General features: G+C 40.1%; 1 protein-coding gene across 1 annotated transcript; it reads left to right on the top strand.

Annotated features, from left to right (window-relative positions):
* The first annotated feature begins 32308 nt into the window (after nt 1-32308).
* On the top strand, nt 32309-69917 carry LOC140374548 (dynein axonemal heavy chain 11). Its single transcript, XM_072461486.1, has 76 exons — nt 32309-32517; nt 32605-32772; nt 32855-32971; nt 33310-33447; nt 33530-33645; nt 33771-33966; nt 34548-34652; nt 34732-35127; nt 35779-36111; nt 36746-36994; nt 37376-37545; nt 37617-37839; nt 37908-38024; nt 38118-38210; nt 38284-38436; nt 39102-39185; nt 39315-39473; nt 40107-40229; nt 40314-40436; nt 40840-41064; nt 41148-41239; nt 41494-41620; nt 41789-41941; nt 42016-42249; nt 42628-42759; nt 43178-43338; nt 43448-43604; nt 44477-44622; nt 44701-44817; nt 44893-45031; nt 45108-45200; nt 45263-45457; nt 45515-45592; nt 45669-45801; nt 45936-46063; nt 46593-46741; nt 46831-46981; nt 47055-47186; nt 47270-47443; nt 48015-48219; nt 49679-49844; nt 50055-50157; nt 50288-50527; nt 50609-50770; nt 50842-51035; nt 51140-51302; nt 51386-51509; nt 51587-51729; nt 52221-52382; nt 53774-54007; nt 54259-54405; nt 54483-54596; nt 54671-54814; nt 55671-55853; nt 55947-56048; nt 56114-56248; nt 57339-57512; nt 57847-58082; nt 58417-58539; nt 60996-61200; nt 61280-61444; nt 61636-61776; nt 62231-62401; nt 62845-62967; nt 63036-63229; nt 63306-63454; nt 64746-64873; nt 65512-65739; nt 65905-66096; nt 67446-67565; nt 68052-68294; nt 68365-68547; nt 68608-68723; nt 68928-69040; nt 69114-69254; nt 69668-69917. Exons 1-76 carry the CDS (start codon nt 32356-32358, stop codon nt 69913-69915), a joined length of 12255 nt encoding a protein of 4084 aa, XP_072317587.1. The 5' UTR covers nt 32309-32355; the 3' UTR covers nt 69916-69917.
* Nucleotides 69918-72089: the final 2172 nt, after the last annotated feature.

The following is a 72089-nucleotide window of genomic DNA, read 5'->3' as shown; positions in this document are numbered from 1 at the left end:
AAATTATAATCTACGTTTTTAATACTAAATACAATCATCTCTAAGGTGAAAAAGCAGTGGTTTCTTTCCATATGACACCCCTGTGTGAACCGTGGACAGTATAGATTTGTTAGTGTCCTCTTGACTTGACAGCTGGGACTATCCATATTTAAAAGTGCACATCTAATTATTTGACTGTATCTGATGCAGAGAAGACAAATATTCCCTGTTATTGGTTTTTGGAACAATATGGTGAGTGAGCGTATCGATCCGACCGGAGTCTCGTGGCGTTTGTCAATAACTGTAGATGAATCTAATTATGGTTCGTCCGTGTCTCCTCAGTTAACTGTCAGCACGGGAGCCCTTAGTCTCTTTGAGCAGGCCATAACACGCACACGCACACAGAGCTATCACAACATTAGGACAGTTGGCTTAGACTCCCACCTACTCCCACCTACTCCAGTAAAGCCATGACGAAGTACAGGCAGCTGTGATGGGCCCGGGTAATGCACTGTCTTCATTTAGGTAATTACACGCTGTCGTCTTCAACACAACTGTAGTTTCTGTACTGTTGTGTAAGGAGCTACAATACGGCACAGTCTGAGAGGGCTTTTACCGCTGTTAAGTTCATATGCAATGGGAATAATGCTGTTTTATCATCTCAAACAGTAAAAAAAGCTACTTGTTGTTTTTCCTTTTTGTACCTTGTTCCTTGTTGGTTATTCCTAGACTAATATCATTCATTCAGCCACAAATGCATGATTTATTTTAGATTGATTAAATTGCGGTCACCACGTTTGACTTTAGAGATCGACCAATATGTTTTTTTCCATGGCCGATTGTTTAGAAACTAGAGAAACTGATTGCCGACCAGCTCTGCCAATATGTAGGCTCAATTCTGAGCATTTTTCGCAAATTGTGTAATTTTAATTTCCCACAAACTCATCCACTTCTAAGAAAGCTCTAAAGTGTTAGAATAACGTTTCATTTGTATTTTTTAGGCAACAAGTTCCTCAGACAAAATGTTGTTCTGCGCCTCAGAATTAAGGCCAATAGCTGAAAAAAAGCCTGATATATTGCTTGGGTTCTATATAAGGCTATTGCCAAGCTATTTTTTCTTAAACTGTCTATTATATATATATAGCATTGTTGTTGTTTTTTAACACATATAATCATTCTTTACAATGGCCATATCACATTTATATTCTCTTGGAAAATACTCCAAATTGTCTAAATATTTCTGTAAAAATAGATCAAATGAAACATCTTTAATGGTAACAGACATAGTGTAACCTCTTCCCATGTAACCATCACTAACCCCTGGCAATATTTGTTTTCTGTGGCTCTAGACATCCTCCTGTGAACAAACAAGCCTTACCCATCATCCCCCTCTCTCTCTCTCCCCTTCATCACCCTCTGCACTCTCCGTCTGTGTGTTTGTGTGTGTGTATGTGTTTGTGTGTGTGTATATGTGTGTGTGTGTGTGTGTGTGTGTGTGTGTAACCGTTTAGGGACTCCCTGTCTTCGCAGGTTTTCCAGCGAAAGTCATTTGAGCTTGAAGTCTGTGTGTGGGGGGCGACTGCAGCACTTCATCAAGGGTGAAGAGTCCCAGCTATCACACATGTATCAGTGGGTCTGATAAAGCCCTTGGCCCAGGTCCCTGCACGGCAACATCCCATCATAAATAAAGGCAACAGAAAAGAGGCCTTTGTCACTGTTTATCTGCTCGGCTTTTCTCCCGCGCCCTTGATTTCCTCTTCAGAAAATTGATGCACCCTTAAATTGAAGCGAGAGTGTGACGGGTAATGGTTAGTCTGATAACTGCTCCGATTTCATCAGCTGCGTTTTTCTTTTTTATTTGTGTGCAATTGTTGGAACTTTGAGCTAGATTACTTGTCATCTACTGCATCAGATAAAAATGCAGAGTTTATGGTAGATATGGGTAAGACTGAGGTAGAAGCAGATTGGAAGAAAAATATTGTAAATATTGTTATAATGTTGAAAAAGACAGAAAGAAGGTGCAAATTTAGATTTTTCTGATAAAGTGGTGGAATCGAAACATGATTGAGACATGATTGAGACATGTATGTATGATTTGTACAGAACGCTATGTCAAGTGCTAGATGTAAAAACAAACCATTTTGATTTCAGTATGTGTTCAGTATGTATTCAGGATGTATTCAGTAGTAGTAACAGAAGTAGCTGCTGTGCAATTACTCAAATGTATAAGCAAGGATTTATTTATTCAATTACAAAATTGTAATGGAAAATACAACTTCTGTTCAGAATGATGCACACTTACTTTGCCCCTCAAAACTGCAGCATGACCACTTTTCTAATCTACACTGTCACAAAACATTACAAATACATTTTCTTAGGTTTATACTTTTTCTACAGATACATTTTGGACATTATAGAAATATTCGTCTAATCCAAGGCCAAATGGGAGAACATCTTTACAAGTTTATTGTAAATTTAGTATAAGTATAATTTACACTTTGATGTACCAATAGTAAGATCACAGATACTCTGTATTTGTATCTGTCATTGACTATTTGTCAACCCAAGTCTTTAAAAGTCCACTCTGCCTCAGCCCCATAAGAGAGGGGGAGATCAGTAGAGCTGAAATCTTTGGCAGATGCATGGCTGCAATTTTTCTCAGCGATTATAGCATTATGGACACTCGGTTAGAGTTACATAAAACATGAATATTTTTGACTGCGAGATTTTCCTGACGAGAGAAACAGCTGTGCGGGCCTTACAATGCATTAAGTATTTGGTCCCTTTTAGATGGTGAAATTGTGCATGAAATGTTGCTGGCGCGGGCTTCTCTCGAGCTGGACTGATTAGGCAACATCTGTTACATTGGGAGAAATCCGTGTCGTTCCTAATTAGCTGTCAGGCTGGGGCTACGTTGTGCCTGATGGTGCGGGTGCTGCCACAGGTTCCTCTCCTCGTCCCGTCACCTGCTCTCCCCCCTCCCCCTTTCCTCTCGCCCCCCTCGTCCCACACACACTCATCAGCTGTAATTAGAGGGCAGCAGCGTCCACACAAAAGACTGAACCCGGAGCCAGCCCATAGAGCCCATCTGTTAGAAGGACCAATAACTTTCTTCCACTCACTGTGCAATGCCCCAGTCTTTCTATTACTTTTACATACACACAAGCTTCCACACTTTTTGTCATTCTAACATGAAGGGAAATCGCTATCTGTGCTTAAATGATGAAAAATTCTACAGTCCCTTTTGTAGACGGACTGTGAATACATATTGACAAATGCGGTGTTAAAGCAATGATACTTAAATGCTAAAATCAATAGAGACAAATGAACTGTGGGACAGGGATCTACTAATGAAGCATGGCTCACGGAGTTTATGTTTTGGTCTTGCAAATGTGATTAAATACAGGAAATTTACTGTTCTTTCATTCCAGGGCCAACTTTTCTAATGAGCTGTAACAATTCAAAAGTGTCAAACGCTTTTCAACTTTAGTGGGACAAACTTACATTTCTAAAGCGTATTTCCGAAAGCATTTTTAATACGAGAAAGCTAGTAATAAATTGTAATTAATTAATATTTTTCTACCAACACTAAAGGCATGCTTGAATCTGTTTTTTTCTGAAGGATTTATTTCACATTTTGATAACAAACTTTAACAAACTACTTTGCTGATAAGTCAATTCAACTTTTTTTTTTTTTTTACCCAAATCTATGATTCTTTTGCCTCAACCTGTGGAGCCAAAGCCATAAACCTGTTTCCTGTTCATCATCATAGCTGTGATGTGTGCTTCCCTTTTCCATTCATAAAACAGTGCCAGACAACATACACATCTGTCCCCTGTGGCAAATCTAACAAGTTCACCTCCAGTGCCAGCGAGACGGCAGGAGGAACTACTTGTGCTGCCGAGTGGTGCCTTAAGGCGCGAGATGACGCACAAAGATAAGGCTAAGTGCTCACTACAAACTCCTCACCAACGCTCGTGAAATGTCCTGCCATTCCACCTTAAAACCGGAGAGTTTGAAGTGCTGGTTTCAAGGGCTGACAAAGACTTGTGTCACATTCAGAGAGCATTAGCCGCTCTTGTGTTTTCACATGTCGGAAAGTCATGTTCAGACGCCAAACACTTCTCATCTGGGTTAAGATGATCTGCTGAGTGACTAATTCAGTGTTTCAAATGCTTTTTAAAGACGATTTAAGGATTTAGGATGTGTTCACACTTTCACAATCAACACATCAAAACTGTACCAAACCAAATCTATATTAGCACTGAAACTGGGCCTAAGCTAAAATATCTCTGTATGTGAAATGTACTGTACTATTTTTATATCGCATCAAGTCTGCCACCATCTGAATAAATAAATAAATATTAATAATTGTACTGTATTTCATAGGTTTTAGTTTCCTGTTGGTGGCTTTTGAACATTCAAAAGTTGCTGCATACAAGAATAAGTATAAACAACATAATATAATAATAATTATATTTTAAGGCATATTACTTATTATTATTATATTTTATAATCCCTTCATAGACATAACAAATAACAAGACATTGCATAGACTCAATCGTCGCTGGCTGCGGTTACATGCTTACTCAAAGCGTGTTTATTATCAGATTTCAGGAGTTGTCCGATTGTTAAAATGACGTGTAAAAAGCAAAAACTGTTGTGAGTAAACTGATTTCTCTCTGATCATGGTCTCGCTGATTAATCACATCAGATTTTATGGTTTGCATGTCATTTTAATAATCTGACCACTCCAGAAGTCAGATTTTTGTGAGCATGTAAACATAGCTGCTATTCACACATTTCAACACACGACACGTCAATCTATACTGAACGTAGCATTAGCACTCAAGAAAAAGAAACATGGTAAACTCACAGTATTTTGTTTTGCACAGCATGTACAGTACATTTAATTGTGCCAAACTTCAACACGACATCATCAAATTTCGACCATAATCAATCTCAGGAAGCCAAAGTTGCCAGAGGAAAACATTTGTCTATGAAAGAGGCTGTAGACACTCGCAATTCTACCAGGAGCAAATTGTCGGTGACCAAGAATGACAGTCCAGAGAGAATGTCACAGCAATTGTGGGCCATCACAGCGAGATGATGGCTGATTGCTGCTGGTTCGCCCTGAGTCCATCCAGGAGGACACCCGGCCTCATCTGTGGCCCAACCTTTGGCGTTGACATTTAAAGTGTTGATTTTGGAGCACTTATGCTAATTGTTGTAATTTTCCTGATGAAGCGCCATTCTGATACCTTGATGTGGCCAAGATAGTTTTACATTTTCTATGCGCTCCTCTTTGCCATTTGCACCGGGCAGTGTCAGAGCGGAGTGCTACTGAAAGCCGACAAAATTGCGAGCAAATTGCATCAGATTGCCAACATTGTGAAAAGGTAAATTGCTTGCAAATCTATTTAAACCACTGGCCTATTTTCATCAGCTATGGTACTTGGTATTCATGATTGCTTAATTGGCGACCTTTTCTATTGTGTAGTGCTTTATGTAGCGATGGAAAACGATCTTTAACAAACCAATTACCCTTTTTTCCTCCTCACTACTACATTAGAGCTGCGATTGCAACAACTAGTCTTTTATAAATGAACTTTTGGTTTCACGGAATAAAGTGCCATTTGTTTGATATCATGTTGTAGGAAACACATCTAAAAGATTTTATCTCTGCTCCATCTGCACGTGACAGTAATAGGCTGATAATATATGTACGAGGAGAAATATTTTGTCACAGTGCCAATCACTAGCTTTGGCCGTTTATTTATTCCAACAATCAAATTGGTGAAAAGAAAGTCTGCAATTTCACATGCGACCAGATAAAATGGGAAAATTGTGACGTTATGACAAAAAGGAGGGACAGAAGTACCCAGTTTCTCTCTATACATTAGTGATACAAGATCATTTTATGGTACAGCTTTTGAATAATACCTGTACTTTTTTTTGACCCACATAAATGTATTTGTATATTTATTTTTAAGTAGTAAAACACAGATATTTCTTCATATAACATTTTAGTAATACTCTTTGAATTAATTACAATATTTAGGTTGTTTATATTTGGGACTTTGTCTAAAATATCTCAAAGTAATGTAATTCACCAGTTATAGTGAGGGTCAACTAAACCTATTCATATAATTAGAATTCACAGCATGGATTTGATTGGTAAAAGTGAACATTAAATGACGTTATACTTATTACACATCGCTTACTTAACAGACATTGACTCCTGCTGTTAATGATGATGTAACCGGCAGAAGACACACTGTCCTTTTTACATTTTCTTTATTAAACCCGTTCTTGTCGCCGTGCTCCCTCTGTCCCACCGGCCAATAGAATTAACCCTGGATTAACCCGCCAGGCCGCAGTGTACGGTAATGGCTTTGGCTGATGTCTGTGTCTGCGTTGGGTGCCAGGTACCGCGGAGTCGTGCGCGGGGCAAGAGTGGCAGCAGCCGTGACCGAGGGCCATCTCTCTGCAGCTGCTGAGCTCTGACTGCCAGGCTCGGGTCAGAGGTCAGGGCGGGACGGGCCTCTGCGATCAAGCACCGCTCTTTGTACCGGCGTCGTCTCAGTAAACATGGGGAAGGAAAGGCTGTGAGAGGAGAGGCTCGAGCACTTGAGCATAAACATTTCTGCTCTCGGAGCTGCCAGCAAATCTTTTCTGTGTTGCTTGGGAAACGATGATGTGTTTATGACGGGATTTCATGTTTTTCTAATTATTACTGGGGTTGTACATGTGGTAAATATATATCATAGTTGACGATCAAGTGACAGCTTATAAAGAATAAAGAATAATAATAAAAACGTTTGTTTTTTTAAAATAAATAAATAAATAAATAGATAAATAAATAGATAAATAAATAAATAAATAATAACAATCACTTTAAGAAGGACTGAGAAGAGAAAAAAAGATGAATAAATAAAAATAAACTATTCTGTCCATATCATCAAAACACACAATTCTCGGGAGAGTTTAGATGGAAACATTTAAAAAATATATAGTTTATTTGATATACATATATATTCAAATGATCACTTTTATGGAAATTAGATTGTCTTTGTCTCTTGTTGGCTGCTAGGTAACAGTTATCAAATCATCTCTTTGTATGTCACATCTGCTGCCCATGTCCAACCAGAAAGTTAAATTAAAACTTCACCAAAATTGTCAAACTAGCAAAAAAATCTGAAATATTAAAATAAATCTGTAAAATGCTTCTTTTTTCTTTTCTTTTCTTTTTTTTTTCTTTTGCTGAAGCTAATTGTCAGTCACGTGGCACCAAGTCGATTACTTTCCCTGACACAATCTCCATCCTTTATCTGTGCGAGGGAACCACAATCATTTGGTTGATCGCTTTTTAAAAATTAAAAACTTCATTTTCTGGCCGACATTCAGACATCTTTTATACGAACCACATGGAACATTTAAAAGCACGGCGCGCAATTAAAAACAAAACCAATCCAATCTATTTATAGAGATTGCACAGTAGAATAAAAATCCACACTTGCGAGCCACATTCTCAGAACAGTGCCAGAACGACTTGTTTCTGTGCCAAGATCAGTCCAGACGCTAAACTTTTTCTGTGACTTTTATAGGTTTATTTATTATAGTCATTTTGCTTTAAGTGGGTTATTACATTAAGATAACTCATGGTCATCACTGGGTTTCCATGTCGTATATCTGTGGATGAGGTCAGGTAGGACAAGTGTTTGTTCTCCTTCATGTTAATTAGCTTTATCCAACTACGTGAAGTCCTTTTACAGTGTGTACTTGTGTGTGTGGCAGAAGGGGGTCTCCTCTCTGAACGTTGATGTTCTCGGAGGGGGCTGTATGTTTTGTCTGAGTCAGGGCAAAGCTGATTGATCTCTGAGAGTAAAATCAATAAGAAGACCCTGTCATTTTTGTAAAGGATGAGCCGGAAACAGAAAACAAATGAAAATTCAGCTTAGATTTTGACACGTAACTGAAGCATTGTGTTCAGGGCTTCGGTACAGTTTCTCTACATATTCTTTACAGTATCACTTCTGTACAGTATCCACTTGTTCATCATATAAACTGTGTGATTTAAAATGTTTATGATCATGATTTGATTTAAGTCCACAATGGATACAATACATTTCATTCCTATTTGATGTATTAACAGACATTTTCGGCCCAAAACACTTGCTCAAAGGAATACTTAATGAGCATTTAGTCCTGGACCATGTGACCTTTGAGTTTAATTTGTTTTCATTTGTTTTTTTCATTGTGAGATTATATTGTATTATATTTTTCTTGTGTTTTTTGCAAATTGTCTTCTTTTCTTATAAACCTTTCTTTTTCACAAAGTCTGTCTCAAAACCTGCAGTGTTGCGTATTCCCTTTGTGAAATCCTCAGTTTGCCCTTGCACCCCCTCTATGTCATGATTCCAGATTAATCCCTTTGATTATTTCCCGAGGTAAATCACTCTGGGGCTTGATTAGATCAGGACTTTGAAAACCATTGTCTTTCTTGCATGTCCCTTATCAGAACTAATGCAGCGGCCGCAGTCATTTGTCTTGAGTTGTTACAAGGAATAAAGACTGCCACACTTTTCCTCGTCGCGGAAATATTGCCTGAAGATTAATTTACTACTTTTCATCTCCTCAGTTTACTGTGGGCCACGTCTCCCGTGATGTTTTTCATGCTTAGATATGCTGTTTTTACTTATTTATTCCTGTTTCACCTTGATCTTCACATCTATAATATTACACTTCCACTGAGCACACGCAAAATATAGTCCTTGTGGCCTTATTGGATTGATGGCTGGAGAAACCATTGCATAATATCAGTTTCACAAAGACCATTTTTCACCAACTGTGTTTCATCTGATCAAGGCTCGTATCTCCAGCAGTGTCTTTGTTCATACCCTTGTGCTTTATGTCTAGAGCGTCGCAGGATCTACTCTGGGGTTTATCAGCGGCCGTCTCTAATCTGTCAGATGTGACCGCAGATCCACTCATCACACAACTGTCTGCACCGTTCAGCCGGGCCATTAGGGACACGAGGCCAGAGCATTGCCCAGGATGTACATCGCACCCTCTTCGGACGGAGGCTCGGAATCTGCTTCAGAGCAGCTCAGTGAGGTACAAACAGAGGTGGAGTTGAGCTGAAGGACGTTTGTGTTTGTTTACTAGTTCTATATAATTTGCTTTGGTAGTGTATAGTATATACAGTATATAGTATAAAAAAATAAGAAAATATTATAACCAACAGAATCTGATGGCATCAAACAAACAAACAACTTGACATTTCGCTCTGTTGTTGTAAACCTCGGCGTTCAGAACTGCTCATATCAAACATAATTAAAGTTAATAGTTTCTAGGTTCTTATACTGACAGGACTTCATTAGTTTGTGTTCATACTCATTTAATTCACATTGACTAAGCAGGTTATCAAATTAAATCAAGCCTCTGTTAGGCCTGCCACTTGAGCCTTTGGGCCTGGCTTCATGTGTAAAATTGGCCAACAAGAGATTTGGGGGAGCGTTCTGCACGCCCCTGTCACGTCATCCTTGGCTCCCCTCAGGAGGCCCGTCCCGGGTCATGGCTTGTGGAGGGCCTGCCACAGGGCCACAGAGCAACAACACAGCCTCCAGCTGGGCAACTTATTACAGCCCCCTCCCTCACCGGCCATTCACAACAACATCAAGCCATCACATATTCATGAAGGCCTGTGTTCGCCTGACACTGAGTTTGGCTGCTGATGCCACTGGAGTTGGAGACTGAGACTATCGAGGGTGAGTCTGCAGGTGGCTGTCACATCCGTAATTGCCTCATACTTCCCTCGGCAGCGTAAAATTGTTTTCATTATGTGTCATGCACACAGTGCCAGGCAAGGGCCCCTCGAGAGCATTCCCAAGTGCCAGAGGGAGGAGGCACTCCACTTAAACAGCCGCTTAGCTTCAAATACCAAGCAGCGAGAGGAGGAGGACAGGAGAGCGGGGAAAGGGGTGTGGAGAAAACAGAGGAAGCTCATCATTAACTGTGTTCGAACAACACCAGACAAGTGTGAGCTCATGCACAAAACCCAGGCAGAGCTTATCCTAAACATCTCAGTTACCAGGGGAGTATTGAGGATCTCCGGCCCACTGTGCGAGCTCCTGGTGGGCTTCCGTGCTCTGAGCATGAGGGGGAGGGAGCACAAAAACAAGGCAATGAGCAAAAGAAAAGAGAAAAAGTTTCCACCTGACTGGAGTTCCCATGGTTTGCTGTGCAGGAGGGTAAGCAGGTTTGAGCAATAAACTCGGGTATTGTCAGGCAATAATGCTCAGTCAGGTCCCTCCATTGGGATTCAAGGGTGTCTTTTTCTCTGCTCCCTGCTCTGCACTAATCACAGACCTACTTTGTTTAATTGCAGCAAAAGGGAGAAAATGTGTTCAAGAAGTCATCCTAATCCCTCCCCTTTAGCCCCTGCTCCTCTGCCCTGCCCTGCTCTGCCTCTGCGCACTGTGCCACCCCTTACTCCACTTTTAATGAATTGTTGGAACTTTACTGAGACAACAAACAGCAGAACCGTGATAAATAAAGCCAAGAGCGGGGAGCCTGAGGCCTTGGCCGCTCATCTGAGAAAAAAACACTTCCGCTGGATTTAAGGGCTGCAACAAGTGCCATTACAGCTGCCTGTTCTGCGCTGTGCTGAGGGTAAATCTGCAGTGAGCTCACCCACTGGGCTCCAGCCTCACAATCATTATCCCTGCAAAAGCACGTCAAAGCTCACTCAATGGACACAAATTCGCTCCTTCTATTTTTCAATTGCAGATTTGGAAACTTAAGGTGCTGCACATTGTACTTGATGACTCTGGGGTCACGGGCGCCAGGGGGGCAAGGAGGGGATTTATCAATCAGAACTGCGCTCTTTCTATAGCTGAATAAAAAGTGACCCATGAAGAGACAAACCAGTCCCCTTTTAACCAAAGGCTTTTCTTATTCATTAGATCCGGCTCCTGGCGTCTCCTTTTCCACTGAACGAGCCTCCTCAAGCACAAAGCACTCCAAAAGATCCCTCCACCGAGTTCAGGATAACGTCATCCACTACTTCTGTAAGCGCTCCTCTGACACTCAGCATAACATCAGGTTTACATTTGTACTTTTATATAACTATTATTCGTTTATTCGTTTTTGGTGAAATAGTCATATTCTCCTCAAGAGTAATTGAAAAACCATGTAAAACTAAAATTGTGTCCTACAGTTTGTAATATAAGCCTATTCTTACAGATCTGTTCAACATTTATAAATAGTAACTATAAAGTAATACAATACAAATGTTCTTTCTTTCCTCCGCTTTGTGAACAGAGCACTCAAACCAAATGTAGCTTTATTGGCCTTCCTTTAAGTCGATTTTCAAAAAAGCAAATAAAACCATTGACTTTTAAAATAAATGAAGATTTAGTTGAAAATCTGCTCTGAATAAAGGACTCCCGCGTGACCCAGGGCAAGTCATTTAACCTCTGTCCTGATGGTCAGCACCAGCCTCCCAACACGAGACTCCTCACTTTCACTCTCAATGGTCTAAGACTTTCACTTTGTCCCCAAATGTTTTATCTCACAAACGCTGAATATTTACGATGTGCGCATTTCCCAAACTGCTGTGTTTTTAAATTAAAACTACTCTTTGGCATATGGACTAAAGAAGGCTCCTTAATTATATTTATATTGTTCGCGTTTTATTATTCTGTCCCCAGTCTATCCCTAACTTTTGTAATTCTGCAATAGAGTGTGGCGAGCCAATGAGAGCCATGAACGTTTGTGACCCAATCACTTTCTCTGCCTCTGAAAGACTGTTTAAATGGTTTGGTTTATTATTGGCCAGGAAGGCTAAAGGCTTCTGTCACCATTTGGAAGAGGGAATCACTGGCTCTTTACTGGACAGCTGTTCCGGCCTGAGCCCACTTTTCATATGGATATGTATGTTAATGACAGCCAATGGACTGGAGATGAAGAGGCCTGAGCGCTAGGCCCGCTCTTCTAAAGCCTCCACAAAAGGAGCAGTAAGAGGCTGCAGTGGTGAAGCTCCCACTTTTGTGCTCTGAATTAGTTCTGCAAGCAATGAAAGTGATCTTTTCTGGACGACAGGGGAAGTCTGCCGATGGCTGGACCAGCTCATTAGCACAAAAGTCTGTTGGGACATATAATTGACTGATGCGGATCGGCCGGCTGTCACAACACAGGCAAAAGTACTGTGGGATGGGCCCGGAGAGAAAAACACCTTTCCTCCCGAGCTCACCTCTTTACACTCGGGACGGCCTCCTCTTCTTTAGGTGCCCTTCTGTTTACTACATCGCACTGATGTTGACACTGGCGGCAAGAGCTGCTCCCTGTCGCTGTCAACACAACACTACAATATCGATTTGTTTTACTTTGTTTTTTATTCAGATTTTTTTTTTTTTTAACTTCAATTACATGAATGATATACTATGAATACACTTTATGTTCTTGTTGTGCTTCTCTCCTCTTTTCCCCTCTGATATGTCGACTACAGCGGCAACATGCTTAGTGCACCAGAAGTCCCTAATGGCTGCATTATGGTTAAATTGACTGGAAAATGCTGTTTTAATTTCCATGTTAATTGAAATGGACTAATTGTTAATATATTCTGAGCAAAGTAGCAAAATGGAATACATTTCCAAAAATGTAATCCATTTGGAAATGGTTTGCCGACTTTGTGATTTTTAGTGTTTGCTTAAACGTGCTTTAAAATTAATTATCAGGCATTCAATTTTTTTCAATGCTAGACTTGGATTCATATGCATAAGACGTATCAAGTTGATTTCTGTCACATTGTAAAGAGGTCTACAAAAACAATTGTTATTGTTTTTTCATTTTTGGCCAATGGATTTTGTCAAGCAGCTAAATAGGGTATTCTTCATGCTCTCCCTTCTTTACAGCCAACTATAGAAATTAGCCCTACGTTTCTCGGCTCTCACACATGGATACACACGCTTGCATGGACACAAGAAAAAAATCTTTTCTTCTGTCAGCATTCCTGGCCAACAATGGCTAGATTAGTGGACGTGAGGGCCCCCTCGGGGGCATGTATTGTGGCACAGAATACCCTCGGCAGGAACAGCTGGTAGGGGTTAATGGCTACTGAACCTCTCAGTCGGAGCCCTTTCTCTATTGTGTGTTCCGCTCATGGGAAGGAAGGAGGCCGCTGACAGCTCTGGGTGTGAGGAGCCCTGCAAACAGCGCCGGGTCACCCCAGAGGGAGCGGGTGGGGGCGGGGAGCAGGCACAGGGTGGTAGCATGGTGGCAGCGGGGACCAGTGCTGCACATCAACACAGCAGAATTAGCAGCAGTGTATATTCAGCACCTGACAATAAGGGCTGCAGTGGGAGGGGCCTACTGTATCCAGGGGCGTGATGGTAATGACAGTGAGGAGGGGCGGAGGTGGACAACATCAACACCTCATATAATGTCATGAAATAGCACAGGCGGCTACAACTGTTTCAATGAGCTACTTGTTGAGCTGCCTTCAGTCTTACTGCTCTGGCATCTCCGTTCATCTTGTCAGGCCAAGCACAGAAAAAAACATGACATTTGTCTTGACACTACAAAATACATTTCCAGCTCATACTGCAAATGATTTCCTAGAACACACACACATTATATTTACTTCATTTTGTTGTATATAATGCTATAGGTTAGAAAACCGTTTCAAATAATGTCATCTCTAACAATCATAATAATACCAAAGCTTAATGTCCGTGTTTGCTGTTTGATCCCTCGTCACTGTGATACTTTTATTCTTTAAATACATCCAAATCTTAACATCCACCTTTGTATTTAGTTTTTAGGACAGTTCTTCTATCTCTCTGCATGTGTGTGTGTGTGTGTGTGTGTGTGTGGGCATGTCTGTCAGGGCCGGAGGGAGCTGTAATCCCCCCAGTGGGTCGCCCCCCTGCTGCGCTGAGCCTCCATACCACGGGCCCCGCTCATTAGACAGCTGATTATGATAGTGCGGTGTGATGTTTAATCGGCTCTGACACCTGATTCGGCCCTGTTACAAATCCTGTCATGCAAATTGAGCCATTTGTGTTTGTTTGATATGGAGAGATGGGCTATGAAATGAAAAGATTAGCCCACAAAAACGCGGCGCAGTAGGGGACCCGTGGCCTCTGCTCCCGCCCGCGCTGTGATTACAAAGATGACAACAGGCATCTTTTTATCCTGCCCTGTCGTGTATCATGTTGCATTAATTTAACATGCTTTTTTCCCCTCCAAATGGGAAATCACAAATGCCCTATGTGCTTCAGCATCACCGTCGCTTCCCTCAGCTCTTTAAACCGTATAGCGTGTTTCTGAAATTGCTTCATACATGAAATATTTCCGAAAGCAAAGAGAAATTACGAGCGTGTCTTTTCACAGTCACCCCGGAAAGGAATCATCTGCAGACTCCAAGTGGAGACGCAAAACAAATCGCTGATCTGACTGTTGTACCGAATTGAGATTGCGGCAAGACGTCGACAGCGGGATATTTAATGTAGGATGCTATTTTTCAGTGCAGCCACTTGTTGGAGGATGACCACTTCTCACCCGCGGCTCAAAGAAATGACTGATCAAACAAGTCTACTCAAGCATTTTTATAGTAAACATTTCATTTCCTCATCCTCTCGTGAGATGTCTTTGTCACTGCTTGTGGCTCGGGGCTTAATCTGAAAGACAAACTGCCCCAAAAGTGTCTGCAAGCCAATAGAGAAGAATATGTTCTTTTAAATTCCTTGTCAGTCTAGTTTAAACGGCTGATGTTTATCTTGCGGTTGCATTACTCTAAACAATATCTTCTTTTCCTCTATGGTGTAAATTGAAATGCCCCTATGATTCCTCTGGCAGGCGACCAGAAGTCAGCTCTTGTGAATTATGGCAGCCACAGCCTTAAATGTGAGTCAATGGAAATCTTACCTGTTTTTACAAGTTGTCTCCTGTGCCGAAAAAAACACCTGTGCAGCTGAGAAACGGCCTCATTGTTGGGCCCTTACCTGCGTCGTAAAGACACACGCTTTTCTGAATCACTCATTCTTCCTGGCGCCACTGGGCTGACACACAGTTCCTGCCAATACGCAGACAGCCATGACTGATGTAGGCCACTTTAGCTTTTAGTAATGTTTATGGGGATGAGTTTGGCTGGGACAGGTAGCATGTTTCCAGAGTTATCTATACTTTTTATCCCCCACTGGTTTTGTCCAAACCTGCAATTATTTTTACTAGTTATAGTTATTATATTTACAGTTATAGTTTAGATATTAGTGACATTTGTAGAAGTAGAATCCGGTTACTTAAGTAGTGAGGCTGCAGAGCACAGACTTTATTTTTTGCGAGTACATAGACACACAATGATAGCAGTGGCAGTTTATTGCTACTCTTTTTTTCCTTAACCACTTGAGAATTACACTCTTTTTTTGGACAATATTAAGAGTATTTTTATGTTTGTTGCGTCTCCACATCTCTCGAACAATGTTAAATACTTCCACTGTGATTTATGATCTTTTAAAGGTGCACTACGTAACTTTTCTGGTTGATGTTTCGCCTCTAAGGTTGCACAGTAAGCATTAAACTAATTCATATTGCATGTATTAAATGACTGGTACAGCTGATTCTATTTCAAAAATAAAATACCTTGAAAAACGTACATTCTTACTGGGAGCGGGGTCACCTCTCCACAGAGCTGACCTGTAACTCAAGTTTTAGACAATATACTGCAATAAACCCATAATAATAGTTCTTACTTTATGTTACAATGTGTTTTTTATACTAGTTCTGATAAAGCTCAAGATCATTCTAAAACTGTTCAGGAAAGAGGTTTTTTTCCTGTTAATGTATTTTTTTTGCATCAATACTTCATTCCTAGTTTCGATGCTTGTTTTATTAACGATAATATCTGATTTAGATGATTAATTTCAACGTGTTTAGCGTCCTCTTTGCAGTCGGTGTGAACGTGACTTGCCCTTCTCGATATAAATGTTACTGTTTTGCCAAAGTGCTCAGAATATTGTAAAGTTATTGATTGCGTGTCATGTTCGCGGGGCTCCTTATTGATGGTCTGAGAATGTGAAAGTAGCCCGCAACCTGGATGTAAAGATCAGGATTTATTGCCCCGAATCTCTTGAACAATTTTATCAAAAGCCCATTCCGCTGTGACATTTTTTTTTCTGTCATAAATCAGCGAGAGGAAATCTATGAGTGGACAGTAGTGAGAGATAGATGAGCGCTGGGATGAGAGGGTCAGCAGAGATTTTTCACCGCTCCGTCCCGTCACAGGCTGAGACTCCTTCACCTTTATGAATTGGTCTTTTACTGACTCCTCTGGCTTTTAATTTGTCCCAAACGCTCAGGAAAAACAGCACATTTGGACTTTGCTCATAAGATAATGTATTGATCACTAAGCGCATTGGGTTCCTGGCTTATATTAAGAAAACTTTTGATAAATGATGCTTAGGAGCTGTGTTTTTTTTTCCTTTTCAATCCATTTTTAGTATTCTGAACGCAATCCAATTTTTTGAGGCATAAGAATTAGCCAAGTGTAAATTTAAATCAGCTAGCAGGGAGCTAAAAGGAAAAACATGTTGTTGACAAGGGAGAAATGGATGATAATTTTAGGCAGCGAAGCAACCTTATTCTCAAGCAAAACCAGGTTTCTAAACAAGTATATATGGAGTGGATAATATATTGTTAGTTTAGACTTCATAATGAAATATAGGTATGGATATAGTGCTGTGAAAAAGTTTTTACGGTTTAAAAAAATCACTAGTCTGATAAATATATTCTCTTTTATTATGAACATTTGAGACAAAATTATTCATTCTGTTCATGAATTTTGAACCCATTTGAGATTTATAGCGAAAGCACATAGTAACAGAGATAACATATTATTAGCTTTGAACTATTACTTTTAACATGGGGACATGGGAGTTAATTAAATATAATACATCTCTATATTTCATATTCCCTCTAAACTGAAAAAAAACCACGTTTAATTTATATGCTTTGAGACTTTGCAGTTGCACAGAATTCCGTGTTTACTTTTACAAAAACTAATATTGTAAACTACTATGGCCCTTCGACATTTCCTCGTCATAGGAAAGATTTATCCTCCTGACATTACCGTCTTGGCGCAGTGTACAGTAATCCACCCAATCCGCTCTGATTGAAGGCCTTCATTTGTGATGCGTCCATGTAAAGCAGGAGCCTGAAATATCACACTGACCTTGGGCTGATCCATCTCTGCTGTCACTCTGGGTTCAGAGGATTCCTCAGCACAACATCCACTTGGAGTATATACTCAACACTTTATTGACAAGATGCCTAATTTGTGTGTGTGTGTGTTTGTGTGTTTGTGTGTGTGTGTGTGTGTGTGTGTGTGTGTATATATATATATATATATATATATATATATATATATATATATATATATGGATTGAGTTTGTCTATAAATCTCTACTACTAATGCTGTTGAATTTATTTTAATATTAACATTTCTAACCAGAATACAACAATTTGGCCAGCTTTACATGTCTTCAACTTGATATTATTTTGCAAAAATAAACCTACACATTTATCGCAATTTCACAGTATGCAAAATAACACGGGTCCATAAAACAGATTCCCATCCACTTTGCCCTGCATCAGACATGGCATATCCTGTCACTCTACTCTACAAGCCGACATTGCTTCGGTCAAATGCGTAAACCACTCTTTGCTCCGCTCCGGCTCTGCGGTGTTGTCAGGTGACATTGTTGGCATACTTGTTCTTTTTCTTTTGCCTTGGGGACTCTGGTAGTGGGGGAACTCAGGGGATGAGTGAGCCGCCTGGTGTTGTCTACCTATATGATTTACTGTCCCGTTTGAAGTCGGACAGACGGAATTCACTCCACTCTGCTCTTTGTGATCAGTCGTCCCAGATTATAGCCCTGTCCCGGCCCTTCACTATCAAGCACAGGATATAGGAAGTTTGCTGTCTCCTGTAGCCCCTGGATATTTCTGGATTTAGTGTTATGAAGGTTAAGTTGTTTAGCTCTAACATGCATGTAGTGACAAATACGGCTGCTAACGATCAGCTAATTTTTCAATGGTGGATTTGGATTCTGTCGGTGGCATGAGAATAGCCCGGAGCGTTGCTGTTTTTGTGGTTCCAGAAATGGCTCCTCTAACCTGGCGTCAGTGCAGTCTTTGTCAAACCTGTTTGGCACGTGAAAAACAAGACAATAATTGTAATGTCGTCAATTTTTTTTTCTTTCAACACATGCAGCGCCCTTGCTCATCCCAAGAAAGTGGATTTTATTCACTGATAGGCAGTTAGGCTGTAAGTGCATGCATTGAAAAAGCTGTTATTTCTGTAGAGGATGCTAAATATTTATGTTTTTCTTTCAGTTCCAATCAGAAGCAGCATTCGGTTTCCAGGACAAAGCCATATGGGCACGGTTTGGCTGATTAGAGTCAATCAACACTGGGGTGAAAGCAAACAATTTCTTTTAAAACAACCACACAGAGGTCTGGCATCACCTAATAGCATGGCCAAATTTTCATAGACCAAATAGTGGCTTGATTGTAAGGGGAACGGCTGATTTGGTGTTGTTAAGAAGAGAAAAGACTCGGCCTATAATCAGGTTGAACAGGACAAACACATCAGAGGAACTGATTGGTGGAAGATTTTGTAAAGGACCTGATGCCTCCAAAAACAATTTGACATTTTGTTGTGCAAAGCAATCATATCTATGAATCATACCTGCTTTCCAAAGAGTGGAAGGAACCGATTCACTCCAATGTGATGATGAAAAGAGAAAAAAGAGAAAAAGTTTTCTTTTATTTTTAAACCAGCCACAATCCAAAACATTTAAAACAATCCAAAATCCTCAACAAAATCTGCACCATAATTACAACGTTCTTTTTTGTTTTGTTTCTGCTTATACACTGTAAGATTATGAATTTAAGTTGGTTAAACAAATGCAAATTGATTAAAATGACTCATAATTATTATATGAACACTGATAATGTGTTGTTTGAAAGGACACTTTGTGGGAATCTAAGTGGGTCAATGAAAATGAATGAAATGTAGACAGATGTAGCCAGATTATCGAAAGACAAACTAGTCAAACCACATTTTCAGAGCAACCAGAATATCTATGTTCTATTAAATGTTGCAAAAATGTAGATTTATCTTCACACTTTCTCACTAACACTTAATTGAATGTTTCTCCCACTGAAATGCATTTTAATAATTGTTTCAATAAAGCCATGAAACAAATAATTCAAGCTTATTGTTGGTGATGGGGTCATTTCAAAAGGAGAACGCCCTTTGATTCCGCAATAGCAGTTTGCTGTGACATAAACATGACTTCAGTGACTTTGATTAGCATGCTTCAGATAAGAGACTTTCAAGTGTCCTCACAGAACTGAATTAGTGCAGTTGGCGGCTTTAGCATTTCAATGGGCGCCTTAACTTTCAAAGATGTCATTGTTTTTATTTAAGACCAGGCCCTTTACTGCTGCTATCAGTTAAAAGTTTCCCATTGAAGAGGAAATCAGAAGAGGTACATGGGCTTAAGAGGTTTGTGTGAGTCAAAAGTTGAATGAAGCTGGCTTTGTCTTGCATTACAGTAGTGTCGGCTCAATGACTTCAATTACCGCCAGTGAAAACAATAATGCAAACTCATTTATACTGCTATATTGTAATGGGCTCTACATATTGTTTAAAAATTGGTGAAATTAGAGGTGGACCATACATCGCAGTTTAGATAATATTGTGAATGCTGTTTTTTATGATATGAAACCTTTGAAGTGTATCATTTGTAGTAAAACATGCTGACAGCTGTAAAAGGCAATATTTCTGCTCTTTTGTGATTGATTTTTCAGGCATTTCACAGTTATCTGATAATTGATCCTCAACGAATACATATAAAGACATGTTTTAACACATTTCTGTTGGATTGACATGATATCGCCTGACTAATGTTATCGGAATGCAAAAAAAAGAATAGGAAAAATTGAGAATGTCAGTGTATGGATGGAGAAAAGTATTATAAGATCAAATTTAACATGTTAGACTAACCTTTCCAAAATTGTGGAATCTGGTGCAGGGGCAGATGGTTTAAGGATAATAAATGTCAGTAAAAAAGACCATTTCTTTTTTAATTTAACTTTAAACACCAATGATAAATAGGCCTAGTTTGTCATAGAGGAAATGCAACAACATATTGAAGTGTAACTCATAAACGCGTGTGTACGTTTTGTTCATTTTCGGCTCTAGAGGGATTCGACGGGGCACTGACACACTGGCAGACCCCACGCAGGATCCAGGAGGCAGCGGTGAGTCCCAAATTGAATTACATGCACATTTCTCTGCCACAAAGGGGAGCCATCACTAATTAAAAGCACGTGATTGATGACACTGACGCTTGGTGCCAGCGGAGAATGAATCAATCTCACAGTCACTTTGCTGCATTGCTTCCTGCCTCCACAGCACCACATACTGTAAGCCCAACACTTAGTCAGCGCTCCGCTTAATGCAATAGACGCTTAATGTTTTGTTGCTTTTTAGTCACATAATACAAGAAACAAAGGTGGCATTAACACAATTCCGTCTACTTAAAAGACTGCTGCCCTTCTGTAAACATACACCACTTGCTCTTAATAGTGTTAAGTTGAGTGACACTTGACCCGCTAAAAGGGAACGTGTCGGTCTTGCCGTACTCAGAGTGTCATCAGAGTCTAATGGCTTTCTGTGCTTTATGCTCAAGTGACATATCTGATGCTTCTAATAATGTTTCACTCTCACTTTAATCTTTATGGAAAACGGCAAATAAATAAAGGCCTAGTGCGGTTAGTGCTTCTGTGCGTTCAATATTCCAAGTGGACTCCTCGTGTCCTCTTTGTGCTGGAGTCATTTCTGTCCAATTTCCACACAACATTCAAAGACTAGTAAATCAAAATCTGCCACTGTAAAAGGGAGCAGCCATTTGGCATGTATACAGTATATTTGGCTGTATTTTTGATCATTCAAATCAGAAACATAATCCATTCACCGCCAGGTCTGTCACGGTTTTGCATAATAGTAGTCTTCTATATTGTCTTAACATTTTTAGCACTGTATTTAGAGATAAGGAATGGCACCGTTCTGAGTTCAGCTTTACTTTAACAGGAGTCTTCACTTGAAATTGCCCTCAGGATGTTGCAAGTGCACTTCATCATTTCAGAGTCACAGAAAAGGCCATATTTCTTCTCACTGTTGATAAAATTTTACACAAAATTCACTGCTCTAGCTGCGGCGGAGCGTTGTGAGTCGACGTACATGCTGAATCCTGTCAGTGGGATATAGTTTTGTTCAAAGGACCAATTAGTGGGTCCTACCTTAGCCTGCAGCTGAAAGGTCTAATGGGGGGCCGGGCATCTACCTGAGAGGACTCCCCCTCCCCACCGTCTTCTCTCTCCCCAACGAGCTTTAATTTGAGGGAAGGGGTGGGTGGCTGCTACGGGAGCTTTTTACCATCACACAGGACCCAATTGTGGCCGCTGACCGTTTGATCTTAAAATAATTTACTTAATGATCTTACCACGGGAGCAATTGCCGCTGCTCGATTAGTCTGCGAGGTCTAATGGACAGGGGAGAAAGAGGGGAGGGAGGAGGGAGAGAGAAGTAGTGGTGAGAGGGGGGGTGCATATAAGAACTAATCTGAAAATAATCGGCTCAATTAAACGTTTGCATTGGACTTGTTAATAAAATTTGCCACTCTTTGAGCCATTAACTGTAGCATAAAATAAACTGCAATGTTAAGACAACCAACTGTTTATGCTGTTGATTAATAATCCGAACACTAGTCATACATTTTTGTTGTGTAGATTTGTGTAGTTTTTTTTTTTAATATCCAGCAGTTTTTCAAGAAATGAAAATCACCAGTATGAGGCTGAATTCATGGGTTTCATTTTCCTTTTATGTAATTTTTTAGGACTTTTTGCCCATTTAAAATATACAATGTTTTTTTTCTTCTAATTGTTATATGCTATGGCAACAGTACCAATTTCATCATTGTCTGATCATTTCTGCGTCTTCTTTGACCTGTCTGTTTCTCCCCAACCTCCGGTTGGTCCTGCAGTTGTTCAGAGGAGACACATAAGTGATGGCACAGGTGCACTGTTTATGGAAATGATAAACTTTGAAAATGTCTCATGTTCTAATGTAAATGATTTGTTGAACTCTGTTACATCTAGTGTTTTGAATGTTCTGGACACCATCGCCCCTATAAAGGCTAAAATGGTTAAAAATAAGCAGAAGGCGCCGTGGAGAAATGATGATTCGGTCAGGGCACAGAAAAGGGAGTGCCGCAGGGCCGAACGGAAATGGCGCAAGTCAAAGCTCCAGGTTGAAAAAGAGATTTACAAAGAAAAGCTGAACATGTACAACCTAATCTTATGTAGAACTAGGGAAAGATATTTTTCTGAAATAATTGGAAGCTGCAGTAACAACTCGCGTGTCCTGTTTGCCACAGTAAACAGATTAACAAACCCTCCAGCTCAGCTGCCGTTAGAACTCATTTCCACATCCAAGTGTAATGAGTTTGCATTATTCTTTAATGACAAAGTTCAGGGCATTAAAAATGCTATAAATCCCACAATGCAAAAAATTACCCTAAAACCACCAAGACACTTAGAGCTAACTCACTTTGCACCAGTAACTGACAAAACTGTCCATGAGATCATCACCAGTTCATCTACATGCTGCCTTGATGTGTTACCCACCAGATTTCTAAAGTCTGTGCTGAACAGTTTGTTAGCACCATTCACTCACATAGTTAACATGTCGCTTCAATCTGGAACATTCCCAATGTCTTTGAAAACTGCGGTCATAAAGCCTCTCCTAAAGAAGAGCAGTCTTGATGCCGCAGTACTGAGTCATTACCGGCCCATCTCTAATCTGCCATTTTTGGGCAAAGTCCTTGAAAAGGTTGTTTACCAACAGCTCACAGATTTCCTCTTAATAAACAACTCATTTGATGTTTTTCAGTCAGGTTTTAGACCTCATCACAGCACTGAGACTGCTCTTGTCAAGGTGACAAATGACATCCGCCTGAACACTGACACGGGCAAAGCCTCAGTCTTAATTCTGTTAGATCTGAGTGCTGCTTTTGACACTGTCGATCATGGGATCCTCTTACAGAGACTAGAGGACTGGGTGGGCATCACTGGCACTGCCCTAAACTGGTTAAGGTCCTATCTGGAAGACAGGAAGTACTTTGTTGAAATTGGTAGCTGTGTCTCAGACCACATGACCCTGACCTGTGGAGTGCCCCAAGGGTCAGTCCTGGGTCCCCTTCTGTTCAACCTCTACATGCTGCCGTTGGGTCAGTTGATACGCAGTGAAAATGTGTCCTATCACAATTATGCAGACGACACTCAGATCTATGTTTCACTATCGGCAGGTGACTATGGACCAGTAGATTCACTCTGTCACTGCATCCAACAGATCAGTTTGTGGATGCAAAACAACTTTCTCCAGCTGAACTCAGACAAGACTGAAATAATCGTTTTTGGCCCACAGAAACAAAGAGAAAGTGTTAGCGGTCACCTCCAGAGTCTCGCTCTAAAACCTACAAACCAAATTAGAAATCTGGGGGTAATAATGGACTCAGACTTGAACTTTAATAGCCACGTCAAATCAATAACATCAGCAGCTTTTTACCATCTAAAAAACATTGCCAAAATCAAAAATATAGTGTCAAAACCAGATTTAGAGAGACTTATCCATGCGTTTGTCTCCAGTAGATTAGACTACTGTAACGGCCTGCTCACTGGTCTCTCCAAACGAGCTGTAAAACAGCTGCAGTACATCCAGAACGCTGCTGCTCGGGTCCTGACCAGAACCAGGAAGTATGATCACATTAGTCCTGTTCTCAGGTCTCTGCACTGGCTCCCTGTGGCTCAGAGAAGAGACTTTAAAGCAGCTCTGCTTGTGTACAAGTCTCTCCATGGCCTAGCACCAAAGTACGTCTTGGATATGTTAGTGCCATATGAACCATCTCGGACTCTGAGGACCTCAGGGACCGGCCTCCTGCTGGTGCCAGAGTCAGGACAAAACATGGGGAATCTGCGTTTCAGTTTTATGCAGCTAAAATCTGGAACAGTCTTCCTGAAGATGTGAGACAGGCTTCTACTCTGACAATGTTCAAATCTAAGCTAAAAACAGTTTTGTTTAGCTACGCATATGACTGAAAGGATTTTTTCTTTGCACTCTTCTCTTTTGTTTGTGATTTTATTAGTTTAGAAAATCAGTTGGATTGATAATTTTTAATTTAGTTAATTTTATTGTATTTCTGTAATTTCTTTGTGATTTCAATGCATTTTTCCTGCTGTGTGAAGCACTTTGAATTGCCTTGTGTATGAAATGTGCTCTACAAATAAACTTGCCATTCTGAAACTCATGGATTGAGCTTTTACCCCAACATCGGAGCATACTCATGCCTGGAACAATATAAAAGCTTTCTCGAGTAAAAGACAGGCAAAACGGCAACATTGTGGATCCACAGTATGAAAAAGCTGGAGTTGAAAAGGTCACACCACTTTGAGCCTGCAGTTCTCAAACAACTTAAGGCCTCTATGACCTCCAATTGAATTCAAGGGGGATGGGTATGATGCGACCAGTACATAAGTGAGGAAGATGTAGTAGACCAGATAGTTGTTGTTTGCAAAAAATCCCTCTGGCAATGCTTGAAAAGCGGAAAACATTGGAGCAATTACTACACTGTCATTAAATAAAATAGGAAGACTGCTCTTGACTTGTCTTAACAAATCATATCGCAAATGCCTGAAATATTATCTCATCACATTTGATAATAAACTCCATCTGTTTTTCCCCTGTAACCTATCTCTTACACTGCTATAAAAGGTAAGTCAGTATTGGCCGATCTTTCAACTGTATTTCCCAACATACGACTAAAATACATTGTTATTAAAATACAAATTAAAGTGTCAAACAATTATTTCACATGATCATTAGTCTGACAGCAAAAGCAGCAGGAGGTAAACCTCCTATTTCCATTTCCCCAGTCTCAAGAAATAGCACCTTTTAAATGTACCCTGGGTTGTAATTCACTTAAACGATAAAAAGATGATTTGCCAACGCTATAATTAAAATATAAACACCCTACAATGGCAATGAAAAGGGCAGCATTTGATCTGGTTAATGCTGTTCAGTTTTGAAGCACACTTGATTTTAAAAGAGACCTTTACTATTAGATAAGCAAACATCAACCTCTTCAGTTTAAAGAGGGGCTTAAGCAAACACTCAACAATCTAGTCAAACAAGAGTGTCTAGGAAAGTGTGTTTCCTGAGCAAATATTGGTAACAATATAGAACGGGGCACAATCCATTATCCAAACAATTGTGTATTCAAATGAACAAAGATCTCACTCAAATGCACTCCCAAGACACTGGATTTCAGCTTCCTGAGGACTTTTTTCCATTCAAAATATATAACAATTTGTTTTGTTTTACTTTGGTGTCCACGACATTAAGAATCTTACATATATTATATTTTCCTGTTTATAAAATATTTGTGTTTTCAACAGCCAACACAACTGTCATGAGACCACGTATCCTGCTGGAGACATGCACTGCTATGATGCGGCCGGCCTCAGATGAATTTTAAACCAGTATTGACCCACCCAGCCCCTCCCACTGAATGGCGGTAATCCTCGCTCTGTGCCTTGCCACTGACCACAAGCTCTGCATATTAAAACTACCCTACGGCGGCCCAACACCTGTGTGATCTCCTCACCAATGAGCTTTGCACCAGCAGAACATAAATCAAACTGTAAGTGGGATATCTCGTGGCTCGTGCTGGGATTCAGAAATCAAAAGGGCAACAGTTTGCTAACGCCACACAAGGCCCTCAGTCGGCGCTGAGAAATGCAGAGGCTCAACTACGGTCTGAAAACCCTTGACACTTAAGCAAACCTATGAAGCGATCCATCAAAGTGTGCTGTTATTTAGTCATACTGCTGCAATATATATATATATATATATATATATATATATATATATATATATATATATATATATATATATATATAATTTTTTTTTTTTTTTTTTTTTTACTTCTACACTACAACTCCTACACTTTTATTACTGCTTTTGGGCTTCTTTGTCTCGTATTGTTGAATAGACTTGAACAAAAAAAAAACACTTGCTGTATGTGGATGAATTTTGCCCATCTATTCTCAAGTAGATTTATTAAATGACTTATTGGCCTATACCAAAATTAATAAATAATGTACATCAAAAAGGTCTTGCACATATAGTAAAAAAAAAAAACATAGGCTTTTGTTGCTCTTTACATGTTACAGGTTTGTAGGCTTAAAATATAGGCTTTAAAATATTTATTTTCATAAACAAAATAGAGTGAATGTATCTTTGCTGTGAGTGAAAACATTAATTAGCTGAATTAGCATTTATGGAGTGAATGATTACTGGAGTACACTTTATGAGGAATAAAGGGCCGGCTCAGGTTAAGGCTGATTGACAGAGCCATTGTCAGAGAGGCTTCACTCCATTTTCAGCAGCTCATGTGACCCTCGGCATTATGGTCATGGGGGCAGTGCCAGTCTCTCCGGATGCTGCTGATTAAGTGGGATAAACCAGCCCCTCACGCACAAGTGGCCTGGCGCTCCTCTGGGACGTCCCATCTGAAGACCTGAGCCTTCCCACTCCGCAGCATCACCTACCTGTTACCTAAACATTTGCTTTTTAAACTGCATATATATGCGTCTTGGCGCCTGAATTTTCACCCTCAGTTCATCCGCGTCTCAGCTCGTGCGCTTAAAGGCTAATTCATGGCATATGCTCTAATACCTACGTGTGAACTGACCCAACAATGGGGATTGTACCACTATTGTAAGGTAATGGGCGCCCTTAAACCCTTTGTTTCGCGGCGGAGGTGCACTTAGAACAGGCCTTTCAAGATAAGCGCCGGCTGTTGTTGTGCGCCTTGGCCCCGCTCCCCCAGGAAAACAGATCCATCACAGATGCCCCCGGGCGTGGGCTAACAAATTTGTTCATTCCGGGGCTTACATAACACCCCGGGAGATTGTGCCCTGAACGCTCGTAATATGCGCAGATTTGGTGTGGAAAATATCACAGCCAGACCAGGAACCACACTGTAGATTTCACCAAGAGCCACACCGCGTCCCCCCTGGGCCCCGTGCGCTCAGGACCTATTGTTATTTTTCCACCAACGTCCAACTAGTTTATTTTGGAGATAAGTGGCGTAATGACGTGTGACGGATTGACTGACAAGATATTATTATTCAGTCAAGTCGATCAATTATTTCAAGGAACGGGGGGTCAACAGACGTCAGTCTCACGCAGAGAAAAACAAATTACAAATTTGTTGTTGGCGCTTTTGCCAACCACCTACATGAAACCCAAATGATCCATGTGAAGTCTTTCCATTGGCTATTTAATATGGGAACGAGAGAAAAATGAAAGCGCCTGTTTCATATCTGGCTTGCCTTTTCTCTGTGTAAAATAAATTCACAGACAACAACTATCACTGTCTGTGCTAAAGATAAACGTGAAAAGAGACGAGCCAGTGCCCTCTGCAGGACACTGGTGGCACTACACGCAGAGACGCACCAACTTTATAAACCACGGATTACAATGTAAAAAGACATGAGCTACCAATAAACTTGATAAAGCTCACAAATATCTTACCAAAATAAATAAATGGTCAATTAAAACATGTCTTTCTATCAAGGTATCAAGGCACTAAAAATGAATAAACAAGGCAAGGCACAAAAAATAAAGAATAAAAAGCTCTTTGAAGAAAGGTTTCATCACATTAACATCCTGAACTTGTCAATCTTATTTGTGCAGATTTGAATGTTATCATATAATTTTCATCTTGTCATCAATAGTCTTCTCCAAACAAAACAAAGACCACATTCACAAAAAAGACTTCTGTTGTACCTGTGTGAAGAAGTTAGGACTATTGGACAAAACAGGAGAAGCCTCTGACATTAGTTTGCATGTTTCAGCCTGTTGGATTGATCCGACTGAGATGATGGAGTGCTGCTCAGAGAGTCAGTTCTGGAATCAATATGATGCCATCAACAAAAGCCTGCTGTCACTGTCCACCATTGATGAGCTGTTCCATATTACAAATGTTCCTGAAGGCCGCGGCAACAATGTGAATTGCATGAATAGAAAAGGCTACAATAAATGGGTTAGCAGAACAATAGGTAAGCAGAGTGGCAACTGAGAAACTCTGTGTATAGTTTATATAAACATGTTAAAACATTGAAAAGTGTTTTGCAGAATAAAGAGAACATGCTACATGCTCACATACACATGCACATACACACCACAACTCTGATATTTATTTTGATTCTGGAGTTTTTGAAATGACAAGTAAACAGTCATAATTTGATTTCAATCTGATGTGAGTAATCTGATTTAGTTTATCTGGGTTTTTTTCAAGGAAAATCATGCAAAAGGCTAAAAACGATTGTAAAAAATGCAAAAATTAAAGAGAAAATGTTTAAGATTGATATAGCTTAAGATAGTTTAAATGAATTGTACTTGTGTTCACTGTACTTTTGTATACAACTGTTACTCTTTGTTTTGTGCACAAACACCAAATCTAATCTAATTATTGGCTTTCCTGCTTCAGATTTGCACGTCCACATGTGTATTCTTACATGTTTACAATATCTGTCTATTAATGTTGCACATGAAAATTGCTTTAAACATACTCTTTTGAAAAATGTGAAAATATGAACTAAAACGCAAATCTAATTTAAATAAAGCATTTTGTCTTCCCTCCATGTTTGCCTCACATCTGAGACGCAGTGTGTGTGTCTCAATGACTCATGTATCTGCACCATCATGTTAACATCGGCCCTGATTTCCAGAATAAAATGAGCATGTAGATTACATCAGAAGTCATCTTCATTTTAACTGCTTGAATGCATCGCTCTCAACTTGTTATTAGCACCATAGCAACAGAGCAGCAATCTGTGCCTCGTAGGTGGTCTTGTCATTGTTAGTAATGAGGTCCAAAACGGTACTGCCACCTGCAAACACGGGCATCTCTGCAGTTGATATGAAGTACAGAGACACATGTTTTCATTGAATACTTGCTATTAAAGTGGACATATTATGCAAAATATACTTTAATGAGATTTCAATCCTGTTACAACAGTGTTACCTTATCATTAGTTGTATTATTGATTGATTAATGCATGTTTGAATAATCCTGTATTCTCAAAAACTGAGGCTCGAGTGCTCCTGTCTTCCCGTCCATGTACTTACAGTAGTTGTAGAATTTTTATGAGTCACTTTTCCCCAAAAAATAAACATATAAATGACAATCTGCTGCTTGTTAGGAGGAATTTCCACTCTGAATAGATGGGGCTTAACAGATCTGCAGTTTTCGAACAAGAAGTCAATGGACCAGTTTCTCTTACCAAGCCATTTTTGATCAATATTACAGTTTACAATGAACAAACTATAAATTATGACGTTATAGTTCAATACTAAGTACCTAGCACAATACGTCTCCTTTTTAAAATGCCTAGCCTTCTGTGTTGTTAAATACCGGTCTCCAAAAGTATTTAAAACACTTTAGCGAACAATTTAGTGAAGTAAAGTGGATCGTGAATGACATTTGCAAGTGTCAGGCCAGTGCTGTGCTGCCAAGACAACAGTGCAACCAGTCACCCACTCAGACATCCATCACTTTTACAGCATGGTCTGGGTGTATACTGGCCCTCTCTGCCCAGGCCTCTAGTAAAGGGGCACTAGAGGGGGCTCTTATTTGAACATGTGTAAAGCAGGAATGTGAAACTGTAAAGCCTGCCAAATGCTCACTGAACCATCTCACCTGTAAAGTCAAAGTGTAAAATATTAAATGTCCCTGAAATAATTAAGCCGTGAACTTGAAATATACACAAGATTGTATTTACATAAAAACCACATCTCACACTCTCAATCATTATTGGTCATTACATTAGCCTAATCTAGCCACTAGGGGCCATAGTTTATTTCATGTCGGTCCCCAGCCTGTCTGAAAGATGTGCGTGTCTCTTTAACTGGCGCGTGAAAACAAATTGCGTGAAATGATGCCAAATCTAGGCTTATATTATTGTGTTGGTCCCAAATCTCCAATAGCAAAACCTCTTTTCAAAAGATGAACCAACTCAAAACATATGCTCAATCTCCAAACAATATTTAAAGTAAAATATCCTGTAACTGTTACATTTATTACAGTAATCGTCTCTCTTTCTTCTTTTTTCCTTTTCATTTTTGTACTTACTTTATATGATTTTGTTCCATGTGATGTGCCTGTATGACTATTTTCATGTGCATTTTGTGTTTAATAGATAAAATTAAAAAAAAAATTAAAAAAAAAATTGCGTAGGTCTACTTTTTGTGACAAGATCTGCAGCTCAAGAAATGAATGAAATAAAAAAGACATAAACTGTTCGCACATATCTCGAAAATGTGAAAATAAACGCGATCTAACACTGTTCTCATTGTATGTTTATCAGAGGTCTGGAGCCGCAACCCTTTATTTACGCACGGTGGCAGTGATTGAATACTGGCGCTGTCGCTTAGCAACAAGATGCTGACCCGCCCCCAAAAGAGTGCCCACTGTTTCAGGAAACTCATTTTGACAGAGACTTATCAATGCCTTTAAAGTTGTCACCAAGTTTGTGCGTCCAGGCTGACAGGGAGTGAAGGAAACATGTCCGACGAGGAAAGTGTGCCATGTTTCCTCGAGGACGCGAGAGTGAAGTTTGTGGCAGGAGTCGTTTGCAGCCTGCTGAGACTGCACCACCAGACATGGGACAAGTCTGCAGCCTGCCCAGAGTTTCAGACTTTGCTGCTACAGTTCTTCGACAAGGAGAAAGTCATTTTTATCTGTGTATCAAAAAAGGGCGGCTTGGAAGCTTCCACTGAGGTAACCTTATGGCTCTATTTCTATTTCTATTTCTATTATTGTTTAGCTCACATGCTTCTGAATGTGATAAATAAAACTGAATAACAATATTGTTTTCCTTTTACAGAACTGTCTTACGCAAAATAATCAGATGTATATCCTTAAGAAAAAGCCTGTCCCGCTGAGCAATGAAAACTACAGGGAAATCTTGACTTATGGGCTCATGTCCCCATCACTCCTTCTGCAGTTGTCATGCACCATCGAGCAGGTGGCTTTGCAGCGCTGCGTCATTACACAGAGTGATATTAGAAGTGTTTACATTGGCTTTGGCTTTAATACACTTTGTTACTGCTGCTCTAGGTGTGCGTTCCACTCCTGGCAAACCCCAGCAACCACCAGACGTGGCCTCGCCTGCTTTCCCAGGACATCACACGACACGCAGAGGCCATCTCCAGTAAGACGGCTGTCGTCCAGGGTCAGATTCAAGGGAAAACCATTCTTCCCATCCCCGCGTCAATGCCGTGGTCAGACAAGCCTCTCAACCGCACGAAACCGTAAGACCATTAAATGATACTACACCAGTTTGTTTTTGTAATCTATAAAAGAGTTGTTTCCAGGTCTGAAAGCTGTGACAGATCGCTCGCCCACGCCATCGAGACCCACGTTATCAACTGGACCAATCAAATCCACAAAGCTCTGACGGAGGATTCTGCAGACGTAATGAAGACTGGCGGTAATCCTGGGCCCTGGGCGGAGCTGAAGTTTTGGGGCTCCAGAAAGAGTAACGTAGAGAGCATTTATCAACAGGTAAACAACATCCTTTTACCAATGTGTTCCCTGTCCATCCTCTGTATTCTAAAGGCTTTTTTGTTTCAGCTTCAGAGTCCTGTCGTGGAGGAAATGGAGAAGACGTTAGAAATGATGGAGAGCAGTTATCATCCAACAATTCAGATGGTGATTGGAAAAGTATTTGAGGGTAAGATTGTGTTGTATGCGCGAGAGACCACAACATGTACAGTAGTAGTTCATATATCTTGGTTAATCTTGTTTTTTGTTCTTCAAATTTGAAATAGGTCTAAAAGAAGCGGAAGACATTGATCTACACCTGCAGCCTCTCCATGCTCAACTATCACATCTGGAAAAGAGCGGTTTTGCACAAATCAAACAGTGTATTCCTTCCCTTTTTCACACTATTTTATTAATCTGGACCAACTGCCGATCTTACCAAAGACCAGTGCGTATCGTCGTGCTATTGCAACAACTCTGCAATCTCATTATTGATCAAGTAAGTCTTTGGAAGTTGTTCAAATGTAAGTTCCTTCCCTGTTTTATTGTGTTTGTATTCTTGTTTTTGCCAAGGCTAAAACCTACATTTCTGAAGACGTGCTACTCAAGGAGGATACAGAGGAAAGTCTTCGAATGTTACACAGGGCTCTAGGTATTTTTCACAGTTTTAAAGAATGTTACCAGACTCAAAGAGAGCACCTGGCTGGCAGCAGGAGTCACGCACCCTGGGATTTCCCTTCTGCTATGATTTTTACACGTTTCGACAAGTTTCTTAATCGTTTGCAACAAATTGAGGTGAGACGAGATTAAACGCTCAGGTAAAATTCCCTTATGCATACTGTGCACTAATAACTATGTATGTTTATCTCCTTAAATGTTCAGGATACACTGGAAATGATGCTTGACTTTGAGAGAATGGAGAAACTAGAGTTTGGTGGCGTCAAAGGGAAACTTTACAACGACCAGGCTGCTCAGCTGTGTGCCGAGTTCAGAGACCAGTGCCAGATCATCAGACACACTGAAAACAACCCCCTGGATTGTGACTCAAAGGTGAAATGGATAAATGATTCACAATGTCTCATGACTTAATTTGATATTCATTATTACATTATGTTTGTATTTTTGTCTTCAGGATTTTGAGACTGACTACAATGCTTTCAAAGATAAGATCATGGACTTTGAGCGTCGCCTTGCCAGTCTCCTCTGCTCGGCCTTCACGGAGTGCTCTGGGCTGGAATCTGCTTTAAAAGTATGTGCAGTCACGCTGATATGAAAGGTGAACTATGTAACCTTTTGGTGGAGTGTCCAACACCTGCTTGTTTCCATGGAGATGTTCTTTTACTGGACGTAGCGCCCAAGTTACAGGTCAAATCTGTGCTCACATAAGGATGCATGTTTTTCAAGGTATTTTTGAGCAATAAAAACACCCATAGTAATTTAATGCCATAGTAAAACATTTTAGAACAGAATAACAAGCAGGTGCCTCAAGAAACGACCCAACACCAAAAAGGTTTCCTAGTGTACCTTTAAACTGCTAGAATTGTGACTAGACTTACTGCAATGCCAACTGGATTGTCTGTTTTCCAGCTGTTGACTATTGTGGAGCCCTTTATGGAACGAAAGTTAATCAGAGAAATATTTAGTCACAACTTCCTCGCACTGAAACAACTGCTCCGAGAAGAGCTGGACAGATGTAAACAACTGTTGAAACACCAGTTCAATCAGGTATTCTGTCAATGACACATTCGTTGCACTGTCCTCTACTGTGCACATGTAGGAATATTCTTAATCTAATCCCTGTGCATAGACCGATGGGAGTCAAATGAAGTACATGGCTCACACATCCGGGGCGTTTAGGTGGGCAAAAATGCTTCGGGAGCGCCTTCACGCCCCATGGGACAAAATACGACTGCTGTTTGACATGTGAGTATGAATACATGAGTTTAATTTGAACCGCTGACTCTGGTTGGAACATGGGGTGAATCAAACTTTCACATTTTCTTTTTACTGGTTAATATTTCTAAATAATTGTAAATGTGTGTTTTCAGGTCTTCAGCTGGAGTGGATGTGATGGCAGAGCACCAGATGTACACTCAGATGGTGAGTCTTCTGGACCAGTACGAGGAGAGAGTCCACTCTGAATGGTGCAAGGGTCTTGAACAAACGTGTCTGTCCAAACTGAACCAGCCTCTGCTCTCAAGAGACATCTCATCTGGACTCATCACTGTCAACTTCAGCTCAAGGGTAAGTGAGAGCTATATTGATGACATTAGATATTGATATTGGAACAGTATCAATAACATGATTGTTAATTAATTACATTATGACAAGTAAAACACATTATTTTGTGACAAGTGTTGGTGGTTTGAACACAAAGCGATCAAGTGCAGCTTCATTTTGGCCGACAAGTTGATGTGAAGCAGAGAAATGAGCTCACATGTGCATTAGATTATTACAAGAGCAAAAGTACACCAGTTAAAGAGGAATGGGTGCTCGTAATAAAGATAATGGTCATAGTTAGTGGTGGGACAAGATTAGGTCCATGAGACAAGATTGAAATGTATTGAAATCAATCAATCAATATTTAATTTATATATTTCCTTCAATCTTATAATAAAGTGTATATATATGATGATGATTTTTTTTGTAAAAGCAGGAGTTGCACAAATGATTATAAGGATTATTCCGCTCTTTGAAATTGAACAGATTGGAGTGGTACATACACTGCTGTATCTATGTTGTTCCATCATCACTCATAATAATGAAGGTGCTTTTAATTTACCTTCTTGTTTGTGTGACCACAATCTGTTTCACTGTCTTTGTAGCTGATTGAAATTTTAAAAGATGTGAAGTGCATTCAGTCCCTTGGTCACATCAGCGTCCCAGCAGCTGCCACGACAGTTTTTGAGAAGCGTGACATGTTCGCAAAGGTAAAGAATATGAATACCAATTTGTTTGACTCCTAAATGACAACAACTTTTTTATAAAACCTGTCTCAACCTTTTACAGTATGTCAGAAGTCTTCAGCTGCTGGTTCAGGATTACAATAAGCTCAAACAGACTGTGCTGGATGTTGAGTTTCCTCTCATTAGAGCTAAAATGGAGATTCTGGACTCAGAGCTGGCCAGAGCAGAGTCGGACTTGACCTGGCAGGACCAGGACTGTTGGATCTTCATAAGCACCACCAAAGATCTGGTCCAGGATCTTGTACAGCGAGTCAATAAAAGCAAAGAAAACTGTCAGACTATCCAGACAATGATGAAGGCGTGGGGCAAACAAGCCATGTTATTTAGAAAGGACAACAGGAAAGGATCTCTGATACATATCGAAGAACGGGCCGAACATGTGAGAAAGATGAACAGCTGCGTGAAAAAGGAAACAGAGCTGATTCATCAGCTTCTTCAGGTGAGTGCGTTCAGTTCATGCACATGCACAATACCATAGCAACGTCACTTTAGGATAGGAATGTGCCATTATTTACTCACAGTATCAAATTATTATAACTTACGATAGAAGAAGAAGATACACCATTTTATGAATACTCACGATTATTGATAAGACCCACTTTATGAAATTACACTTGAAAGTAAAGTTAAGTTGACATAAAGATAAAAAGCACTTTACATTTGGGTTTAGATTTATAGATTACTTTAAGTTACTTGAGTTTGCTTCTAAAGTTATCTGTCCTTTCCTCTGTATTTACCTGCGTTGCAACAATGAAATTTCCCCATGTGTGGATAATAAAGGAATATCTTATCTTATCTTAAAATGATTTTGATTATGATTTATAATTATACATTTTTACTGTTAAATTATGCATTTTTATGAGTAATAAATCAAATTATCTTGACATCTGTATTTATTATTCAAAATAACTACACAGTGGTGATGATTGGCTGTGTTAGCTCACAATAGTGGCAAGTTAAAAGGAATATTATGTTATATTACATTGTCATTGTTATGTATGTTTAAGCTTTTCAACATAGTGCTGGAACAAATGCCTTTTGTAATATACTATAATTTACTGAATTTGACTTTGCGTTTGATCACGTGCAGGAGAATGTGACTTTGTTCAGTGCTGACGCTGCCTCCGGGGCGTGGGAGCTGTACCTGGAGTATGTGGATGAGATGGTGATAGAGGGGCTCTTCAGCTACATCCGGAGATCACTCCAGTTTTTTGTAGACAACATGGAGTCCAGGCCTTACCACACTCCCTTGTTTGAGGCCCAGCTTCTTCTCAGAGGGTCCGAGCTCACCTTTGCCCCGTCGCTGGATCGAGAGGCGGGAGACGGCCTGTATGAGCTGGTGGAGGGGATGGTTGGAGATATATTCAAGATTTCAGGAAACGTCAACAGAGTAGCAGGACATTTGAGCAACGAGAGCTACCAGGTACAAAAACAAAACCATGGTGTAAGACATTAAAACAAACACTGCTAACCCTGAACACTTGCAATACTGACTTAACCATGTGCAATACCGTCATATTCATGTGCATATAACTGATGAAAATAGAGTGTTTATTTGACCATTATTATTAGTATTATCTTGTCTTACGCTAGTTGTTTTTATTTTATTTTATCTTTATTTTTTCCCCTCCATTCCTTATTAGGAAATGAGAGGTTTTGTCTATAGGAGGTTTTGTTTATAAGAGTTCTATTCTATTTTTAAACTTCCTATAAGTTACCTGTCCTTTTCCTCTGTATCTACCTGCATTGCAATAATGAAATTTCCCCATGTGTGGACAATAAAGGAATATCTTATCTTTTCTTATTAACACAAACAAGACTTTCAATTGTTTTTCTTCCCCCAATGTAAAAATACTATTAGTACTACCAGTAATTATCAAGGCCTGCATGGTGTTTTTATATGTGAAGTATTGCATTTTCTTTTTCTTTCTGGACCTTCAAACTAGACAGAACTGTAAAATAACTTCTCAAATGCAGTTGTTGTTGATGTTGTTGTTGTTGTTGTTGTTGTTGTTGTTGTTGTTGTTGTCATGAACTATGTGATATTACCCTTCCAGGAGGTGATGGATAAGATGGTGGACCTGTCGGACCTCAGGCAGGAGATAATGGAGCGAGTGGGAAACGTACTCAAGAAAGCCATCCATTTCCAGAAGAACTTTGATTGCTACTCTCACCTGTGGCAGGAAGACAGGGCAGAATTCCTCAACCAGTTTCTCCGCTATGGACGTGTACTCACTGCAGAAGAAGCTTATCATGCTGATTTACTGCCTCCATCCCCTCCAACTATTTATACATTTGAAGAACAGGTAAGAAAAGACATCCTAACAAACTGACAAACAAACTGCACTCTTGGTTGGTGGTAATTGTTGATATTGTAAAATTTACATGAGGAACTTTTTGAGGAACTTCTGACACCATACCTGTCGTTCTACTTCAGCCATATTTCTTTAAGTTACATTATACTTTATATTTGTTAAGTTTTGCTTAATCTACTGGGGCTGTTTTATGTTGATAATAAAATATTTGATTTTTTTTTGTAGTAAATTTTAAAATAAACCAGAATTTTGGCATTATTTTATGTTTTTTTTTTAATCTCATCACATTAACAAGTTGGCTTCTTAAGTAATATAGTCCCCAGATCCTGTTGAAAATAAGTAATACAGGAAATTAAATCAATTATATTTCAGATCAATTATTATGAAGATCTGCATTCTGAAATGTCCAAGTATGAAGACTTCAAAGTGTACGACGGCTGGTTTCGAGTTGACATCAAGTTCTTCAAGGCCACTGTCCTCAATATTATCAAGAAGTGGAGCTGGTTATTCAAAGAGCACCTTCTAAGACATGTCATTAACAGGTAAAAAACATGACGGAGCATCCTGTCGGTAGCAGTAACTCTAAACGGTGATCAACCTGCCTTTCCTCTAGTCTCAGTGAGTTAGAGGAGTTCATCCAGGCCACTATGGAAGGACTCGGTGTGTCAGTGGTCAAAGGAGATAGCGGTGGATTGGTCAAAGTCATGAGTCATCTCGTAGCTGTAAGGGACCGACAGAGAAATACAGACAAAATGTTCGAACCGCTCCGACAAACTGTGACCCTTCTGGAGAGATCTGGGGTCAAAATACCAGAACACGTCTATTCGCAGCTGGAGGTCAGTAAATGCAAACGTTATTATGCTGAAATAGCGCTCAAAGTAATAATGATGTGTTTGTGTTTTAGGATCTGCCTGAAAAGTGGAATGAGGCTAAAAAACTGGCTCTGAAAGTGAGACATGAAGTGGCACCACTGCAGAATATTGAAGTCATGGTTTTAAGGAAGCAGTGTGTGCAATTTGAGGTGATTAGGACATAAATAGAAGGAAATAAAAGCATATTGGTAAATTGTTGCTGTCCATTTTGCTTCCTTCATTGTTGATTTGTTTTATTTCAGTTGAAACAGAGAAAATTCAGAGAGAAATTCAAAGCTACGGCACCGTTCAGTTACAATGCAGTGGATCCCTATACTAGTCTGTGGAAGGCAAGTGTAACCGAGGCCTTGATAACGCCTTGTGTTCCAGATTTACCAAAGCTAAACTATATTCTATTTGCAGTCTGAGAGAGAGATCAGAGAGATCGAGAAAGCTTTAGCCGATCTCCAGCAATCCACAAACCTGTTTGATGTCACAATCCCTGAATACAGAGAAATTAAACTCTGCCGGACAGAAATTACCGTCCTCAAAGAATTATGGGACATTGTCATATTTGTACAGGTGTGTATTATCTCTCATTCATCTGATACTATAACTATAGAGCCTTGGGTGTTGGTCCCAGCAGCTGTGTATTAAGCATTAGTTTAACATTAGTACAATACTAAACCATTATGTATATGTTTCCATAGGTAACACAAAGTGACTGGGTATCGGGTTTTTAAAAGTTACCCCAATGAGTCGGCAATATTGACAAAAAATTCCCCAGACAATAATTACTAGTAAATCATATTTTTGCAATCCACCAGAAATGTTCTGGATTTTGGTTCAACCCTCTGGGTTGAGGAGAATGTATTGCACAAAAAGTGATTGAGCCGTTGATATTAAAAGTAAAAGTGCTGAAATATTACGTTGTCTAAAAGATTTCACTTCAAGTTTCCTTTACTTTTTTATATATTTATTATATTCTTGCAACTAAATTTTTACAGTTTTTGCATTATAGACAATACTCATGGTTACATATGGTACTCAAGGGTACCATATGTATGATATGATATGAAAGTATATCTCACTCTTTTAAAACACAAAATAGCCCATGTTTAGGTTCTTTAAAATATACCATAATTTAAATTATCATGTGTTGTTGCATCTGACCTTTTTACCCTGTGTGGCCTAATCGTTCCCATTAAACACCATTTGTCCATTACGGTACTTTTATATGTCTACAGTGCAGCGTGGAGAGATGGACACTGACCAAATGGAGGCAGATAAGCGTGGACCAGATGGATGCTGAATTGAGGAGGTTTGCCAAGGTGAGGTCACCAGCAGTGCTCCATCACACCAGTGCATCTCTCCTGCTGTCGCCCTGTCACGCACCACTGCGGCCTGTAACAGATGCCCCATACTAACTCATTATGTTTACTTACCTTCTGTTTGTGTAGGACATGAGGAGGCTCGACAAAGTGGCTCGTGTGTGGGACGTGTACTCTGGGTTAGACCTCTATGTAAAGAACCTGCTCACGTCGCTGCGGGCCGTGAGTCAGTTACAGAACCCGGCCATAAGGGAGCGCCACTGGGTGCAGCTCATTAGCATCACTAAAGTGAGTATACAAAAACACAATTATTATAGTTCAAGAAGAGAAACCATGAGGATTCACCATTGAAGTTGTTATGATGGTTCAAGACATCCGTGCAACAAATGCCTAAAATTCTGAGCATGTGCATGGATTATGTTTAATGCATGTGTTGAAACGCTATGTCATCAAATTATCAGATTTAACTGCTAATGGTTTTATGTATTTATAATTAAACACAAACAACAATTCAGTATTTTCATGGTATAAATGGCAAGTTTGTTTGCTTCCCCATTTAAGGAAGTTACAGTTTTCCATTACAGTTTTCAAGCCAAGTAAAATTCAATGTATGTGTAGATTAAGTGACACATTTTTGAGTGGTCAAGTATTTGTGTAAGTATTTGTCCAGTAAAACCTAAAAATCTGGATTTTGCCATCATCGGGAATGCAAAGTGTCTTTCATGATCTCATTTCAAATAAACAAATAATGTAAAACACAATATAGAATTTGGAATGTTTTTGTTTTCAATCTTTTAAAGGGTCTACTGTATATTAAAAAACTCAAACTGGTGATGTTTTTGATGTGTTCACTCCTCATGGACCTTGAATTGCAGTGGCTTCAGTCTTGATGCTGCTTTTTTAACCATTTCTTTTCCACAGATGAACTTCAGCGTGACAGACAGCACCAAACTGGAAGACCTCCTGGCGCTGAAGCTCCATTTAATCGAAGATGAAGTCCGCAGCATAGTGGATAAAGCCGTCAAAGAGATGAGCATAGAAAAGGTCGGTTATTCCCTTTTGCCAAAATTCAAATAATATGAAATCATGAGAAAAAAAAACACTTCAACCATGTTATTTGCGTTGCAGATTGTGACTGACGTAACTCAAACATGGACAACAATGGAGCTGTCCTATGTCGACCATCACCGACCCTCAGTGCTGCTTCTCAAATGTGATGAGCAGCTGATCGAAACGCTCGAGGATCACCAGGTAACATCTTTGTCATTTAATTATTATTTTACGCCACTGCTGTAAAGCGTGTGAACTGCGGGGGGCCTTAAAACTGTCTGGTAGAAGTGCTGAATGGCGCACACAAAAGGCCCGCCCTGTCTGACTGTCTAACTGCTCTGTCGAGGGTGAAGAGGTCCCTATTGAGCCACCAGATTTATTGCTCTTGCGCTTTGTTGCACTGTGGCTATCTTTAACATGTACACCAGATGTATAGGGGGTTACAGCCACCAATTAGAAGCCCCTGTCTCTTTAGTGCATCTCAGTGTATAGAGCTAATTTGACTTTCTTTAGTTCACGGTTGGGTCGCCTGATTGGGATACGCATTTGAGCACATTGTTTTCCCCACACGCCGTTTTGATTTGTTTTTCTCTTTCATCCACAGGTTCAGCTGCAAAACATTTTTCAGAGTAAGCATGTGGATCACTTCCTGGCGCAAGTGGTGACCCTCCAAAAGCAGCTGACGGTGGCGGACTCCGTGCTGATGGTGTGGATGGAGGTGCAGAGGATCTGGGCGTACCTCGAGAGCATCTTCAAAGACTGTGAGGACATTCGGCAACAGCTCCCGGACGATGCGCACAGATTTGAAATGATAGATGCCGAATTTAAGGTTTTTTTTTATTGGCGTCTGCTTGCGTACAACTGGGTGTTTTGAAGATACTGTTATTGCTAATTGTGATTTTGTTTTTACAGGAATTAATGCAGGATAGTGCCAAGACAAAAAATGTAATTGAGGCCACAAATAAACCAGGTTTACATGAGAAATTAGAGAACCTACAAATAAGGTTGGTTCTTTTTCAAATGATTCAACTGATGTAGGTAAACATGGTGTGCTATTATATTTTACAGTCAGTTATTATAAGCAATTCCACACTTATTTGGTCTTCCACAAATGTAAATATTCAAGTTTACCTGATACAATAGACACATTTATGTTTTGAAGTGAGAATAAATATGTCACACTTTTCTGCTTTAGATTAAAAATACATTTAGTTGAGTGGATTATGCTGCTATAGTTTTTATTAATTCTTTTTTTCAGGCTGGCTTTGTGTGAAAAGGCTCTGGGGGAATACCTGGAGAGCAAACGGCTTCTGTTTCCACGTTTCTACTTCATTTCCACTGCAGACTTGTTAGACATCCTTTCCAAGGGCAGTCGTCCCAAAGAGGTAAATGCTACTTCGTCTTTTATTTAACGTTTCAGTGACTCCAGAAGTTTTGTTCTTTAAAGCTGCATTAAGTAAGCTGTAAATGCAAAATATACACTGCAGGTTTAATGTCACACTGTGGCACATACCAGGAAAAACAACGCAATCTTAATGTGAATTCCTTTGCAGACATGTGTCCATCTTTCAAAGCTGTTCGATAACGTGTCCGACCTGGAGTTTGCCAAAAACGAGCATTTGGACAATCCCAAACTGGCTCTGGGCATGTACAGCAAAGAGAAGGAGTATGTGCCTTTCCCGACTGAGTGCGTCTGCTGTGGACCAGTAAGATCACCTAAAATAAAGCACCCAAATAAACCAAAACGAGCACTTAAACATGTCTGTATCTCGTATATCAGGTGGAGGTCTGGCTGAGCTCCCTGGAGACGTCTATGAGGGAGAGCGTTCGAGCCCACCTGTCCGAGGCCGTGGGCTCGTACGAGGACAAACCGCGGGAGCAGTGGATCCTGGAGCTGCCGGCACAGGTGGCCCTCACTGGCTCTCAGATCTGGTGGAGCAACGACATGGAGCTCGTCTTCAAGCGACTGGAGGAAGGATTTGAGTCATCGCTGAAGGACTACAACAGGAAACAGGTGCAGCCAGCTAATATGCTAATGTGCTGTCAATCAGATAGTGGCGCTGTATTGAATTAGCGGTTAAATGTGTACTTGCAGTGATTGACACATTCTGTTTAAAGTTAATAATTAGGTGATAAATCAATGACCTGATGTGTTTGTACAAGCCGCGTATGGACCTTGCTCACACTATATTATTGGTCTTGTCAGTTTCATTAGCACTCTTTGAGGTTAGCGTGCCCTTGGCGGCTGTTGAATAATTTTTTTCACCTTTCATGTCTCCGGACTGCACTGATTGAATTGGCAACTCACATGACTGTTGACAAATGCTCAGACTGCTATACACAAATAAGATAAAAGCACGGCGTAATGTGAATATTTCTCTGTTTCTTTCAGATTTCTCAGCTCAATTCTTTGATTAGCATGCTGCTGGGAGAATTAAGTGCAGGAAACAGACAGAAGATCATGACTGTGTGCACTATTGATGTCCATGCAAGAGATGTTGTTGCCAACCTCATTGCTCAAAAGGTTTGTGCAATCCATTTCCACACTCCACTGATAAACGTTTAGATCATTATTTATTGCAATTCTGTCATTTAAATATGTTTAAATCTTGGACAAGACCTAGAAGCCATTCCCCAATTTTAACATTTTAAAACACAAATCATTCTTTATTTTGAGTCTGAATCAAGTGCATAACCCATCTATTCCCATTTTTCAATTTCTAAATTTCCCTTTTTGATATCCTATTTTCAATCTTCACTCTGTATATTTGTTTAATCTCAGTAATTTTAACCGTTTTTAATTAGTCCTGTCATTATTTTACATATTCCCTTTTGTCTGATATTTCTGTTATCTTATATGTGCTGTGTTTATGAATGTTTATCGACTTTTAAAGGTTAATACAAAGATTTGAATCCTAGTAATAATATCTTCTTGTCGTTAGGCCACCTCCTCACAGGCCTTCCAGTGGCTTTCCCAGCTCAGACACCGCTGGAACGAACAACTGAGCCACTGCTTTGTTAACATTTGTGATGCTCAGTTCCAATATTCATACGAATATCTTGGAAATACACCACGCTTGGTTGTCACTCCACTCACAGACCGGTAACTGTTACTTCAGCCTTCTTTTTATCTGTTATGGTTTATTTGGGAAGAACAAGTTTGTATATTTTCTCCATAATGATTACATATTGTGTATCATTCATCATTTTAGGTGCTACATCACTCTAACACAGTCGCTTCACCTGACCATGAGTGGGGCACCAGCAGGTCCAGCCGGGACAGGGAAAACTGAGACCACCAAAGATCTGGGCCGAGCATTGGGTGTCATGGTGTACATCTTCAACTGCTCTGAACAAATGGATTATAAGGTAATAGGTATAAGCTATCCCCAACTCCTCTCTTTAACAGCCTTGAATAGAGCTAAACAGTAAGATTTGTTGGCCTGCCCAAAAGCAAACGTTAAAACATCCAACCATATTTCATTTAATTAGCTAACATTTCATTGGTAATTAATGAAACAGTAGTGGGTCGGTCTTTATTGGGCAAATGTATTACTCTTATGATATTGATGACCCCTAACTGTAGTAAGATCAGTCAGATCGTTTGATGAATGAGCAGATTTTCATCCATCTCCACAGCAGGGGACGTTAAAGGGGCACCAGCTTCTCACCTGAGTTCCAGAGTTGTGTTCATGTGCATTTTTCATCTTCCCAAGTGTGTACACTGCATTCATGTGGTGTTTCTGGGGGGGTTGGCCACCTGTTTGTCTCCATGGAGATTATTACTTTGTTTAGAATATTCCACAGTATGGAATTTTCCTTTAGCATATTTATCCTGAATCTATAGTAAGTGTTTTATTGCTTGGAAGCATGTATTTTTTACTGTGAGCGAGGTCACTTCTCCACTGATCTGACGTGTAATTTGGCCTGGTTGCGTCACTTGTTTATCTCAGAATCAGAATCAGGTTTATTGCCATTGTCAATGAACAAAATTCACAAGCATAGGAACTTGTCCTGGTGATTTGATGCAGCACAAACAACAAAACATTGAACAATGAATACAATTGCAACCAAAGCAAGACATCTCCATGGAGACAGGCAGGGGGTGGAACAGAAAAGTTACATGGTTTACGTTCTTAATTTTTCAATCGTAACCAGTCAAATTGCAATTAAGACTCAAATGCAATTAATCTTGCAACCCGAATATGATGCATCTCAAAGTTGCATTCCTTCTCCTCCAGTCGATAGGAAACATCTACAAAGGCCTGGCTCAGACTGGAGCCTGGGGCTGCTTTGATGAGTTCAATCGGATTGCTGTGGATGTTCTGTCTGTAGTGGCTGTGCAAGTCAAAACCATTCAGGATGCAATTCGCTCCAAAAAGAAAAGGTATTCACCCATACTTAACGTCGCTTTAGTATGTAATTCATTACGGGGGCAGTGAATGACATCTATAGAACACTGCAGGTTCCTGTTCGTGGACACAGAAATTGCCCTGAAGCCTTCGGTGGGTATTTTTATCACCATGAATCCCGGATATGCTGGAAGAACAGATCTGCCCCAAAACCTCAAGACCTTGTTCAGGTTTGCCTCTTTAGGAAATCCTTGGTTTAGTGTTCCGATGCATCTGAAGTTGTTTATTTTCTTGTATGCTTCTAGACCTTGTGCCATGGTGGTGCCTGACACTGAGCTCATTTGTGAGATCATGTTGGTCACTGAGGGCTTCCGTAGTGCAAAGATTTTGGCCAGAAAGTTCATTACTTTGTACTCTCTGTGCAAGGAACTGCTCTCCAAACAGGTACGCTTAACAGAGTTTGTTACGGTGTTATAATGGGAAGTTTGTAACCGATTTACTTCATCATTGTTGTTTTCAGGACCACTATGACTGGGGTTTGCGAGCTGTAAAGTCTGTCTTAGTTGTGGCAGGAACACTAAAAAGAAGAGACAATGCAAGACCAGAGGATCAGGTAAGTTTTATGCCCATCTTTCTTAAAAACACTACATTATTTTTCTAAAAACCTTTTTTAAGGTATTGATGCGAGCATTAAGGGACTTCAACATGCCAAAAATTGTGACTGAGGATGTATCCATCTTCCTGGGACTACTTGGTGACCTTTTCCCTGGCCTGGATGTGGAGAGGGAGAGAGATTTGGAATTTGAAAAAAGCATTCGCCGCAGCGTCCTGGAGCTTCGCCTTCAGCCTGAGGAGACATTTGTCCTAAAGGTTAGATGATAATTACTTTTTATTGAAACATTCTTTACAACTAAACATTTTTTCCAGGTGGTTCAGCTGCACGAACTTCTGGCAATACGGCATTCAGTGTTTGTTGTTGGAAATGCCGGGACTGGGAAAAGCCAGGTATTTCTTTATTTTAATTTTTTCTGAACATCTGTCTTTTCTGTATATTAACTAAGTAGACAAACACATTTTACAGATACTAAGAGTCCTTCATAAAACCTATGCAAACTTGAAGAAAAAGCCTGTCTGGAGTGACCTCAACCCAAAGGCCGTGGATACTGATGAATTGTTCGGTTTCATTCATCCTTCTACACGAGAGTGGAAAGATGGTAATCAGGACTTGTTATAATAAATAATAATTGAACAAAAGCAATGTATTCAGGAGCCTAACTTTGTCACTAAGTTAATAACACAGTCTGTGTTTATGTGTGTGAAATGCTGTGGTTCATTGTGGTTCATTCAGGTTTGCTCTCGTCGCTGATGCGAGAGCAGGCGAACATCTCCCAGCCTGGGCCTAAGTGGATTGTGCTGGATGGAGACATTGATCCGATGTGGATTGAATCCCTCAACACTGTAATGGATGACAACAAGGTCCCTCCCTCCTGTTAACACATTCACTCTTGTACAACACAGGGCACATAAAGAGGCTGCAGAAAGAATTGTTTTTCATTGAGTAAACTTGAATATCATTCTGTCAATATTTGGTACATGTCACTAAATTCGATTATAAAAAAGTAAAACCATTTCAAGCTTTTAATTGTAAAATGTATGTATTGTCTAGTTTATAATTGGTGAATTTGTATTTGTTTATTTTAGTAATTACAGTATAATTGTTAAACTATGATACTAGATACTCTGTATAAAGTGAAAACCTCTAAATAATTTCACAGTTTCATAACCTGACAACATTTTGATTTATTCTTAGAAATGATAATAATATATATTTGAATGATCGTAGACCAATCATGTGGAGTGACACCAACCAAACCATCCAAAATTCAGCTGTGAGATTGCAACCGTTCCAAATCATAGTGCAATTCATTCCATGCTACAATAATTGGGGAAAAGGGCTGAAAGAAAATTGGATGTTATTGTAATTGTGTAAAATGTTACCTTTCAGGTCCTGACTTTAGCCAGTAACGAGCGCGTGCCCCTCACCTCATCAATGAGACTGGTGTTTGAAATCAGTCACCTCCAGTCGGCCACTCCTGCCACCGTGTCCAGAGCAGGAATCCTCTACGTCAATCAGCACGACCTGGGCTGGAACCCGTGAGTCAAACCAAGACACGTCTGTTGTAGTTAGTCCAGTGATCTTCATGGATACAGAAGCTAATTGGAATGAACTGCTGTGATTTTAGATATGTTGCAAGTTGGATTGACCAACGGGAACGGCAGACAGAAAGAGCGCACCTCACAATACTGTTTGAAAAATATGTGCCGCGGTGTCTGGAGCAAACGAGAAACAAGTTTAAGACTATAACTCCTCTCCCTGACAGCTCAATGGTTCAGGTACGATATAAAGAGGTCGTTCTAACTGTGGTTGTTATTTGTAGTAATAGTAAAATAATTTATTCTTCTTCAGACACTCTGCTGTTTGCTTGATTGCCTTTTAACCTCAGAAAACATCCCATCCGACTCCCCACGGGACATTTATGAAACATATTTTACCTTTGCTTGCATTTGGGCTTTTGGCGGGGCTTTGCATCAAGATCAGGTATAATTATCTACAAAATGGCAAGTCAAGATTACTTTTATGAATTGAGAAGTATTACATTTCATGCAATATATTTTCATTAGCTCTGTGATTACCGTGTGGAATTCAGTCAGTGGTGGACCAAAGAAATGAAGTCTGTGAAATTACCAGCGCAGGGGACAGTTTTTGACTACTACCTTGATCCACAAACCAGAAGATTTTTACCCTGGTCCGATATTGTCCCCGCTTTTGAAATGACGACTTGTACACCATTACAGGTAAGAGTACAAGAACCTCACAGTTCAAGTTCGATTTAAAAAGAACAACTTTCTCAATAATAAATTACCCCTCGGAAATCATACCTCATTTAAGAGAAAAAAAATAACCAAAATGAACAATGTAAGCGTCTTAAAAATGTGAGCATGCCTGGGTGAACATAATGAGAGAGGGTAAAGTCACGTTGTGAGGTTATGGTAGGGTGCAAGAATGGATGATAGGCTTGCCACGGAGTCTGATTACCATCTAGTGAACCCCATATAAGACTGAGTGGGGGTGAAGCCACGAGCAACAAGGCTTGAGCGATCACCCACACACTATTGTCTTTCTTTATGCTCCTGCGTACAGCTGTGAATGCTCTAAAGCCTCTCGCTGGGCCATAATTAGTGGGGTTTTGTTCTCAGCAAATGATGCTATTATGACAGAATAGTTGTGGTCTACTGGGGAAATACAAGAAATTATAAATCACATGCAATTCACTGAACACATGTCTGTCAATAAATCACTAAAAGAAAGCCATAATAACCATGTATGTTTCCGTGCTCGCTCTCCCCGCTGTTCCTATGATTGCAGGCTGTTCTGGTACACACAGCGGAGACTGTGTGTCTGCAGTACTTCATGGACTTGTTGCTGGAGAGACGGCAGCCGCTGATGCTGGTGGGGAACGCCGGAGTGGGGAAGTCAGCACTTGTCAGGAACAAGTTACACTTACTTCAACAGAGTTACATGACGGCAAAAGTGCCACTCAACTACTACACCACATCTCACATGCTGCAGAGTAAGTGAAGTTTTTGGTGTGTTTTTGGTAAATTTGAGGACATCTACAGCTCCATCTACTGGTCATTAGACTTAGACAATAATGTCTTGATCCGTGAGGGGAAATTGCTTGGACAGTAATTCTAAATACAATAGTAAAGATAATGATAATGATGATAGTAATAATATTAATATTAATAATAATAATAATAATAATATTAATAATGTAATTAATAATAATAATAGTGATAAAAAGGTAAAATACAGCCATATTCATATGAGTACATTTACAGTGTAATATAAAATACTTACACAATACAATAATAGGAAGTGGGTTAAAGAAATGCAGTGCAAATTTCCGGGAGTGCTAACATAACATTGAGTTATCCAATCCAAGCACCTTTTCTTTAAAAAAAAGTGGATCAAAGTGCTTAACAGCAAGTAAAATATCAAACATACAAGCAATAAAAAAATCTGATAATAGGATGAAAAAATATCAGGCCGAGTTAAAAGCCAGTGCAAAGAAAGGAGTTTAAAGGGAAGATTTAAAATAGAACGACCCCGCCCATCTAATATGTAAAGGCAACTCATTCTAGAGTTTAGGAAATCCATGGTTAACTTGAGATTTCCTTTTTGTCTTAGGAAACACAAGTATGGACTGTTCAGATGACCCGAGGTTTATCTCTATTATCCAGCCACAGTCTGTTATCTATGAAAAGAACTATTTTAGACTTGTTTTTGTATTTTCAACAAAGACAAAAAACCTTTGAAGATTTAATGCTATATTGCATAGCATTAGAGCTTAAATTATAAAAACGACAATGGTGACGTTTCTCCGCCCATTCTCTGGGATGCAGCTAATGCAGTTCTGAGGGGCAGGGTAATTGCTGTCGCCTCGGCCAATTAGAAAAAAGGCAGAACAAACTAAACGATTTACAGAACTAACAATGTCGAAAGCTAAACATGCCGAGAGCAAGACTCCTCAAATGCTACAGGAAATTAATAAGATAAGAAGGGAAATTATTGACCTTGTCTCACAAGATTTTTTTTTTAAATTAATGCTTTTCACCAAACAAAGATATGAAAGTGGTCCAAAATTCTCAAAATTATTCCCTTGGAAGTTTATAAAACAACAGACAGAGACACAAATAGTTTTTAAAAGACAAGATAGGCAGAATAATAGAATAGAACAGAATAATTTGGTTAATAATTTTAACCAAACAAGACCAAATACAATCATCGTTAGAATACTTTTTTTAATACTTATCTACCAAAATATCAGGAAACGAAACATACGTTACTTTCTTTATACTTTGTTCCTTTCAGTGCGTCTATCAGCTTATCTGTTCTTCTCTTCTGTATCTACTTGCGTGCAACACCGACATTTCCCCATTGTATGGACAAAGAAAGGCTATCTTATCTTATCTTATCTTAACATTAACCCTTATGTTAATTATTATGATATATATTTTCTTTTGCAGTGAACCTGGAACAGCATTTGGAGAAGAGAACAGGCAAAACCTTCTCACCTGTCGGTAACAAGAGGCTGATTTATTTTGTAGATGACATTAACATGCCGGCTGTGGACACTTATGGCACAGTTCAGTCTCACACACTCGTCCGTCAACATCTGGATTATGGCCACTGGTGAGAAGAAGGAACAATCTGTATTATCATATATACATTAAAGATGTTATGCATGCCTTATTTCATACATTTTGCTACTATTATTATTCATTGTTGTATGTTGCATAGGCAAATTCCTAATTTGTGAATTCTGTTCACTTACAATGGCAATAAACCTCTTTCTGATTCTGATTCATATGACAATGTTATTTGTTTTCTATGTCCCTGCAGGTATGACAGACAAAAGCTGACCCTAAAAGAAATACACAACACTCAGTATATTGCGTGTATGAACCCAACTGCTGGAAGCTTCAATATTAACCCTAGACTACAGGTATTTTATTAATACTTTTGTATAAGTATGTAAGTCATGTAATACGTCCATGCTAAGTTTTACAAGCTTTTGACGAGTGCAAGTGTTAAATATTCACTTGTTATGCATTTATTATGTATTTTCTCCACAGAGACATTTTTCTGTGTTTGCCGTGAACTTTCCCTCATCTGATGCTCAGACGTGGATCTTCAGACAGATTCTTATGGCCCATCTGCAGCACCAGTCCTTTAGTTCACTGGTTCAGATAAGTGCCACAGTGGTGGTCCGCGCTGCCGTAACTCTTCATCACAAGATGGTTAACAGCTGTCTACCTACTGCCATCAAATTCCACTACATATTTAATCTCCGAGACCTGTCCAACGTCTTTCAGGTAGTAGCAACAGATTGATAGCATGCAAAGTGTTCTGTGAGTAAATATTAGGATGGGCTGATCTGATATGTATTTATTCAGGGCATTTTCATTGCTGGTCCTGACACAGTGAAAGACGGCACTGATCTCGCTCTGCTCTGGCTGCACGAGTCCTGCAGGGTCTACTCTGACAGACTGGTGGATGACAAAGACATGCAGCTCTTCCAGAGGCTGCAAACAGAGACGGCACATGAATGTTTTGAGGTAATAAATATGTGTGTAAATACTGAGAGATACTATCCAACACTGCCTGAAATACATGTTTAAATTTGCAGGATTTAGACAGGACAAGGATGACACTGCAGCCTCTTCTTTATTGTCACTTTGCTCAAATGGACGGCGAGTCATCTTACACCCAAGTGAGTGACTGGTCTGTGCTCAGGACCTTACTCACAGAGGCCCTGGACAGCTACAACGAGCTCAACGCTGCAATGGACTTGGTGTTGTTTGAAGATGCCATGCAACATGTGTGAGTCTTTCAGATCTTCTGTATTAAACTTGCAGTCACTAAAATAAATTGGCGGAAAACATATTTTTAAAGGAAATAATACAACAATCATCTGCTGTTTGTAGATGCCGCATAAGTCGCATCTTGGCGTCTCCCAGAGCTCATGGTTTACTGGTGGGAGTGGGAGGCAGTGGGAAGCAGAGCCTAACGCGTCTTGCAGCTTTCATTTCTTCTAATGAAGTTTTCCAAATTACATTGACTACTGGATATACTATCCAGGATCTAAAGGTACACAGTTACATAATATTACTGCAATTAATAAAACACTGTAAATCAGAGTGCGGTGCCTCATCTCATTTGTGTGGTTGAAGATGGACCTTGTGGGTTTGTTCGTTAAAGTCGGTGTGAAGAACCAGAGAGTAGTCTTGCTCTTGACTGAAGCCCAAATACCAGATGAATGCTTTCTTGTCATTATCAACGACTTTCTGGCATCAGGTTTGAAATTATATCTAACAATAACAGTTTTCGTGTTTGTGCTCTTATAAAACAGTGTAAGTGTTACTTGTGTACAGGAGAGATCCCTGAGCTCTTCACTGAGGAAGAGACGGAGGGGATAGTGTCAGGAGTGAGAGCTAAAGTCCGCTCATCTGGACAACTGGACAACAGGGAGAACTGCTGGAGGTTTTTTACAGAACGAGTACAGCAACAGCTTAAGGTCCGTTCTTAAACTTATGCGCTGAAAGCAAGTAACTGTGCAACTAATCAAATTTTAATTGTAACAACTTGGTTACAACAATAGTGCGATGGAAAAATGAATACATTATTTTTGAATTGTAAAGGGGTGGGCAATTATTTTCCTCCGAGGGCCATATTCAAATCCAGGCAAGTAGCGGAGGGCCGGCCCGCGATCATTGGTGTGAAAAAAAATATATAAAAAATTAAATATAAAATAAAATGTAACTTTTCTGTCAAATATAGGCTATTGAATCTATTATTTAATTCATTTCACGTCATATTTATTAAAGATACAAGTGTAGACAGATGCTTGAGGGCAAAAAAAAAAAATGAAAATAATAATAAAAAAAAAAAAATGACTTGGCATGTTTGGCTTGGCCAATTGAATTATTACAATAACACCTGTATATATATTCCCCCCCCCAAATGTAACAGTGTGAGCTAAAAAGGATTGTGTCTGATACGTTTTAGGTGGTGCTGTGCTTCTCTCCAGTTGGCAGTGCACTTCGCACGAGGGCGCGTAGATTTCCTGCATTATTCCAGTGCACCACCATCGACTGGTTCCACGCTTGGACCCCGGAGGCTCTGCAGTCCGTCAGCCACAGATTCATTCAAGAAATAGAAGGAATTGAGGTTTGACTGCCATCACCTGATTATGTACAATTTGATTACATATGTCTGTTGCATCTGTTTTCATAAAACTTTCATAATTTCCGACTGATTTGAACGAACACCTTGTAATTACCGCAGTGCAGCTGGATTAACTTTTGCGTAGATCCCTCATCATTAGTTGTGCGCTGAGCTACTGACAAATTGCTGAACGCATGCCTGAAGACTCTAAGTGAGTGCAGGCATATCATTGTTTTCCATCTCAACCAGGATCATTTGTGTTAATGGGAGAAGAGTGATTAAGCACATAATGACCCCGTGAGGAGGCACAGCTGTCACAACCAGCAAGTGTCCTCACATCTGAGCCATAAGAGCCACACGGAAGTCTCCTGCTCTATATGTATCTGTATATGTATCTGTGTGGCATATTTGTGTTATTGATAGAAAAAAAGAATGCTTCCAATTAAATAAAGGCTATACCAGGAGCAGTTCAATGTATGGATCGGTTTACACATGACAGGTCTGTATCTACAAAAGGTACAATGGAAGCTGTGGTCTTTTATACAGGGGAGGTAAAGTTGAGCTAATACAGAGTTTATGTAGGAAAGTTGATATGATTCTTAATTATTATTAGAAATTATGCATGCAACATCTTAGAAATAAAATAATGAAATAGTGTTTATCATAAATATGAATATAGGATGAAGATATAACAATTTTGAAACAATTACAATCAATTACTAAAAATTATACTCTTTGATATTATTGGGGATTATTAAAGATGCACTATTTCGCTTTTTTATTATTGTTGCTTTGCCTGGAATGTTCCTCAATATGGCATTAAACTTACCTGTTTTACAATTTTGAAATCACCGGTAGAACCATTTTGATGGCAGAAAAGTTCACTTTTAAGCACAGAGCAACAGGGGAAATTCTTTAGTTCATTTTAATTATTAGTGATTTTCCTCTGTCTCCTTTAATAACATTGTGAGTTATAGTAAGCTCTTGTCTCAGCATTTGTTTTAGTCTGTAATTGATTGCTATGATGAATGGAGTTGTTCTGTCACTATGTGTCACATCATAAGCCCACTTTGCATCCAGTGGCAATAGCAGGTATGCCGTGTTTAGAAAGTTTGAGAAGCCAAAGCGCCGTAATGTAAACAGTGAGCCCAGCGTTATGTCAGTAGCCTTAACACATTATGTTCACAGAGGTTTCAAACCCTAATCATTCCTGCTAGCTGCACTTAAATATCAGATTGAGTAAGTCAGGGCAGCCAAGTAAGACGGCAAAACTTGTAGATGAATTCAAAATTTATGAAGATAATATTTCAACTCCATCAGGATGGGATGTTAAACTCTACTCAATCCACCTTGCCCCGCTCCCCCCTGCCCCCACCTTCTGCTTATTTTTACAGCCTGCTGTCCAGGAATCCATCAGTCTTTTCATGGCCTATGTTCACACCAGTGTCAAACATGCTAGTGAAAAATACCAGCGCAATGAGAAGAGGTACAATTACACCACCCCCAAGAGCTTTCTCCAGCAAATCAGCCTGCACAGAAACCTGCTGGAGAGGAGCCGTGCCCAGCTGCAGGACAAGATGGGACGCCTGGACAGTGGCCTCCAAAAACTGCAAACCACCGCAGCCCAGGTAAAGGACTTTGTCGGATGTACTAATCCTTTTGATTATCAGCTTGTGTGAAGAACAAAAAAAAAATTACCAGGGGTTGTAATTACATTGGGTTGCATCAAAAATCATTCAATGGAATAATGCCAAAAATACTGATTAAGTACGGTTATAACTAAATGCTTTAAAGGGCTTATCGTTTTCTCTGGTGGAGAAGAAAGAATAATACATTTTACAATATCTTTGAATGTTTTATTGTTTTGTTCTGTTTTTAGGTTGAAGATCTGAAAGCCAAACTGGCTTCTCAGGAAGCAGAGCTGTCAATTAAAAACCAGAATATTGAAGCGCTCATTGCTAAAATTGGTCAACAAACAGAGAAGGTCAGCAGCAAGAGAGAAGCCGCGGATACAGAGGCACAGAAGGTGAGGTGTCTAATCACACTCACAGTGACTTTGACTTGATTTGTTTCATTTCTGCACATGTGTTCTGTTGTGTGCAGGTTGCTGTCATTCAGGCTCAAGTGGCCACTAAGCAAAAGGACTGTGAGAATGATCTCGCTAAAGCCGAGCCATCGCTCGCAGCAGCTACAGCAGCTCTCAACACCCTCAACAAGGTGGCACATCTCGCTAACCAGAACAGCTTGAATTCTAGTTGAGTAAATGCTTAACACGTTTGTTTTGTTTGTAGGTGAATTTGACTGAGATGAAAGCTTTTCCAAACCCTCCTGTGGCAGTGATCAATGTGGCAGCAGCTGTGATGGTGTTGTTGGCTCCTCGCGGTCGAGTGCCAAAGGACCGGAGCTGGAAAGCGGCGCGAGCCTTCATGGGCAAGGTTAAGCTGTCCACTGTGTCACTCACATCTGCCTGATTAATGTCAATCTAATTCACACAGACCTTGACCTAGCCTCAGTGGCTCAGATTGGATCTATGAATATGCCTATTCACAAAAACAAGGCCTGTGTCGCCTCATACACAAACAGTAGACCGGATTGATTCAGTTTTATGTTAGTTTATGAATAGGTCATTGATTTAAAAAAGGGGGGAAAAAGAAGAAACTCGGGTCATTGTCTGACATCATCTAAAATAGCCAATGTTTTAATTTACTTGGGAACAAAGTTCACAGTCGGAGATGCAAAAGGAGGAGGAAGAATGTAGTAATTCTTCCTGAGATTATACATGTGATGTTTATCAGAAATATGAATATAGTGTGACAGTAATAGTAATAAATAGAAAGAAATATTCTGACAAATCATTAAAAGTGATTTACTACAGTAAATGTTAATTCTGTTTATTAAATTAAATTAGATTTATTTTTGTAAAGACCAAAATCACAACAGTATTTGCCTCGCAGGGTTTTCCAAAATGTTTCATGTTTCCAGCAGAAACATTGGTCAATAACAGAGAAGCAGATTAACCAGTGTCACAGGAATAAGCAAAGGGCCTGAGCATCTCTTGTCCTTAGACTTAGACCCTCCTTGTTTATCTCTTCATCTTTCTAAACCTTTTAAATAATGTTGAACACAATTACTTTCATTTAACTTTTTAACTATTTGACGTTCCTGTTCATTGGTGTCTGAATGTTCAGTGCATGTGTGAAGGGCATAAATTCATAAAACTGTAGTTAAATAAGTCTTGTTCAATTGTTGATCTACATATGTAAATATATTTTTCAAACTTAATAACTTTAGGTGGATGATTTTCTACAAGTATTGATGTCATACGACAAGGAGAACATCCCAGAGACCTGCTTAAGTGTGGTAAAGCAAGAATATCTGAGAAAGCCTGGCTTCCATCCGGATCTGGTCCGGACCAAGTCTACAGCTGCAGCTGGACTCTGTGCCTGGATCATTAACATTGTTAGATATTATGAGGTTTGGCAGCACAAATATATAAGTGTTTTTGTGTTGATTATTATACAAGACAAGATATTTTAGTTTGATTAACTATCATTATTATGATGGCAGATTTACTGTGAAGTTATTCCAAAACGACAAGCTTTGGCACAAGCTAATATAGAACTGGAAATGGCTACATCAAAGTTGTTGGCTGTTGAGAAAAAGTTAATGGTATGTGTTTTATTATCACTTACTCACATTCAGTTTTTATAATATGTTTATTTGTTTGTGGTTAGGACCTTGATTCAACGCTCCAGAACCTCAAAGAACAGTTCAAAAAGGCAACAGCAGAAAAACTGAGCTGCCAGGAGGAAGTGTGCCGCACCAACCAGACCATACAACTGGCCAACCGACTGGTCAAGGGCTTAGAGGTAAACGTTTAGTGGCAGTGGGCTGCCCGGGGACAAGTAACCTGTTAATTACACACAGAAATCCTTGGAAAGTCAATAGTAACCAACTAAATTTAATCCGGTGTGTCCTGGCAAAACAAGGTGACAGCTGTCGATAAAATTCAGCACTGGGTGATTTCACAGCCTGGCTCAGAATGGCTCAGAATGGCTCAGAATGGCTCAGAATGGCTCAGAATGGCTCAGAATGGCTCAGAATGGTACTGGGGACTTGTGCTACAGGTAGAGGGGGCTGGACCACACAGAATGCATGGCTGAACTGGCCTCTGAACAGCATCCAAATAGAGCTCAAGAGATGAACTAACTGCTTCACAATGAACACTATGTTTTAGATTTCACAGCACAGCATTTAGGTAACACAATATTTCTGCAGCTCCTGTACTTAAAAGCTATCTTGGTGTTTGTTTTATTTCCTTACCTGCTGTTTGTCGGCACTATTTATTATCTTTATGGATGCTAATATGTAATAAACGATGGTCATTTCAGTGGCCATTTTGTAAGTTCGACTTTCTTATTGCTGAGAACAAATGTGGTTTGCATGCAGCAGCTTGACTTTTAAGCATATCAAGATAAATGTTTTGTCTTTATGGCATTGACCTGGAAGTAATAGTGTTGAGACTAATAAATCAGACCGTCTATATTTAATCATTAACTTACCTCAATGCCCCAACAGCTGTTGGAAATTAACAATGTCTAACCCCAGACTGAGTGATATTACAAGCAATCCATAATACATTAGGGTAAAATTATAGTGATTTTTAACTGTCTGGGAATGTATTATGTGACATATTCTAGATCCACTGCCCCTTGTAAGAAAATGCCACGCATGATTTATTGCTGTGGGGCTGTCACAGTCATAGTATTGAAGGCTTAAATAGATGGAAAATTGATGCTAAGTAAATACAGGCAAACTCCCAAAGATATTTTATAGGAATTGTTGTTTTTTTAGCTTTGATGTTATCAACCTGTGCAGCTTTTTGAGGACGCTTTTAGACAATTCTTGTTATGGAGGTGTTTCTTTTTGCCTCATTACAACATTGTATTATCTTTTTAGTCAGAAAAAGAGCGTTGGTCTTGTGCACTGGTGGAGTACGAGAAGCAGCAGCTGACTCTGTGTGGAGATGTCCTGCTCACCACAGCTTTTGTCTCTTACATGGGATATTTCCCTCTGCAATATCGCACTGAGCTTCTGAACGACAGCTGGATCCCATTCCTTCAGTCTGAAAAGGTAAACTTCATTTCAGCTTTATATTTCTTAAAAAATACAGTATTTGGATGACATTTTTGCATTTACCAGAACGATGCTAAATGTTACTTGTAAAGGCTCGGTTCTAGTTTAAGTTCTGTACAAATATAACATTGAAATACACACTGGATATTCTTAATTTAATAACGTCACAACTTCACAACAGCAACTTTTACATGATCTTGTAGGTATATTATATATTAAGTAGATGCCAAACAACAGAGGCTCTTTCTGCAAATACCTGCCATACAATAATTCCCTTATCATCTTTTGGCTCTTTCCGTCACAGTGACATTAGCGTTGCTTTCTCTTCCAGGTCTCCATCGCCCTGACAGACGGCCTGGACCCGGTCCTCATGCTTACAGACGATGCCACCGTGGCTGCTTGGCATAACCAGGGCCTGCCAAACGATCGGATGTCCATCGAAAACGCTGCCATCCTGACCACCAGTGAGCGTTGGCCACTTCTCATTGACCCTCAGCAGCAGGCCATTAAGTGGATCCAAAACTGGCTCGGATCAGAGCTGACTGTGGTGCAAATGGGACAGAGAGGGTGAGATGGGCTAATATCTTTTATACTTTTGCAGCTTGTGAGTTATTACTTATTGGAATATTTTTCTTCATGCGCACATAATCGTGGCAGTGGTTGAAGTGGTTATAATATGCATAGTTGTAGTTGTAGTAGAGCATAGAAACAATAGAATAGAGTAAGTACTGTAGAACATTACAACAAAGCAATAGAATCTCCATTGAGACGAGCAGTTTACGGACTGTCCACCAGAAAAAGCTATCTACAAAATGCACCTTTAATTTGAAGTAATAGCACTTAAGCATTACAGTCACGTAAGAAATTTATCCACGGCCTAAACCTGAATCTTTTTCTTTAGGTATCTCACAGTCATTGAAAACGCTCTTGCCTGTGGAGAAACTCTTCTGATGGAGAACATTAAGGAAAAGTTGGACCCAGTCTTAGAACCACTGCTGGGCAAAAACACCATCAAAAAAGGAAGGTCAGTGGTAAATATTCAGATGTATTTAGAAGAATACACAAACAAATTTGACACAATTGCATATTTTAAATGTGATATTAACAAAAAATCAAACACATCATCACAGCAACTGAATGGCCAAAGAGCCTTATTCAGATCATTATACTGTACACAGGCCAAACGACATGCTTTCTCCCTGTTGAATAGTCAATATGCCCGCAGCCTCTCCACATGTGTCAGTGGTACGAGACAATAGAATCAGATTTGCCAGATGGTTGAATCTCAGTGAGCTCGAAAATGCCACTAAGCGAAGACTGAACGCGTTATTATGGCCCGCTCTTTAGATTATAAATGAATTGGCCGCACATGCTCGGAATCCCAGAGGGCAGCGTATTGATTGGCCCCTCAATATTGGTGATAGATTTATATTTGTGTGTTCATATTGTTTAGGTGTGATGAATATTGAACAGCTGGGCCAGAGTGTAAACGCTGGATTGGGACCGGTCATGATTATGTATAAGAAAATTGTCATGCTGCGCACTCTATTTGGTGATTCGGTGCTTTTTATACATACATTACAACAATAATCATCCTGGAAACAAAATGACGGATCACTTATTGTGCTACACGTTCACAGACTGACTAAATATTAATCTACACAAGCCGCAAGTAGCTAATATTTGTAGGAAATTGAAATGGCCACGTATTGATACTGTTCTTTTGAAAAATCTTTTTCTTGCTTCATTGAGCGTCTTTCCCAAGTCCTGTCCATCCAGACGCAACTATTCATCTCGGCAAATCTGATTATAAGTTTATCCCCTGCAGATGACCCGCGCACTTGTTTCTGTCGATGATTAATAAAATGTGCCGCGCTGGCCGTGATGGATCTGGTGGGCTTCCACTGCTGAAGTTCATTAATAATTGGAATGTTGTAGAGTGTGAAGTAATGAATACTAATTATTCCTTTCATCGCTGACGGAAGACTACAAGCCAATCCATCAGCGCAGACTTTAATTTGGTGGAGTAATGGTTCTATCAATAGTACGGTAATTCTGGCTTGTGAAGATATAGAGTTGAACCGGGCCTTGGCCATGAGGAACCTAGGTGTAAAATTGGGGCCTTTGCCTGACATCCTGGGGGGTAATTAGAGGCAAATGAAAAGCCACCGGGTTCGTCATGCTAGTACTGCTAATTTAATTGAAACACAGGAACAGATAAATATTGGCTGTTGAAGTGATAATGTCAGAATTATCTCTCTGCAGAAAGACTAAACGAGTGCAATAGCCATAACAAGCCTTTTGGAATTTGGATTAAATGTATCAAAACCATAGCATTAAAAGTGTAATGAATCAAAATGATGAGAAATGTATTTCACCCTGGAGAGACTCAGACACAAAAGCAGAAAAGATGTTTTAGCGAACTTTATTGCAAAATTTATTTGGCGCTCAGACCCCGGTGGAAGGCGTAGCGATCATGGGCACTCCATGATCTGATTGAATTAGATACCTTCCCCCCGGAGCCTGGAGGTGGTAGATGTGGAGAGACGGTAGAGAGAATAATAGATGCAGAGGAGGAGCAGGGGAGGTGGTGGGTCGCAGATACGGTTTGAAGTGACTGAGCCATCCGCCTGAGCGCTTAAATGCCACCGCCTGTGCATTGATTGGAGCGGGGAGGAGTGACTGAGAGCGTTGATTGGGGATGAGGAGCAGGTGTAGGGGCCATGACGCGGACGTCCCCCGTCCTTTCACCCTCCTTCTTGGCCGGGAAAAACTGCATAACCTCTTTGGGATAAGCGCAGAAACCTGGAAGAGTCCATGGTGAAGTGAGGGATCTGACTCTCACAGACGGACAGGCGGACGCCCGCTTGAGTGCGATGATGGCGCTGGGGAGAGGGGTCCTTCCATGGTGGCCGACGCAGATTTAGGTTAGGTCTTCCAGGTGAACTTACGCAGGCTTCATTTCTGGGGGTCTTGATTGACTGATAGATAAGTAAGTTACAGTGCGAGTGTTGTATACATGCGTTGGCGGTGACGTCATACAGCCAGGACTTCCCCATAGCGGCCATTTTAAAAGGGGCACGCGATATATAAAAACCAACGCGACTGAATCCTTTTCTACGGCATAATGAGCTACGAATACTTTGATTCTTTAGACGATAACGGCAAACTAAGGTACACGACAAAGCTATCATTTCTTGATCAGTCAACAGAGCAATGTCCGAACAGATTAGGCAGGTTTTTGGCATTTTGGCCTCATTTTTCCTGGATTTCGTATGTAGTAGACGTGCTGTTGTGCCCCTTTCAAAATGGCGGAATCGGTTCCCGGATGTGCGAACGCATGTATTAGACGGATTAATATGTTTTTAAAGCATGACTACATTTAATTACCAAGGGGATCGAGACTAATACATTGCCCTGAATATTTTATCTATTTTTTTCTCCCACTGGACTTACTGATATTGAAAGCTTGTGTTCCAGATACATTCAAATTGCAGGCAAAGAATGCGCGTACAACAGCAGGTTTCGACTCATTATGCACACCAAGCTGTCCAATCCGCACTTCCCTCCGGAGCTGCAGGCCCAGGCTGCGCTCATAAACTTCACAGTGACTCCTGTGGGGCTGGAGGAGCAGCTCCTCGGGCAAGTCGTGTCACGGGAAAGACCAGATCTGGAAACACTTAAGGTAAACACATCAAAAAATCAATTTAGGAGAATTGAGAACAAGATAATTATTTGAAATTGCTTTGTGATTACTACTTTAGCTGGAACTAACCACGCAACAAAATCACTTCAAAATTGAGCTCAAGAGGTTGGAGGATGACCTGTTGACTCGGCTGTCAGCGGCCGAGGGCAATTTTCTGGGTGATATTTCTTTAGTCGAGCAACTTGAAAACACCAAAACCACAGCAGCCCTCATTCAGCACAAGGTGAGCTCATTAAACCGTGGGGAGCTTTTTTTTTAGTGGTGCGAATATACAAGTACGGTATTTAAATATAGTGTAAGAATGCATTGCCACTACTCCTGCAATTACTCATGCTATGTACAAGTTTGTAATCAGAGTTATTTGGGGCATGCCTGGGCGCCTAAGAGCTCATTTTGTGCAATTGGAACACACAGGTGGTGGAGGCCAGAGAGAATGAGACAAAGATCAACGAGGCTCGAGAGCTCTACCGCCCCGCGGCCGAGAGAGCGTCGCTTCTCTTCTTCATCATAAACGACCTCAGCAAGATTAACCCCATGTACCAATTTTCTCTCAAGGTAACATGTTTGCCTCTGAAACTTTGGAGGGAATTACTTATAAAATCCACAAAGAGCATACTTCTACTGTGCCTTTTAGTGTTGCTTAAACGCCGCTAAATCTCACTTACCTGTTATATAGCTTCATAAACGAACTGTATTTACAAATGGTAAGACAACAAAGCATTTTCACAAACCTTACCAAACCCCATAAATGTAATATTTTCAGATGAAATATTGATTTTACTGATAACAATTGTAATGTTGCTTTATTCAGTGTCTAAAAAATGTATACATGCCGCAACAGTTGACATCCCAGGTTAATTAAAATGCATCCTGCTGCTGTGATTGGCTGATCTGCATTTGAACGTGTGCATAAAAGTGTGTATTTTTTTTCCCTTTGGACAAAACGTTACGGACAAAATTGTTTATGGCACGCACTCCTAACCATTCCTCCTTTTTGGATCTTTTCCAGACTTTTAACTCGGCGTTTAACAAGGCCATGGAGCGTGCGGAGTGGCACGAGGACGTGCGGATCAGAGTGCACACGCTCGCCGAAGCCATCACCTACTCTGTATTCCTGCACACCAGCCAGGGCCTGTTTGAGAGAGACAAGCTAACCTTCTTGTCACACATTACTTTCCAGGTAAGGCGTTCAGGGGCCTCCTCGAAGGTGTGGTGCCCTGTCGTCCTCATCCGTCACAGCACTTTTCTGCCCCGCATTTACATCAATTAATTGCAATCAGAACGAGCATATGCTGCTATTGATTATCTCTCACACACCGCGTCATGCCGGCTGTTCAGACAGTTGGTTCTGACAAGGGGGTCGGTTCTGATGGGTCAATGCCATATTTTGTCATTGGGCTTTGTCTCAGAATTAACGAGCGTTGATGGATGTCATCGGGGACGTGTTTGGATAAAATGCAGTCGAGATTTGCAACTAGATTATTTTCGTCATTTTAATATTCAAGTTTGTGCAAGATTACTATGTATCCAAAATACTTTTTTATTTGATTCTAGTCTGTTTCTTATCTTACAGTAACTAAAACCATAATACATTTCCTGCTTTTGATTTGTTTTTTCCCCCAGATTCTCCTTAAGCAGGACAAACTTGACATCCAAGAGCTGGACTTTTTGCTGCAATTCCCTGTAGAGCCCAGCAAAGTTTGTCCTGTGTCCTTCCTCTCGCCGCACGCATGGGGAGCCATTAAAGTAAGTAAGATAATGAAAGTGTTTACAAGTCTTTATGAAGTATGTACCTTCATATTGTTTGGTTGTAGGCGGTCTCGTCCTTGGATCACTTGAATGGTCTAGACAGAGACTTTGAGACGTCGCCAAAACACTGGAGGAAAATAGTGGAGTCTTGTTGTCCCGAGAAAGAACGACTTCCTCATGACTGGAAGAACAAAACCTTACTTCAGAAGCTCATCGTCCTGAGGGCTCTGCGTCCCGATCGAATCACCTACGCTCTGAAGTAATGCTTTTACTACATGAGTAAACTCTTACTGCATGAGAGTACTACGTTCCTAACATAAATATACCACTTACAGGAACTTTGTTGAGGAAAACTTGGGTGCCAAATACACGGAGCCTGCAACGATTGAATTTGAGAAACTATATGAAGACAGCAGCCGCTCAAACCCGCTCTTCTTTATTCTTTCCCCTGGAGTGGATCCACTGAAAGATTTGGAAAAACTAGGTGTTTATTATTGCACATTACTGATGAGTTTATTTATTGTGTTTCTTGTTAGAATATTTTTTGAGAAAACATATTACTGGTATGTTTTTTGGGGTATTTATTATTAAACTATCATGATCAAAACATTTTTTTCATTGTAGACCACAATATTGATCCAAAACTACTTAATTATAGAAACAGCTCAATTGACTTCCTGTTCAAAACTGCAGAATTAATAAGTGGCATTTCATTGTAACAAGCAGCAGATTGTCCATCCATCCATCCATCCATTTTCTACCGCTTGTTCCCTTTCGGGGTCGCGGGTGACTGGAGCCTATCCCAGTGACTTCGGGCCTTAGGCGGGGTACACCCTGGACAGTGGCCAACTTGTCGCAGGGCCAACACAGAGACACAGACATTACAGACAGTTCACGCTCACATTCATTCACTAGGGCCAATTTAGAGTCACCAATTTTGCCTGACACATACATGTCTTTGGACGGTGGGAGGAAGCCGGAGAACCCGGAGAGAACCCACGGTAACACGGGGAGAACATGCAGACTCCACCCAGAGAGATCATGTGGTGTTGGTCTGGTCCGGGAATCGAACCCATGATCTCCTTCTTGGGAGGCAAGAGCGCTAACCGCCTTTGCCACCGTGCACCCAGATTGTATTATTATCATTATTAGCATTATTATTATTATTATAAACTTTATTTCTACAGGAAGGGCCCTTGAAAGCAACCTCTCATTTAAAAAAGAGCCCTGTTAGAACAACATAAAATCAAGTTTAACAAACAAAGAGTATATCCAGATAAAATGCCATTAAAACATTCAATAATAAAAACACAATACACACACAATAGGATACAATTATACAAAGAGTGCTGGCACAGTGGGTCATTTTTAACCATTCCTTTGAATTCATAAAAAGGTGTTACATTTTAATTTTCCAAACTGGGAGCAAAATTGCTGAAAGCCTTTTTTCCAAACTCTGTGTTGACTCGATGCAGCTGTTATTGAAAATATCCTGAGATCCCGGTGTTCAGCACCTGATAAATAATTAGGCAAAATGCCAACAACAAGCAGTTCTTTTCTGGCCAATGATTGCCATCCATGTAGGAGCTGGAGTCTGAATTTGTAAAGATATGTGGTAGGTGAAAACAGACATTTTCAGAGCATTCAAGCCTCAAATGTAGATTTACTCAAAATACGAGTTGCTAATGATGAATGAACATTATTATAACATGGTTAAAAGCTCTTAAACATTAAATTTACTAAATATGTTCCTTTAACATTTTGCTCTCTTCCAGGTTCAAAACTGGGCTTTTCCATTGACCATGGTACGCTCCATAATGTGTCCTTGGGTCAGGGACAGGAGGAGGTTGCTGAGCGGGCGGTGAAGAGCTCCTCTCAGTCGGGACACTGGGTCATTCTGCAGGTACGGAGCGTTCTGGTTTAGTCAAAGGTTATTGGTGCGCTCGTGCCAGCTCCTCTAATGATATTGTCTCACATTTGGAGCTGGGGAAATTAACTCAATTTGGTTCAATAAAATTATAATTGGCTGAACTAACTCTATAATCATTCCATCTAATAGGGAATCATCCAGTAGAGGAATTCTATTGGTTTTTGCTCCGCGTAGCCAGAGTTTATGGAAAAATATAGAAATGCAATAAAGAAAATCAAATAAAAAAGTATAAAAAATACTTTTTGTGAATTAGATTTGTATAGTTAATCTTGGAATGTTATTCATTGTAAATTACAAGTTCCAAAAATGCTCATTTAAAAATGGGTGTGTATTAATTTGCCTCTAAAATATAATATATAATATATAATAATATATCTAAAAAAATATTTTTGCACAAATTCACAGCCTCAAACTGTGGCGCACGAGCTGCTTCTGGTGGTACTCATTGTTCACTGCAGTTATAGTATTAATTTAGTATTAGTATTGTATTATTATATTGTCCTGTTTTAGACCTAGCTTATTTCCAGTGGTATTTTGCGAGTCAAATATTTCCTTACTCGTGGTGAAACATTGAACCACTGCAGTGTTTTTACATGGTTTTGTTTGTCCAGAATGTCCATCTTGTCGCGAGCTGGCTTCAGTCCCTGGAGGTTCTTCTGGAGACCACTGGCAAAAATAGTCACCCAAACTTTCGAGTGTTTATGACTGGTGAACCGGCCCAGAGTCCCGAGCATCATATCATCCCCAGAGGAATACTGGAAAACTCCATCAAAATCACAAATGAGCCGCCCACTGGGATGAACGCCAGTCTCCACGCAGCACTCAACAACTTCGATCAAGTAAGTTCACATCAGCAATTAACTAAAGATGTTAATTAAGGCTGTGCTCACTTCTGACAGCTTTTATTTGGTCCTGGTCTAGTGCAAATCTGGTCTCACTTTATCTCTTATTTTGCCCAAGAGTGACAGCAGCCTAAATATTGTGTGGATGTCTTGTGTTTTTAGGACATGCTGGACATGTGCTCCCGGGAACAGGAGTTCAACCTGATGCTCTTCTCCCTTTGCTTCTTCCACGCCAGTTTAATTGAGCGCTGTAGATTTGGTGCTCAAGGCTGGAACCACAAGTATCCGTTCAACACAGGAGACCTCACCATCTCAAGCAGTGTTTTGTACAACTACCTAGAAGCCAATACAAAAGTACTATTTTATATTTCTCATTTTTTCCCACTTAAAGGTGCGCTATTTAACTTTTGTCTGCCACCTGCTTGTCTCCGTGAAGATGATATTTCTTTGCCCAGAATGTTTCACAATATGGCATTCAATTGTTTTACATTTGTTCAACTACAAACTCTTCGAAAAACTTGAATTGTTACAGTGAGCGGAATCACCTTTCCACAGATCTGACATGTAAAGTGGCCGTGTTGCGTCACTTGCTTTTCTACATGGAGCTAGATAAATATAATGCCATATTGTGGAACATTACTGCTAAGAATTCTACGAGGGAATTTGCTGTAGATTTATTGACCTGGTTTGTAATATCGGTGTAATTACTGTTTTAATTACTGTTTTAATTTCTGTGCCTTCTCAGCCCAAAGGAACTGATTGAATTATATTTTCACTACAGCTTTAGAAAGTTGTGCCTTTATTCAACCCAATAATGTAAATGTTGTCAGTTGTTAAGACTTCAAGCCATAAATTGAACATGTATGAAATAAGTATGTAAATCCCGAACAAATAACATTTCTAATATCCTAATTTTTGAGTTTTTATACAGGCCTCTGCCCTCCATCTGAATTTATGACAGCAACAAGTTCTAACGTAAGCTTGACCTATAGTATTGGAATACACTCATTTGTTTTATTCCCGATTTTAAAACATGAGCCTCGTATTTTTCCTCTTGGCATTGGAACTAAACTATAATTTAGCTTTATTTTATCGAGACAAAAAAAAATCTATTCTCGGTTGATGCATCCCTCAGAACTATAATGATTTCTCTTAGAACTCGTATTACTCCGGTCACCACCAATTAAGTCTCCGAGGTGTTCTGCCCTCCAAAAAGGAATGCCCTTCATTATGTTAACCAAACAGTAACCTGTATGTGCGTATACAGAGGATTCATTAGGAGGGCAATGAAGCGTTCTCCTAAATGTAATTACATGCAGCCAATGTGACAGTTCACAACGCTACATAAATGATCACTGCAATTAGAGCCGATGAAGGAAGCAATTTGCAAAACAATACAGGTACAAATGATTGTGAACCTTCAGCTTTCGCTATTTGTTATGAATCACAGGCTCCTTTCATCCTCCTTCACCCTCACGGATCAGCGTCTCCCCGTGAGCAAGAGACGCTCCATCTCCAATTAGTTCAACGTGTGTTTTTCATGTCACGCAGATTATTTTTATGTCAGAAAACAATAAAGGAGTTTTGCAGATGGATTAACAAATGACAAAATCTTAAAACAACTTAAGTTTATTGATAATTAAGTCAGAGTAAATTTGCTGATTCACTTTTGATGATATATAAAATGGTGCTAGTCCATGCAGGTGCCGTGGGAGGACCTGTGCTACCTTTTTGGAGAGATCATGTACGGCGGCCACATCACTGACGACTGGGACAGAAGAGTCTGCCGCACCTACCTGCACGAGCTGATGAACCCCAAAATGGTCAGTAAATGTTCACTCCCAAATGTCAACTTCAAAACTGGTCAAATCTACATAAATATACAGTGTGTGTATATGAATGGTTGATACAAAAATAACTATGGTAAGACCAACTGCAGTTTTGTTACATAGGTCTTGATGTCCTCGAGGTAAAGACTGCCCTCTGGGGATGTAAACATACATTGCATTTTACTGAAGTAGCCTCATTCTGACTTGAAGAACTTGGTATTATCAGAAAGACAAATGAATGCATATTAGATACACACAAACTAAAACCATTGCATATGTGGGAAAGACGTCAAAAACACTGCATAACAATAACACAATAAAAGTGTGATTGAATATTGTCATGATGATAATTTGTATTTATCCAATCTAGTCCAAGACAACTTCATTTGTACAGCACATTTCATAAACAAGATAGTTCTGCACATAAAACCAATATGAAATAGATAATTAAAAACAATATATAATGAAAAATATGTCTAGTTTGAAGGTGAGCTGTTCCTCTGCCCTGGTTTCCCATCCCCTGCGATCATGGACTACAGCAGTTACCATAGTTACATCGACGAGCATCTTCCTCATGAAAACCCGACTCTGTACGGGCTCCACGCTAACGCGGAGCTGGAGTGCCTCACCGTCACCTCTGACGACCTGCTGCGGACGCTGTTCGAGCTCCAGCCGCACGACCCCACCCGAGGAGAGCGAGCGGCCCTGAACACGGAGGACAAGGTGCAGGAATGACACGTGAAACTGCTCTGAACACAGACGACTTTATCACTGACCTGACATGTTTCGACAGGTGAAGTCTGTCATTGAAGATATGGTTGACAGGCTGCCCGAGGAGTATAACATGGTGGAGATCATGTCCAAGACGGCGGAGAGGACGCCGTATGTTTTAGTCTGTCTTCAGGAATGTGAGCGCATGAACCACCTGTTAGCAGAAGTGCGCCGCTCACTGCATGAGCTGGACCTGGGCTTGAAGGTACCGCTCAGTATGAATGATTTACTCACAGTTTAGTATGTGATTCGTCTTTGTTCAAAGGGAGAGTTGACTGTCTCGTTCCGTATGGAAAGCCTTCAGTCGGCTCTGTTCTGTGATGCGGTCCCTGACTCGTGGGCCAGACTGTCCTGCCCTTCCACCAAAACTCTGGCACATTGGTAACCTCTACTCTGATGTGTCACACTAAACTATTGTAGAAGAACTATGTTTAAGAATCTAACTTAAAATCTAATGTAATATTTAATGATATAATATATTATTGTATATTTAATGTATTTATTATAATAAATCCCTGCCCACCTGGAATCAGAGTTATAAATGTGTTGATTGAGTCATTCTAAACGATTATACACATTTTGCAGGTTTAATGATGTGTTGTTGAGTTGTCAAGAGCTCGACAGCTGGAGCCACGACTTTGTTCTTCCTGCAGTTGTTTGGCTCTCAGGGCTCTTCAACCCTCAGTCCTTTCTCACAGGTGAACTCTTGAACTCTATAAAACCTCACATCACTGGTGCTCTATCAATTTGTACAATTATTACTTCCTATAGCTGTGCTTCAGAGCATTGCTCGCAGGAACGAGTGGCCTCTGGACCGGATGTGTCTGACTGTAGATGTCACAAAGAAGACAAAAGATGACTTTGGACATCCTCCTCGTGAGGGAGCCTACATCCACGGCCTCTTTATGGAAGGTCAGAGCTCTTTTATATTGTCCACCTGCCAGTGTTTCTTTACAGATGTTTACACCTGTTCTTTCTGTTGCCCCTTGCAGGCCACGTGCCATGTACTTATGTGTGTCTGTGTGTGTTTGTTTTCTATAGCGTGTGTATCTGCTCGTTTATGTGTCTGTTGGTCTGTATCTGGAGGATTGATGTGTCTGTGTTATATAGTGTATGTATTTCTAATTTAGATGTAAAATTATGCTTATTCCCTATTTTAGGCTTAATGTAACAGCTTTTCTGATATAATTACAGAAATGTTTCTTAACATGCACTGTCCCTGAAATAAATAAATCAATAATAAATGTGCAGCAATCATACTGTATGTGCTGTATGTATGTTTAAGATTGTGTCTGGTCTTCACAGCATCATGTCTTGTCTTGCAGGGGCTCGCTGGGACTGTCAGTCTGGAGTCATCTCTGAGGCCGTTCTGAGGGACCTGACCCCTGCGATGCCTGTGGTTTATGTCAGAGCCGTTCTCTCCGAGGAGCAGGAGCTGAAGAGCACATACGAGTGTCCACTCTATTGCACTAAACAGAGAGGCAACACGTATGTCTGGACCATGCACCTTAAAACTAGACAACCTCCTGCTAAGTGGATTGTAGCAGGTGTAGCTCTGCTGTTGTCTGTCTGAGAGACAGTCTAAAGTATTATCTTTAATATTCAGAGTATTCAGTGTTTTAGTGTCTGACCAACATGAATAGATTTGATCTATTTAATATAATGCTGGTTTTATTTGCACAAAATTATGTCAAGGCCTAAAACTAATTTAGCAGTATTACTATTGCTCTGTAAATGTGTTGTAGATTTAGGGATAAGGTAAATAAAGAACGTCCTGTTTAACCAATGCCAAACGTGTTGTGTCTGTGCGTGACACTGCTTAAGTGCTCCCTGGAGATGGTTGAGTCTGGTTGTGATTTGTTGGGAGCTTATGTCTCCATTTTAGACCATGTAATTCTGGATAGGGAGCATATTTTATTGGAAGGTCAAGATTAAAAAAGCACTCTGGCTGCCCTCTACTAACTGAATGATACACAATGCTGTCTGGAGGGCTCCCGGACAGAATTCCCAGGAGATTATGTGCATGGCTCCTATTGACTTTTAAATGAGGTGCATTTGACATTGACCTTTCGTACGGCAGAGCCAGAATACTAACAGACTAGTGTAATTCATTCATCCAGGCCTGATGAAGAGACCTATACAAAGGCTCTGATCGTGCTCTATGAGAAAGACTTCAGATTACCCATCCTTTATCTCTGCAGACTATCAGTATCAGATTTATTTGATATGGTCCAAATAATGCAGCTAACTTTTAATGGAGCTGTGCTATTATCCAGTTGTCTTTTGAACTGATTGAGTTCATGAAGATCCAGTGTCAATAGTTTGCCCAAGATTATTTACCACGTAGAATGAATCATGTTCAGTCTTGTCACCAACACGACACAGTCATCATGTCAATGAGCCTTAAAGTCAAGGCTGTCATTATGATTTCGGAGAGACCTATGCTCAAACTGATGGTACACATTTGATAAGAGACATTAGTCACATGCACTATCCAGAGATACACAAGACAATGTTTTCTACCCTGACAAACCGAGATAGAGAGATAAATTACACACACATTATTTTCTTTGGTGAAAATCAGAGGTGTTATCTTACCAAACACGATTTTCTCTTCTCTAATAACCGCTGTGCTGCTCTTAATTTTCCCCGACAGACGTGTGGACGACAGAGGATTGATTGGGTGTATTGTATTGCATGAGGAAAATGAAGAGGCAGCCTTCCTGTACTCTGTTCCTCTGCCCCAGCTCTTCCTCTCATTAGCGCACCACAGCAGCTAGCCACTAATTTGGTGACAGGGAAATGATACAGTGCCGCTGGTGTTTGGGAGGAAATGGTAGGGTACAAGGCCAAGCGCAGCAGGGGTCGTGCCACAGATAGTCATGTTAAAGGCCAGGCAGGACACCTGGCTGTGAGCTGCAGGGCATCTGGGTCACACAAAGTTCAACATGGCAACTTGCATAGAACTGCAAACAAGTCTAAACTGTGGATTCTGTTTGTTAATGTGGTTGACCAAGTTTCTTGAAGTGTTATTTATTTATTTTACATGGCTGTATTCATGTGACATTATTGTTCGCTTCCACACCCAAACCATTGCATAGTGTTTAGTGTGGACACTTCTCCCACCTTGTCTATGTATGAACGTGGGAAGTGGTTAGGGTCAGGCCATTGGAGCAGATTGGCAGCCAAGTTTCCATCAGTCAGCCTCTGGCTTCAGAAGTTAGTTGTCACCACCAATAACAGAAACGGAGTGAATTATGAAGATATAAATCTGTTTAATCCCTCATTTGTCCTCATTTCTGAGTTCCTGGTCTTGATTTGCAGTTTGAGAATGACTCTTGAATGAACGTCGAAACTTATCGTTTATAAAAAAAAAAAAAAAAAAAAAAACAGAGTCCAGATGACAACAACTGAACCTTTTTCTACTATGGAGGTATAAACATAATATAGTTCAAGACAATAGTAGTTGATGATGCGTTTCTTTTAAGGGAGTGTCTACAGAGCCGCGGCGCGCGGCCGAAACTGCCATGTTATTTTGTGCCGCGGCTCCTGAAACTGCTGCACTATTTGCCCGCGACGTTTTAGACCGCGCCAAGTTAGGGTTAGGGTTAGCCATGAGGCTATATGGCAGTACACACGTACACACGTACACACGTACACACGTACACACACACACACACACGTACACACACACGTACACACACACACACACACACGTACACACACACACACACACACACACACACG

The sequence above is a fragment of the Eucyclogobius newberryi genome, unplaced genomic scaffold (assembly GCF_026437365.1).
Source record: "Eucyclogobius newberryi isolate DKJ021-1_F unplaced genomic scaffold, fEucNew1.0.hap1 SCAF_3, whole genome shotgun sequence".
NCBI classification, from domain to species: Eukaryota; Metazoa; Chordata; class Actinopteri; order Gobiiformes; family Gobiidae; genus Eucyclogobius; species Eucyclogobius newberryi.
The sequence above is the reverse complement of the archived record's forward strand: the minus strand, read 5'-3'. Positions and strand labels throughout refer to the sequence as shown.

Bases quoted from the DNA above. Each gene is read 5' to 3' on its own strand.
- LOC140374548 (XM_072461486.1), top strand. From the start codon at position 32,356: ATGTTACACAGGGCTCTAGGTATTTTTCACAGTTTTAAAGAATGTTAC. The intron at 35,128-35,778 runs GTGAGTGCGTTC...GATCACGTGCAG, and splicing joins TGATTCATCAGCTTCTTCAG to GAGAATGTGACTTTGTTCAG. The intron at 38,025-38,117 runs GTGATTAGGACA...GTTTTATTTCAG, and splicing joins AGCAGTGTGTGCAATTTGAG to TTGAAACAGAGAAAATTCAG.